This window comes from Anomaloglossus baeobatrachus, chromosome 8 (assembly GCF_048569485.1).
Source record: "Anomaloglossus baeobatrachus isolate aAnoBae1 chromosome 8, aAnoBae1.hap1, whole genome shotgun sequence".
Taxonomy (NCBI): Eukaryota; Metazoa; Chordata; class Amphibia; order Anura; family Aromobatidae; genus Anomaloglossus; species Anomaloglossus baeobatrachus.
In genome coordinates this window covers 127,407,561-127,479,649 of record NC_134360.1, presented here as the reverse complement: position 1 = coordinate 127,479,649, position 72,089 = coordinate 127,407,561, and positions in this window count along the sequence as shown.

The window sequence follows — 72,089 nt, the reverse complement described above, 5'->3', positions numbered from 1 at the left end:
CATCACTACACACTGTCACGCTCCCCGGCTCTCCTGCTAGGCTCCCCGGCTCCCCTGCCATGCTCCCCGGCCCCTCTGCCTTGCTTACCGGCTCCCCTGCCACGCTTCCCCGCTCTCAGCTCGCGCTCCGCCGCTCCCGTGCCAGGCTTCCCGGTCCCCCGCTCCACAGCCTTCCTGCTCCATCGCCTGCGGTCCCCAGGCAGCCCGGTCCCCGCTCCCGGCGCCCGTCGGCAACTCGGCCTCAGCCCGGCTCTCCTGCTTCCTACTCACCGCTCCCTCCTCTGGCTTCTGGCACCCGGGCCTCGCGCATGCGCATTAGGGCGCGCGCGCGGTCATTGACCCTCTCTTAAAGGGCCAGCACCTAGAAACAGGAAATTGCATAGACAGGTACAGGGTATATTAAGGTTCACTTTCCTGGTCGGCGGGGCCTGTTCTACGTGTTTAGCAAGCTAGTGTTCAGGTCCCCTATTGCTTTGCCTTGTGCTTTGCCTGCATTAACCCTGTCCTGTCTCGTAGAGCCTGTCCTGCCACGCCAGACGCTCTGAACCACGCTCATTCCCGTACCCTGACGGTGACTTCGGCGGATGTTCCACCACCTCTGCAGCTCCACCAGTCTCCAGTCCCTGGCTCCGTTTGATGACTCGTCCCATCGCTCAGCAGGTTCCGGATCCCGCCTGACCTTACCACCTGGCCTCGGACTCTGAGCCTCGTCACCCAGACTACCGTCCAGAACTCCATCCACCTTTCCTGCCCCCCTACGGACTGTCTGACTACCACCTGTGCTTCGGCTGCCGTGCACCCAGACCCTCTGGCGGGGTGACCTGCCTGGCTGCCTCCTCAAGGGAAACCAGTGTACGGTCCAGAGGTTCCACCACCCGGACGTAACACACTCCATATACTACACATGTAATATACTACATCACTACACCCCCATATACTACACCTGTAATATACTATACCTCTGTTATACTACACATGTAATATACTACATCACTGCACCCCCATATACTACACCTATAACATAAATCACTACTCCCCCCATATACTACACCAGTAATATACTACATCACTACACCCCCATATACTACACATGTAATATACTATATCACTACACACCCATATTCTACACCTGTAATATACTACATCACTATACCGACCATATACTACACCTGTAATATACTACATCCCTACACCCCCCCATATACTACACATGTAACATACTACATCACTACACCCCCATATACTACACCTGTAATATACTACATCACTACATTCCATATACTACACATGTAATATACTACATCACTACACCCCCATATACTACACCTGTAATATACTACACCTCTTTTTATACTACACATGTAATATACTACATCATTACACCCCCATATACTATACCTGTAATATACTGCACCTCTTTTATACTACACATGTAATATACTACATCACTACACCCTCCATATTCTACAACTATAACATACATCACTACTCCCACCATATACTACACATGTAATATACTACATCACTACACCCCCATATACTACACCTATAACATGCATCAGTACACCCCCCATATACTACACAATATAATATACTACATCACTACACTCCCATATACTACATCTGTAACATACATCACTACACCACCCATATACTACACATGTAATATACTACATCACTACACCCCCCATATACTACACCTATAACATACATCACTACACCCCCCATATACTACACCTGTACCATACATCACTACACCCCCATATACTACACCTATAACATACATCACTACACCCCCCATATACTACACCTGTAACATACAACACTACACCCCCATATACTACACCTTTAACATACATCACTATACCCCCCATATACTACACATGTAATATACTACATCACTACACCCCCATATACTACACCTATAACATGCATCACTACACCCCCATGTACTACACATGTAATATACAACATCACTACACCCCCCATATACTACACCTATAACATATATCACTACACCCCCCATATGCTACAAATATAACATACATCACTACACCCCCATATACTACACCTATAACATACATCGCTATACCCCCATATACTACACCTATAGCATACATTACTACACCCCCCATATAGTACACCTGTAATATTAGTCACCACTCACCTCTCCTTCTTTATTGTCCCCTCCTCAGGCCTCTCCGTACGGGCCCCAGATGCTGTTTTTCTCTCAGCAGGGCTCCCGTCGCTGCTTTTCTCCTCAAGGGGCCCCCATTGCTGCTTCTCTCTGCATGGGGCCCCCGTCGCTGATCGTCTCTGCACGGGACCCCACAGCTGCTTATTTCCACACACTCGCGTGCACCATACAGACGACATCAGGGCACGCGTGTGTCAAAGAGAAAGTGGCGGTAGGGAACAGAGGACGGATTCCTGCGTTCCGCTTCCTACACTGTGCAGAGCTACAGGATCTATACCTGCTGGCACGCTGCGTGTGATGAGGGCGATTTGGCCATGGGCCCCGGAGTCTAGTGCTCCGGACAACAGGTCAGATTGCCCTCATTATTAACCTGCAAACAAGGGCCCCTGAATCTCTGGGCCTCTGTGCGACTGCACCGGCTGCACATGCAATATCTCCGCCAATGGGTTTGAATCTAGAATATACTATAAAAAAAATAAAAAAAATATCAACTGATAGATTGAAGTAAAATGATACCTGTAACCATATAAATACAAAATGTTTGAATTTCTTGTCATAAATGTTTTTTTACAAAAAAGAATATATGTTTCAGTATTGATGTATTTATTGTGAACCGTACCTGATGATAAAATGCATGACCAGCTTCTGTGTGAAGACCAGGCTGGTGAGTGATTACAGCCATACTCACAGTATATTGAGCTGTGACTATATCCGCTCTGTATAACGCTCCTATGTCCAGTAAGCACTCGCTCACACCATCATATAACATGGATGTGTGCTATCCAATGTTTTATTCGATAACACTCACTTAGTGATGAGCGAGCACCAAAAAGCTCGGGTGCTCGAGGCTCGGGCCGAGCATCCCAAGGTACTCGTGTACTCGGCCCGAGCACCGAGCCCAATGTTATCCTATGGGAGACCCGAGTATTTTTATGAAATGACCCCCCGGCAGCATGTAGAAACCCTAAAAATGTCACAAAAGTCTCAGAAGAGTGCGCAAAGGACATGGCAACAGCATGGGAAAGACCCCTTGAAGCATTTATCACTCAAAAGTCACAGCTGTGAACAATTTTGTCCGAGTTTTACGCCATTTTTACGGACTCACCAGAAAACCTTCCAAAATGACACCAAAATGAATTTTCATGGCGGAAATGTTAAGGGCACATACCCAATAGTGAGATAGAGCTAGTGTATAGTGATGAGCGAGCATGCTTGTTACTACTTGGTACTCGCACGAGTATCACTGTACTCGGTCTACTCGGCGGGGACCTAGTAATCTCGCGATACTCGTGCTGTACTCGTGGTCTTCATCCCTGCATGTTGGCGCTCTTTTGAGAGCCAGCCCTCATGCAGGGATTGGTTGGCAGACCACTGCAATGCCACAGCCCTGTTAATTGTGGAATTGCAGTGATTGGCCGGCCTGCACAGCGTGACCGAGCCTTTATACCGGCGGGCGCGCTGTGCTCTGCTCACAGCTATCCAGACAGTCAGTGCAGGGAGAGTGTCGCTGCTTCAGGGAAAGTTTTGCGGCCCTTTATAGCTATTTCCGTATCAGGGCTGCAAACAGTGTGACCAAAAGTCCTTCTCAGGACTATTCTAGTTGTATACAGGCAGGCAGGGTATAGCCAGGTCGGAGTACAGTAGCAGAGTCCTTCTCAGGACTATTGTTGCTGTACACAGGCAGGGTATAGCCAGGTTGGAATACAGGCTAGTGACCAAAAGAGTCCTTGTCAGGACTATTGTAGCAGTATACAGGCAGGCAGGCAGGCAGGGTATATAGCCATTCCTAGTGGTGACCGTATACCAGCCTTCATCATATCTGTGGCTGGTGTACACAGTCTAAAACAGTCCTGATAGTGTCAGACTTCTCAGCAATTGTCGCTCCTAAAACCTGTTAGGTTCTTAGTGCGTCCGTGCTTGCATTTAAAAACCGCACGTGTGTGCCTGTCGGTGGCAGCGTACAGGTGCACTCGTGTGCGTTTTTACAAAAATATTATATAACGCACAAGTGTAGTGTATAATACACGTCAGTCAGCAGTGGCTGATAGTGTCAGAGTTCTTAATTTTTGCTCCTAAAACCTGTGTTAGGTTCTTAGTGCGTCCGTGCTTGCATTTAAAAACCGCACGTGTGTGCCTGTCGGTGGCAGCGTACAGGTGCACGATTTGCACAAACTTTGATATAACGCCCAAGTCTAGTGAATACACGTCAGCACAGCATTGCAAAATGCGCAAGGGCGTTGGCAAGGAACAAGGAAGTGGACGTGATGGTGGTGCAGGCAGAGGCCGAGGTCGTGGGCAAGCTCTAATTTTGCCACAACAAAGGGCCACATCTAGTCGCTCGCACGTCCTGTCCCAAATTCTTGGGGACCGCAGCAGTACACCGCTCTTGAACCAAGACCAGTGTCAACAGGTTGTTAGTTGGATAGCGGATAATGCTTCCAGTCAGATTGGCACCACCACAAACACTCTGTCTTCCACACGGTCAAGTGTCAGTAGCCGTGATACTGCACCGCACATTTCAGAACCTGATCCTCCTTCCTACCACAAGGCTGAGTACACGTCCTCGGACATTAATGATCCCACACTTGGACACTCGGAAAAGCTGTTCACGTTTCCATTCGCACATTCTGGCCTCTCGCCAGCTCATGTTGAAGTGGGTCATGAGGAGATCGTATGTACAGATGGCCAAATATTTGAGCAGCCACGTTCTCACGAAGTTGGCAACGTGTCTCAACAAGTGGTGGACGATGATGAGACACAATTGTCAGGAAGTCAGGAGGAGGAGCAGGGTGCGGAAGAGGAAGACGACGTGGTGGATGATCCAGTAACTGACCCAACCTGGCAGGAGGATATGCAGAGCGAGGACAGCAGTGCACAGGGGGAGGGAGGCGTAGCATCCCAACAGGCAGTAAGAAGCAGGGTGGTGGCTCCAGGCAGAAGTCAGGCAACCGTTCCCCGGAACAAAAACACGACACAAGGTGCCTGTACAAATGTTAGGTCTTCCCGAGTCTGGCAGTTTTTTAAGTTGGATCCAGATGATTCTAAAAAGGCCATTTGCAACACCTGCCGTGCCAGCATCAGCAGGGGTACCAAAACTAGCAGCCTGACCACCACCAGCATGATCAGGCACATGTCAGCCAAGCACCCGACTTTGTGGGAAGTACAACAGAGTCGAGGAGCAGTGCTTGCTAATGTCACTGCTACGTCTTCGCTGGTTGTGCATGCGAGCCAATCCCCTGTCCATGCTGCCTGCGAACAAGCCTCCTCCGGTCCTGCAGTTGCCTACGCAGAAATAACACCATCATCAAGCACGTCCTTGTCCCAGCGCAGCGTTCAGTTATCCATTCAGCAAACCTTTGAACGCAGGCGCAAATACACTGCCAACACCCCACATGCCACAGTTCTAAATGCTAACATTTCGCGACTGCTTGCGCTGGAAATGTTGCCTTTTAGGCTGGTGGAGACAGAAGCATTCCGCGACCTGATGGCGGCAGCTGTCCCACGTTACTCGGTCCCCAGCCGCCACTATTTCTCCCGGTGTGCCGTCCCCGCGTTGCATAACCACGTGTCACAAAACATCACACGTGCCCTGAACAACACTGTTTCACCCAAAGTCCACCTAACCACAGACACGTGGACAAGTGCTTGTGGGCAAGGCCGCTACATCTCGTTGACGGCACACTGGGTTAATATTGTGGAAGCTGGGACCCAGTCTGAGCGAGGGACGGAACACGTCCTTCCCACACCAAGGTTTGCAGGCCCTACCTCAGTCAGTGTTTCACCCACACTCTACAGCTCCGGAATGTCATGCTCTTCAGCCTCCTCCTCCTCCTGCGCATCCTCATCCACTGTACCCGCCACACCAGTCCCAAGCTGGAAGCACTGCAGCACTGCCTCGGCGAAGCGGCAACAGGCTGTGCTGAAGCTAATCTGCATAGGTGACAAACCCCACAATGCAGAAGAGCTGTGGACAGCTCTGAAACAGCAGGCAGATCACTGGCTCACACCTCTGAACCTAAAGCCAGGAAAGGTCGTGTGTGACAATGGCCGGAACCTGGTGGCGGCTTTGAGGCGAGGCCAGCTGACACATGTTCCATGCGTGGCCCATGTGCTCAACCTCGTGGTTCAGCGGTTTCTAAAGTCATACCCAGAGCTGTCTGATCTGCTGGTAAAAGTTTGCCGCCTGTCTGCACATTTTCGAAAGTCACCTACTGCTTCAGCCGGCCTTGCCGGCTTTCAGCGCAGTTTGCATCTTCCGGCTCACAGACTAGTGTGTGATGTCCCCACGCGTTGGAATTCAACTCTGCACATGTTGGTCAGGATATGTGAGCAGAAGAGGGCAGTTGTTGAGTACCTGCATCACCTAAGTCGTCGGGAAATGGGTCAAACTCCACACATAACACCTGAGGAGTGGAGATGGATGTCCGACCTATGTACCATCCTCCAAAACTTTGAGGACTCCACCAAGATGGTGAGTGGTGATGACGCCATTATTAGCGTCACCATACCGCTACTCTGCCTTCTAAAACGGTCTCTGCTCAAAACCAAACATGATGCATTGCAGGCGGAGCGCGATGAGTTTCAGCAAGAAACAGTAGTGGGTGTGGGTGATAACACACAGCCCAGCCTCGTCTCATCACAACGTGCAGTGGAGGACTATGACGAGGAGGAGGATGAAGACATGGAGCAAATCTCCGGCCAAATTGAGGATATGACATGCACACCAGTCATATCCTCGGTTCAGCGTGGCTGGCCAGAGGACAGGGTAGATGAGGAGGAGGAGGAGGAGGACAGCATGTTCAGTCAACGTGTTGGTCAGGCTACTGAAGTCCTGGCTGTTAAGAGTCTGGCGCACATGGCTGACTTTATGGTAAGCTGCCTGTCTCGTGACCCTCGCGTTAAGAACATCTTGGCCGACAATCATTACTGGTTGGTAACACTGTTAGACCCACGCTACAAGGAGAACTTTATGTCTCTTATTCCCGAGGCGGAGAGGTCAACCAAAATGCAGCAGTTCCGGAAGGCCATAGTCACGGAAGTAGGCAAAGCATTCCCCTCACAAAACGCTAGCGGCATAGGTCATGAATCAGTGGACAACCAAGGCGTACAGTCGAGAGAGGCACAAGTCCAATCCGCCAGAGGTAGAGGAACAGTCTTTAAGATGTGGGACAGTTTTCTCAGCCCCTCACGTACCACAGCCCCTGAGGTGCGGGGTAGTGCCACAAGAAATCCTAAGTTTGCCCAGATGCTCAAGGAGTACCTTGCAGATCGAACAACTGTACTCCGACATTCCGCTGTGCCTTACAATTATTGGGTATCCAAGGTGGACACGTGGCATGAATTGGCTCTCTACGCCTTGGAAGTCCTGACCTGCCCTGCCGCTAGCGTTTTGTCAGAGCGTGTTTTTAGTGCCGCAGGTGGAATCATTACAGATAAACGCACCCGCCTGTCAACTGAAAATGCTGACAGGCTGACTCTGATCAAGATGAACAAGGGTTGGATTGGGCCAGACTTCACCACACCACCAGCAAATGAGAGCGGAATTTAAAGTTTGTAACGGGAATTTGCCATGTACCTCCAGTCACCCATGGGTACACACTTCTGGACTTTGGATAATCGCTGGACTGCTCCTCCTTCTCCTCATGCGCCACCATGATGACCGTTACAAGAGTTAGGCCTTTGTTTCAGGTATACCCCCAGTGGTAAATTTTTTCGCCCATTCTTTGCAGAATGGACATTACAACGACAGGAGACCCGCTCCTTTGCAATGGGAACAATGTTTTGAGGCCCTCATGCACGTCTCTATGCAGGGACAACGTGGAGCCTCCCAATTTTTGGCTGCCCTGCCTAAGGGCTATACTACAAAAGACCCACTTCCTTCCAATGGGCACTTCAGGTTTACAGGCCCTCATGCACGTCTCTATCCAGGGACAACGTGGAGCCTCCCAATTTTTGGCTGCCCTGCCAAAGGGCTATACTACAAAAGACCCACTTCCTTCCAATGGGCACTTCAGGTTTACAGGCCCTCATGCACGTCTCTATCCAGGGACAACGTGGAGCCTCCCAATTTTTGGCTGCCCTGCCTAAGGGCTATACTACAATAGACCCACTTCCTTCCAATGGGCACTTCAGGTTTACAGGCCCTCATGCACGTCTCTATCCAGGGACAACGTGGAGCCTCCCAATTTTTGGTTGCCCTGCCTAAGGGCTATACTACAAAAGACCCACTTCCTTCCAATGGGCACTTCAGGTTTACAGGCCCTCATGCACGTCTCTATCCAGTGACAACGTGGAGCCTCCCAATTTTTGGCTGCCCTGCCAAAGGGCTATACTACAATAGACCCACTTCCTTCCAATGGGCACTTCAGGTTTACAGGCCCTCATGCACGTCTCTATCCAGGGACAACGTGGAGCCTCCCAATTTTTGGCTGCCCTGCCTAAGGGCTATACTACAATAGACCCACTTCCTTCCAATGGGCACTTCAGGTTTACAGGCCCTCGTGCACGTCTCTATCCAGGGACAACGTGGAGCCTCCCAATTTTTGGCTGCCCTGCCTAAGGGCTATACTACAAAAGACCCACTTCCTTCCAATGGGCACTTCAGGTTTACAGGCCCTCATGCACGTCTCTATCCAGGGACAACGTGGAGCCTCCCAATTTTTGGCTGCCCTGCCTAAGGGCTATACTACAAAAGACCCACTTCCTTCCAATGGGCACTTCAGGTTTACAGGCCCTCATGCACGTCTCTATCCAGGGACAACGTGGAGCCTCCCAATTTTTGGCTGCCCTGCCAAAGGGCTATACTACAATAGACCCACTTCCTTACAATGGGCACTTCAGGTTTACAGGCCCTCATGCACGTCTCTATCCAGGGACAACGTGGAGCCTCCCAATTTTTGGCTGCCCTGCCTAAGGGCTATACTACAATAGACCCACTTCCTTCCAATGGGCACTTCAGGTTTACAGGCCCTCATGCACGTCTCTATCCAGGGACAACGTGGAGCCTCCCAATTTTTGGCTGCCCTGCCAAAGGGCTATACTACAAAAGACCCACTTCCTTCCAATGGGCACTTCAGGTTTACAGGCCCTCATGCACGTCTCTATCCAGGGACAACGTGGAGCCTCCCAATTTTTGGCTGCCCTGCCAAAGGGCTATACTACAAAAGACCCACTTCCTTCCAATGGGCACTTCAGGTTTACAGGCCCTCATGCACGTCTCTATCCAGGGACAACGTGGAGCTTCCCAATTTTTGGCTGCCCTGCCAAAGGGCTATACTACAAGAGACCCACTTCCTTACAATGGGCACTTCAGGTTTACAGGCCCTCATGCACGTCTCTATCCAGGGACAACGTGGAGCCTCCCAATTTTTGGCTGCCCTGCCAAAGGGCTTTACTACAAAAGACCCACTTCCTTCCAATGGGTACTTCAGGTTTACAGGCCCTCATGCACGTCTCTATCCAGGGACAACGTGGAGCCTCCCAATTTTTGGCTGCCCTGCCAAAGGGCTATACTACAAAAGACCCACTTCCTTCCAATGGGCACTTCAGGTTTACAGGCCCTTATGCACGTCTCTATCCAGGGACAACGTGGAGCCTCCCAATTTTTGGTTGCCCTGCCTAAGGGCTATACTACAATAGACCCACTTCCTTCCAATGGGCACTTCAGGTTTACAGGCCCTCATGCACGTCTCTATCCAGGGACAACGTGGAGCCTCCCAATTTTTGGCTGCCCTGCCTAAGGGCTATACTACAATAGACCCACTTCCTTCCAATGGGCACTTCAGGTTTACAGGCCCTCATGCACGTCTCTATCCAGGGACAACGTGGAGCCTCACAATTTTTGGCTGCCCTGCCTAAGGGCTATACTACAATAGACCCACTTCCTTCCAATGGGCACTTCAGGTTTACAGGCCCTCATGCACGTCTCTATCCAGGGACAACGTGGAGCCTCCCAATTTTTGGCTGCCCTGCCTAAGGGCTATACTACAAAAGACCCACTTCCTTCCAATGGGCACTTCAGGTTTACAGGCCCTCATGCACGTCTGTATGCAGGGTCATTGGTGAACCTCAAAATTTTGGACTGCCCTGGCAAAGGAAAATACTACAAAGACTCAGTTCCTCAAAATGGGCACATTAGACTCAGAGGCCTTTATGTACGTCTCTTCTCAGGGACATCGGAGTGCCACACAATGTTTTACGTAAAATCTTTCATGTATTGATCTCAAAAAGTAACATACATTAGCTCTATCTCACTATTGGGTATGTGCCCTTAACATTTCCGCCATGAAAATTCATTTTGGTGTCATTTTGGAAGGTTTTCTGGTGAGTCCGTAAAAATGGCGTAAAACGCGGACAAAATTGTTCACAGCTGTGACTTTTGAGTGATACAGTAAATGCTTCAAGGGGTCTTCCCCATGCTGTTGCCATGTCATTTGAGCACTCTTCGGAGACTTTTGTGCCATTTTTAGGGTTTCTACATGCTGCCGGTGGTCATTTCACAAAAATACTCGGGTCTCCCATAGGATAACATTGGGCTCGTTGCTCGGGCCGAGTACACGAGTATCTTGGGAGGCTAGGCCCGAGCTTCGAGCACCCGAGCTTTTTAGTACTCGCTCATCACTACTGGTGTATGTTACTTTTTGAGATTATTACATGAAAGATTTTACGTAAAAACATTGTGTGGCACTCCGATGTCCAAAACGCACGTTTTGTGCTTTTTACTAGCAATGTCGGTCATTTTTTTTTTTTCATTCTATCTCCCTCAGTCCGTCGGTCGGTTTCGCTCTGTCTGTCTCTCTCTGTCTGTGTGTCGGTCTCTCTCTGTCTTGTCTGTCCCCCTCTCACAGTCTGTTGGTCAGTCTTCCCCCTCTCTCATACTTACCGTTCCCCGATCACTGCCGCGGCGCTGCACAGCCGTTCACTAAACTCCGGTGGCTTTTCCTCTTTTGAAAAAGCCGGCCGCTCATTAAACAATCTCATATCCTGCTTTTCAGCGCCTATGCTTGGTTGCAGTGAGACACGCCCCCACGCTGAGTGACAGGTGTCTCACTGCAACCAATCACAGCAGCCGGTGGGCGTGTGTATACTGTGCAGTGAAATAACTAATTAAATAATTAAAAAAAACGGTGTGCGGTCCCCCCAATTTTAATACCAGCCAGATAAAGCCAGATGGCTGAAGGCTGGTATTCTCAGGATGGGGAGCCCCCCAGCCTAACAATATCAGTCAGCAGCCACCCAGAATTGCTGTGTGAAGCTGACAGGAGCGGCGATGTCTTCTGCAGCTCCTTTCACCTGCATGCAGCAGAGCTGGAAGCGACGCTGGAGGTCCGTGGATTACGCCGGACATGGAGGGCTTTTGGGGCTTATTAAATTGGTTACGAGGGAATTGGTTTGTGTTTTTTATTTCTAATAAATGATTTTTTCAGGTGTGTGTGTGTTTATTTACTGTAATTTACAGATTAATCATGGAAGGTTTCTCGGGGAGACGCCTGACATGATTAATCTAGGATTTAGTGGCAGCTATGGGCTGCCATTAACTCCTTATTACCCCAATTTGCCAACACACCAGGGCAAATCGGGAAGAGCTGGGTACAGTCCCAGAACTGTCGCATCTAATGTATGCGGCCATTCTGGGCGGCTGCTGACTGATATTGTTAGGCTGGGGGGCTCCCCATAACGTGGAGCTCCCCATCCTGAGAATACCAGCCTTCAGCCGTCTGGCTTTATCTGGCTGGTATTAAAATTGGGGGGACCGCACGCCGGTTTTTTTAATTATTTAGGCTAGTTTCACACTTGCGTTGAACGGTATCCGTTGCATTGTGTTGTTTGACGGATGCAACGGATGTGTTGCATATAGTGGCACAACGGATGCTGCAAAACAACGGAATCGGTTTTGATTTTTTTTTTTTTTTACAGTTTTACCGACGGCAGACTATTGTGAACGATCAGCTGATCGCTCCCAGAAGCCGGCCGCCGGGTGATCAGCTGATCGCTCACTGCAGCAGGCCGCCGGGTGATCAGCTGATTGCTCACAGTAGCTGGCCGCTGGGTGATCAGCTGATCGCTCCCTGCAGCCGGCCGATCAGCTGATCGCTCGCAGCGCCGGGTGATCAGTTGATCGCTCCCAGCACATGGGGTAAACTGATCACTCCCAGCGCCGGGTGATCAGCTGATCGCTCCCAGCGCCAGGTGATAAGCTGATCGCTCGCAGCGCCGGGTGATCAGCTGATCGCTCCCAGCACGGGGGGTAAACTGATCACTTCCAGCGCCGGGTGATCAGCTGATCGCTCCCAGCGCCGGGTGATCAGCTGATCGCTTCCAGCGCCGGGTGATCAGCTGATCGCTCGGCCGCCGAGAATCTGTGCGGGGGGAGGAGTGCGGAGTGGGTGGAGCCGAGTGGGGCCATGGCACTGAGGACAGGTGAGTGTGTGTGTGCGTGTGTGTGCGTGTATATAAATATAGATATACATGCGGAGTGGAGTGCGGGAGGAGGCGGAGCCGAGCGGGGAAGTGTCGGGCTCCCTGCACACGTGGCCAGGGTAAATATCAGGTAAAGCACTTTCCTTGGTTACCCGATATTTATCTTGGTTACGGGTCCAGGGAGCCAGAGAGAGCATGCGCAGTGAAATCCTAAGGATTCCGCTGCTCAAAAAAACGTTACATGCTGCGTTCCTCCCGCTGGGCGGAAGCAATGGAGCGTCGCCCAGCGGAAGCAACGCAGGTCCTTTTGGCAGAATCCGTCATCCATACAAGTCTATGGGAAACAGCGGAATCCGTTAACGGATTCCGCTGTTTTCCAAAAGGGCGGATTGTGACGGAAGGAAAACAACTCAAGTGTGAAAGTACCCGTAATTATTTATTTCACTGCACAGTATACACACGCCCACCGGCTGCCGTGATTGGGTGCAGTGAGACACCTGTCACTCAGCGTGGTGGCGTGTCTCACTGCAACCAATCATAGGCGCCTGTGGGCGGGGAAAGCAGGGAATACGAGATGGCTGTGTGCAGAGCACAGCGCGCCCGCCGGTATAAAGGCTCGGTCACGCTGTGCGGGCCGACAATCACTGCAATTGCACAACTAACGGGGCTGTGGCATTGCAGTGGTCTGCCAGCCAATTCCTGCATGAGGGCTGGCTCTCAAAAGAGCACCAACATGCAGGGATGAAGACCACGAGTACAGCACGAGTATCGCGAAATTACTCGGTACCCGCCGAGTAGCCCGAGTACAGTGATACTCGTGCGAGTACCGAGTAGTGACAAGCGTACTCGCTCATCACTACACTCACTCCATTATTAGTGCTGATTAGCATTTTTTTCTCATGCCAATATGGCATGAGAAAAAAATCACTCCATTCTGCAGTTGGCACTTAGCTCACTTGCTCCCATAAAAGTGTATAGGTGCATGTGAAATATTGGGCTACACTTTTATGTCATCCAAGTGCAGTCCAATATATGCTGAGATAGCCAATGGAGAAGATGAAGAAATTAAGCAGACCTGTCATCTGATTCTCACATGTGAGCGAATCGGATCACAGCAAAATGACACTGTACTCATGTGACGCCCCTGACCTTATCAGGGTGTCACAGGGAACTACACTCCATTCTCTTATGGTGCAGAACTCATCCTCCATGGTTTTGGGATCCTAACTCTGGTATTGTTCCCATCAGCACTCAAATCCTAACCACACCTCACACCACACCCTGTCAGGCCAGTGGGTGGTCTAGCTGCAAAAGGGCCACCCGCCTAGGGGTCAGGCAGATTGGTAGGAGGGACATAGTCAGTCTGAGAATAGCCCTCAGAGAGAGTGAGGAGCTGAGGGAGTTGTAGCTCCCTGGGAGACTTTGGTTAGGTCACAGACGGTGGTCTGGGACCAGAGGAGTCAGAGACCCTGTCGCAGGGTATTGGAGAAGGGTGCCCAGACTTAGTTTTGGAGAACGGTCGGCACCGGAAAGTCCAGTAACTGGACCGGTACCGAGCAACGGCAGGATACAGGACCCTAGATCAGGGAGTAGCTTCACGCAACCTGGTAATTCACCTGTGGAGGATAGTCTCTTTATGAACTTTCCCCAAGAGCTCAGAGATTGAAGGCACCAACACAACAAGGGGGATAGGACTTTCCAGATTATGGGGCCCACAGAAATACTAAGTGTCAGCCATCAAGAGCATAGCTCCACTATTCTAATATAGGGAGTGGGACCCTGACAGCTCCAGGCCGAAGGGTCACTTAGAAACTTCTACAATTGTTCATGGAGGCAGGCTCCAGACCACTAACAATACCAGCGGGGATGGATTCCCGGACGAGCTCCCCAGAGTTGCAGCGGCACCAAGAGACTTGGTTTACTTCTGTGTCAGAGTCTGCTTAATGGTTGCACCAATATCTGCACAGTCTGAGTGAGTACACTTCTCTCCCTGCATCCTGCCTGCCCACACAGTCTACACCACGCTACCATCCATCTATTCTCTACAGTCCCGGGGTCTCCCCTACCCGTGGAGGGAACATCATCTGGCTGCCCCGCCCCATCTCCCCTGGGTACTTCTGTTGCGGGCGGGGGCCGCTGCCGCTTCTGGGGCTGCTTGGATCCGGGTTCGTTGCTGCGGCTCGAGTGGTGACCGGACCCGGGCTCACACAGCCTGGCCATCCTCACAACCGTCGGAAGGGGATATTTACAGGGGATTGATGTCTCAGTGTTGCCACCTGTGGGTTGCGGTGAGGGATGGTGACACCGCCGCTGCCTAATGATGGGGCGCCCGGGGCTGATGGAGCGGGGCAGCAAAATGGGATCCCCTCCACGGGTGGGGGAGGCGTAGTTCCGGGGCCCTTGGTACATGGGAGTAATGGCTGCTGGAGGTGGCGTGCCGGGTGGGACCGGGGATCAATGGTGTACTCACAGTTCAAGAATCACCCACAAGTCCAGTGGTAAACCAAGTTGCCAGTGACCGGTCTTTGGCGGGTGTATTCAGGTCCCACACCCGGGTGTAGCAAATAGGGGTCCCTTCCTACTGCACTCTGTGTTTTTGTCTTCTGTGGGACGACTCCGCATGGAACGGGGAAGTCCACTCCCGGTACTGTGTATGTTTGGGAGCTGTTGCCCGCGAAATCTGACCCTTGGGATTTCTGTGGGTTCTGATGGACACCCTATTCCCCACGTTGGGCTTCCGTTTCGCTCTCTGGGCTTCTGGGGAACAAGGCCTGAAACCTCGTCCTTTGCTGGTTAATTAACAAGGGGCATGCAACCTTCCTCGTCCTAGGATCCCGGCACCCCGTCTGTGCAAGGCCTCCGGACCGGATTCCCACTGTCGGCACCGGCAGGCTACAACCCTGCCCCGGTTGCCTCCTTTACATTTCAAAGTGGCCGCAAGCCCCCGGGTCCGGAGACCCTCGAGCCACAGCAACCCCAGATCCGAGCAGTTCGACTGCTGCAGGGGCGGCACAGCTCATACTCGTAGCAGGGTTTGAGCCAAGTGTAATTAGCATATAGCTTCTGATTCTCTTGTATTAAATTTTATGTTAGGTATGTGCATACGTTTTTATCACGTTTATTCATGCGTTTTTTTCTCCCAGATTTTAATCAGTACTGCAAAGAATCAAAACATCCCAGCAAAGTCTATGAGAATCCTGACTTGCTGTGAACACGTTTAATTTTCCTTGTGTAACACCCCAGGGTCGAGGGGTTTTCGCCCGACACGTCGCCGGGCCTGTGGTGAATATCCTCTGCATCATCTCGGGCTGGCCTGGCCCGGTTTCGTGACCCCGAGACGTACAGAAGGGAGGGAATGCGGTGGACGGGAGGCAGGATGGAGCATGGGGGTGGTAGTGACGGTTAGGAAAGTCTTTTATGTTTGTGACGCCACCTGTGGTACACGGCCATGGATGGGCCGCCGCTATGGGTGCTGCTCTCCAGGGCTGATGGTGAAGGTCGCAGCTGGGATGGTGGTGCTCCCCACAGGCAGAGCGGGATCACCCCGGTGAGGATGACGGAGGACGGACAGGGGTGGTGGTAGTCCCCATTGGCGCCGCAGCGCTGGGCGACACCGCTGGCAAATGAAAGACAAAGGTAGGGGCTGCGGTTCAAGGTATTTTACTAACTGATAGTTCAGGTGCTGCCCCCAGAGTACCGATCATCGCCACGATGGACTCCAGCCAATTCCAGATCCGTGAAAGGTGTAGTCCGGTGTGTGTCAGCCTATGGACCCTTCCTCCTTTGATGAGCTACGTATCGGATCCCCGTGGCGGGAAGCACTTGGGGATCCCAATGTCAGTAAAGTGTCCCATTTTGATGTGGGGCTGGTCCAAGACCTCAGCCCTGGATCCTATATGCTATTTGACTCCAGCCTCGGTGGGACTGGTCCGGTGATTTTTTTAGCCATTCCCGCGGCCCATGCAGAGTTGGTAGACAACGTGAAGTATGCCTGCCCTAGGGTTTTGTACCCCGACAGCACCAGTCCTGTAGAAACAGCCACCTGCTTCTCCCCAGCGACTGTGTTGAACGCCTTGGCCCATAGAGCTGCTTGCGGCACGTCTGCTCTGTTCTGTGTCTGTAGCTGTTCTCTCCTTGTTGTAGTTCTGTTGTGTGTTCCAAGCTGTTGCCCCCAGCCGCTGCCACCTGCTGGTTCACTTCTCTTGCTAGGTCAACCTGGTCTTCCCACTGTGTGCTCCTAACTCCCCCTAGTGGTTGCTTCTCCCGAATCCTGAGTCCCGGTTCCAGTGGATCGGGGAGCCCTTGGTGCGGTGGCGTCCTGTAAACCCAACCGCTGTAGTGACCCCCTACTGTGACCCGACCCTGGCCCGGTTCCCATGTCAATTCTTTCTGTATGTTTTCCTGCTTTTTTCACCAATTTACTTCAATGCAGTCAGTAAAATCTGCAGGAAAAAACACATCACAAAGGTTTCTTTAAAAACAACCAAAACAAGGTATTAGGTCCAAAGTTATTTTATTGTTTATATTCAATTATAAAAACATATATCGAAAACAGAATATTATAAAAAAAAATATATAGCACATGCCAAAGTACAAAAATAGGGGAATAACTGAACGTCCACAGTCAGAGTATCATAAAAAGGTAAAAAAATCCACTTATAACAAATACACAGCATAAATATAAGACCATATGATTAATCTGGGGTGCATAAATAAATAATATACTGGAACAAAATAAATATATTATTTAATAATGTGAAAAAATATATTTATAAAAAATATTAAACAGAAATAGATTTTAGAGTGAAAAAGTACCATATTTATTTAAAGTGTCGCAGTGCCATAGTAACAACTAAAAGATAATAGTATAAATTGTGATAAATATAAAATAGTAAGGGTGTTAAATTATATTATATATATATATATATATATATATATATATATATATATATATATATATATTCTGGTGAAAAAAATATATAAAATATAATTTATCAGGTGCCTCAGTGCTACATATATTAGAAAAAGTCCCTAATTGCAAAAAGTGTCTGAGTAAAAATATTATAAATACAATCTTTTATACCACTATAACAGCGACAACAATTACATAAATATTGCTCCCAATCCGCTAGACAAATAAACATTTAGTCAATAAATTATGCAGGTACAAAAAGGTTTAAATAGATAAAACAATGCTTACTGATCTCAGACTGTGCTTTGTATATCCCCCACGCGCTCCTACGTACGTTTCGCTCTTATCTTCATCAGGGCACATACGTAGGGAGGGGGTGTAAGAGGTTTTTATAGGTCAAGTGCAACTTATTGTGATTATACTTAGAGCGCCGTCCGGCATATACTGCGCATGTGTACCCATCAACATTGAATTTTGAAGAGGCATTCAGGGGGAACAGCGCATGCGTGATCTGCACTCATCTCCAATGCGGTCCGTTGCCTCATGGACGGTGGAACGCAAACACACCGCCGCCATATTATATATATATATATATAAATACATCAATATCCAAATTCCAATATAAACCGTTCAAACATCAAATGCATTATAAATAAATACATATGTTTAATTAAGAAAAATAGCCAATATATATATATATATATATATATATATATATACACACAGTCCATTACATCTTAACTATACATCAGAGATATATAATCCAAAACTACACCTGCATATAAAAAATATAATAAATCATACCATAAATACATATTAAATACATATGTAAAGCATATAAAAAATACCAAAATGATCAAAAAAAGGCATAAGTAGGGATAAAAAAGACATAACATTATAGTATTAGATGATCCTGTTTATTCAATCTTCATTTGCCGATGTCTTTAAATATGCTGACAACGATACTAAAATAAAGAAATCATAAATTAATAATAAAATATCAAAACACAATAAATTTAATGATATACATATATACATATATATATATATATATATATATATATACATACACATACACAGTACAGACCAAAAGTTTGGACACACCTTCTCATTTAAGGAGTTTTCTTTATTTTCATGACTCTGAAAATTGTATATTCACATTGAAGGCATCGAAACTATGAATAAACACGTAGAATGAAATACTTAACAAAAAATTGTGAAACAACTGAAAATATGTCTTATATTGTAGCTTCTTCAAAGTAGCCACATTTTGCTTTGATTACTGCTTCGCACGCTCTTGGCGTTCTCTTGATGAGCTTCAAGAGTGTGTATATAGACACACACGGCACATACTCGTGTATATAGACACACACAGCACATACACGTGTATATAGACACACACTGCACATACACGTGTATATAGACACACACTGCACATACACGTGTATATAGACACACACGGCACATACACGTGTATATAGTTTTCATTTCACAGGTGTGCCCTGTCAGGTTTAATAAGTGGTATTTCTTTCCTTATAAATGGGGTTAGGACCATCAGTTGTGTTGTTCAGAAGTCTGGTGGATACACAGCTGATAGTCCTACTTAATAGACTGTTAAAATTCGTATTATGCCAAGCAAAAAGCAGCTACGTAAAGTAAAATGAGTAGCCATCATTACTTTAAGAAATGAATGTCAGTCAATCCGAAAAATTGGGGAAAGTGTCCCCAAGTGCAGTGGCAAAAAACATCAAATGTTACAAAGAAACTGGCTCACATGAGGACCGCCCCAGGAAAGGAAGACCAAGAGTCACCTCTGCTGCGGAGGATAAGTTTATCCGAGTCACTTGCCTGAGAAATCGCAGGTTAACAGCAGCTCAGATTAGAGACCAGGACAATGCCACACAGAGTTCTAGCAGCAGACATATCTCTAGAACAACTGTTAAGTGGAGACTTTCTGCAGCAGGCCTTCATGGTAAAATAGCTGCTAGGAAACCACTGCTAAGGGCAGGCAACAAGCAGAAGAGACTTGTTTGGGCTAAAGAACACAAGGAATGGACATTAGAGCAGACGAAATCTGTACTTTGGTCTGATGAGTCTACATTTAATATCTTTGGATCCAACCACCGTGTCTTTGTGCGACGCAGAAAAGGTGAACGGATGGACTCTACATGCCTTGTTCCCACCGTGAAGCATGGAGGAGGTGTGATGGTGTGGGGGTGCTTTGCTGGTGACACTGTTGACACTGTTAAGGATTTATTCAAAATTGAAGGCATACAGAACCAGCATGGCTACCACAGCATCTTGCAGCGGCATGCTATTCCATCCGGTTTGCGTTTAGTTGGACCATCATTTATATTTCAACAGAACAATGACCCCAAACACACCTCCAGGCTGTGTAAGGGCTATTTGACTAAGAAGGAGAGTGATGGGGTGCTACACCAGATGACCTGACCTCCACAGTCACCAGACCTGAAACCAATCAAGATGGTTTGGGGTGAGCTGGACCGCAGAGTGAAGGCAAAAGTGCCAACTAGTGCTAAGCATCTCTGGGAACTCCTTCAGGACTGTTGGAAAACCATTTCCAGTGACTACCTCTTGAAGCTCATCAAGAGAATGCCAAGAGAGTGCAAAGCAGTAATCAAAGCAAAAGATGGCTACTTTGAAGAACCTAGAATATAAGACATATTTTCAGTTGTTTCACAATTTTTTGTTAAGTATTTCATTCCACATGTGTTAATTCATAGTTTTGATGCCTTCAATGTGAATCTACAATTTTCAGTCATGAAAATAAAGAAAACTCTTTGAATGAAAAGGTGTGTCCAAACTTTTGGTCTGAACTGTGTATATCCCTTAAAATAGACTAAAAGATGTTCAGAAAAAGGAAACAAAACCAAAATTTTCATTAAGTCCAGCTGGCAAATGCATTTTTGTGCATTTACATGTGCTTTTTTTTTAAAAAAAAAATAAAGGAAGAGTGTGATATCACAGAGGGAGGAAAAGGAAACAGCACCATTTTGGGAAAGATCAGAAGAAGAGAGAATAAGGCTAGGTTCACACTTCCGTTTTTTTGCATCAGTCACAGTCCGTCGCCTTGAGGAATTACGGTATCCTGCAAAATATTTTGCAGGAATCCAGTTTTTCCCCATAGACTTCTATTAGTGACGGATTGCGACTGATGATGCTGCGTTGCATCCGCTGTGTCGCTGTGAGTCGTTTTTTAACTGACCGCCGGGCGGGAGCAACGCAGCCTGTAACGTTTTTTGAGCAGCGCAGGATTTTGCTCTCTCTGGCTCCCTCTACCCGTAACCAGGATACACATCGGGTAACCAAGCAATGCGCTTTGGTTAGTTACCGGATATTTACACTGGTTACGTGTGCAGTGAGCCAGCGCTAAGTGGTGTACGCTGATATTCAAGATAAATATCGGGTAACCAAGCAAACAGTGTTTTGCTTTTAGTTACCCAATATTTACCCTGGATGCGTGTGCAAGGAGGCAAACACTTCCCAACTCGGCTCCGCCCCCTCCCGCACTCCGCATGTGTACACACACACACATACACACACACACACATTCACACACACTCACTTGTCCCCAGCCCTGCAGTCCCCGCGGCACTGACGTGCTCAGCGCCCTGGCCCCGTTCGGCCCGCCCCCTCACGCTCCGTCCCCCTCGCGCTCCGCCCCCCTCACACTCCGACCCCCGCACACAACGGAGTCTGACAATGATTTCTGTTCTTTGTCATCCGTTGTACAACGCATCAGTCACATTCGTCAAGCAACGCATGTGACTGATGCAAAACAACGGAAATGTGAACCTAGCCTAAGAGAGAAGAAGAAGCTGCAGCCATGTCTTGGTACAACCAAATGAATATTAATGTCAAGAAACTAATTCAGCTGGTAAGTACATACATACATAGACCTCTCTCTCTACACCTCAATACATTCTTCTCAGTTGATTTCCACCTTCCTAATCACCTGACATTTTTTACAATACACACACTACTATTTAAATAAACAAAACACTAACTTTATCCCATTTTCTGTCTCCAAAAATGGTAATTTCCGCCGTAGTACAATGTACAGTTGTGTTCAAAATAATAGCAGTGTGTAAAAAACATCATTTAAGTCCAAAATCTTTATAATGGTTTTTATTTCCATGCATTGGGAATGTTGCACACTGTTTTCTAAATCAAAACATGCAGAGAAAATATAAAAAAATAAACATTGGGCTGTTCAAAAAAATATCAGTGTCTGCATTTGTCTTTACACACTCAAACTCTGTCCTGTTTTTATTTAGGATTTAGCAATCCTGTGAATCACTAACCTAATATTTATTTGTATAACCACAGTTTTTAACAACTGCTTCACATCTATGTTGCATAAAGTCACCAACTTCTGGCTCTTGTCACTTGTTATTCCAGCCCACAATGCTTTTGTTGCGGGCGGGGAGGATGCCGCTGCTGCTGCGCGCTCGCTACCGCTCGGGTCCGGCACTGCTGCTGCTGCTCGGTGGCTCGAGCGGTGGGTCGGATCCGGGGACTTGAACGGTGCTCCTTGCCCGTGAGTGAAAAGGGTGGTTGCTTTGGGGGATTTAGTCCGTGACGCCACCCACGGGTTGTAGTGGTTAAGTGGTAAACCAAGTTGCCAGTGACCGGTCTTTGGCGGGTGTATTCGGGTCCCACACCCGGGTGTAGCAAATAGGGGTCCCTTCCTACTGCACTCTGTGTTTTTGTCTTCTGTGGGACGACTCCGCATGGAACGGGGAAGTCCACTCCCGGTACTGTGTATGTTTGGGAGCTGTTGCCCGCGAAATCTGACCCTTGGGATTTCTGTGGGTTCTGATGGACACCCTATTCCCCACGTTGGGCTTCCGTTTCGCTCTCTGGGCTTCTGGGGAACAAGGCCTGAAACCCCGTCCTTTGCTGGTTAATTAACAAGGGGCATGCAACCTTCCTTGTCCTAGGATCCCGGCACCCCGTCTGTGCAAGGCCTCCGGACCGGATTCCCACTGTCGGCACCGGCAGGCTACAACCCTGCCCCGGTTGCCTCCTTTACATTGCCGCAAGCCCCCGGGTCCGGAGACCCTCGAGCCACAGTGACCCCAGATCCAAGCAGTTCGACTGCTGCAGGGGCGGCACAGCTCATACTCGTAGCAGGGTTTGAGCCAAGTGTAATTAGCATATAGCTTCTGATTCTCTTGTATTAAATTTTATGTTAGGTATGTGCATACGTTTTTATCACGTTTATTCCTGCGTTTTTTTCTCCCAGATTTTAATCAGTACTGCAAAGAATCAAAACATCCCAGCAAAGTCTAAGAGAATCCTGACTTGCTGTGAACACGTTTAATTTTCCTTGTGTAACACCCTGGGGTCGAGGGGTTTTCGCCCGACACGTCGCCGGGCCTGTGGTGAATATCCTCTGCATCATCTCGGGCTGGCCTGGCCCGGTTTCGTGACCCCGAGACGTATAGAAGGGAGGGAAGGCGGTGGACAGGAGGCAGGATGGAGCATGGGGGTGGTAGTGACGGTTAGGAAAGTCTTTTATGTTTGTGACGCCACCTGTGGTACACGGCCATGGATGGGCCGCCGCTACGGGTGCTGCTCTCCAGGGCTGATGGTGAAGGTCGCAGCCAGGATGGTGGTGCTCTCCACAGGCAGAGCGGGATCACCCCGGTGAGGATGACGGAGGACGGACGGGGGTGGTGGTAGTCCCCATTGGCTCCGCAGCGCTGGTCGACACCGCTGGCAAATGAAAGACAAAGGTAGGGGCTGCGGTTCAAGGTATTTTACTAACTGATAGTTCAGGTGCTGCCCCCAGAGTACCGATCATCGCCACGATGGACTCCAGCCAATTCCAGATCCGTGAAAGGTGTAGTCCGGTGTGTGTCAGCCTATGGGCCCTTCCTCCTTTGATGAGCTACGTATCGGATCCCCGTGGCGAGAAGCACTTGGGGATCCCAATGTCAGTAAAGTGTCCCGTTTTGATGTGGGGCTGGTCCAAGACCTCAGCCCTGGATCCTATATGCTATTTGACTCCAGCCTCGGTGGGACTGGTCCGGTGACTTTTTTAGCCATTCCCGCGGCCCATGCAGAGTTGGTAGACAACGTGAAGTATGCCTGCCCTAGGGTTTTGTACCCCGACAGCACCAGTCCTGTAGAAACAGCCACCTGCTTCTCCCCAGCGACCGTGTTGAACGCCTTGGCCCATAGAGCTGCTTGCGGCACGTCTGCTCTGTTCTGTGTCTGTAGCTGTTCTCTCCTTGTTGTAGTTCTGTTGTGTGTTCCAAGCTGTTGCCCCCAGCTGCTGCCACCTGCTGGTTCACTTCTCTCGCTAGGTCAACCTGGTCTTCCCACTGTGTGCTCCTAACTCCCCCTAGTGGTTGCTTCTCCCGAACCCTGAGTCCCGGTTCCAGTGGATCGGGGAGCCCTTGGTGCGGTGGCGTCCTGTAAACCCAACCGCTGTAGTGACCCCCTACTGTGACCCGACCCTGGCCCGGTCCCCATGTCAATTCTTTCTGTATGTTTTCCTGCTTTTTTCACCAATTTACTTCAATGCAGTCAGTAAAATCTGCAGGAAAAAACACATCACAAAGGTTTCTTTAAAAACAACCAAAACAAGGTATTAGGTCCAAAGTTATTTTATTGTTTATATTCAATTATAAAAACATATATCGAAAACAGAATATTATAAAAAAAAATATATAGCACGTGCCAAAGTACAAAAATAGGGGAATAACTGAACGTCCACAGTCAGAGTATCATAGAAAGGTAAAAAAATCCACTTATAACAAATACACAGCATAAATATAAGACCATATGATTAATCTGGGGTGCATAAATAAATAATATACTGGAACAAAATAAATATATGATTTAATAATGGGAAAAAATATATTTATAAAAAATATTAAACAGAAATAGATTTTAGAGTGAAAAAGTACCATATTTATTTAAAGTGTCGCAGTGCCATAGTAACAACTAAAAGATAATAGTATAAATTGTGATAAATATAAAATAGTAAGGGTGTTAAATTATATTTTATATATATATATATATATATATATATATATATATATATATATATATATATTCTGGTGAAAAAAATATATAAAATATAATTTATCAGGTGCCTCAGTGCTACATATATTAGAAAAAGTCCCTAATTGCAAAAAGTGTCTGAGTAAAAATATTATAAATACAATATTTTATACCACTATAACAGCGACAACAATTACATAAATATAGAACATTATAAATATTTAATTATAAACCGATATAAACTACAAGTAAAGTGACTAGTATTTCCTCAGAATCTTTTCCCAATCCAATACCCAGATAACCAGTATTGATGTGAACCTGATAAAAAAAAGTGCCTAGTGCTTTTAAATATTGCTCCCAATCCGCTAGACAAATAAACATTTATTTAGTCAATAAATTATGCAGGTACAAAAAGGTTTAAATAGATAAAACAATGCTTACTGATCTCAGACTGTGCTTTGTATATCCCCCACACGCTCCTACGTACGTTTCGCTCTTATCTTCATCAGGGAGCATACATAGGGAGGGGGTGTACGAGGTTTTTATAGGTCAAGTTCAACTGATTGTGATTATACTTAGAGCGCCGTCCGGCATATACTGCGCATGTGTACTCATCAACATTGAATTTTGAAGAGGCATTCAGGGGGAACAGCGCATGCGTGATCTGCACTCATCTCCAATGCGGTCCGTTGCCTCATGGACGGTGGAACGCAAACACACCACCGCCATATTATGCATGCACACACCCGATACCTACATATTATTGATCTTAATGGTATCATATCATGTATACAGGATCCAAACATTATATTTATATATAAATTAAATATTGGAAGTTCCTAGAGTATATACAGAAAATATGAAATATATATATATATGTATATATATAAATACATCAATATCCAAATTCCAATATAAACCGTTCAAACATCAAATGCATTATAAATAAATACATATGTTTAATTAAGAAAAATAGCCAATATATATATATATATATATATATATATATATATATATATATACATACACACAGTGCATTACATCTTAACTATACATCAGAGATATATAATCCAAAACTAAACCTGCATATAAGAAATATAATAAATCATACCATAAATACATATTAAATACATATGTAAAGCATATAAAAAATACCAAAATGATCAAAAAAAGGCATAAGTAGTGATAAAAAAAGACATAACATTATAGTATTTGATGATCCTGTTTATTCAATCTTCATTTGCCGATGTCTTTAAATATGCTGACAACGATACTAAAATAAAGAAATCAAAAATTAATAATAAAATATCAAAACACAATAAATGTAATGATATACATATATATATATATATATATATATATATATATATATATATATACATACACAGTACAGACTAAAAGTTTGGACAAACCTTCCCATTCAAGGAGTTTTCTTTATTTTCATGACTCTGAAAATTGTAGATTCACATTGAAGGCATCGAAACTATGAATAAACACGTAGAATGAAATACTTAACAAAAAATTGTGAAACAACTGAAAATATGTCTTATATTGTAGCTTCCTCAAAGTAGCCACCTTTTGCTTCGATTACCGCATTGCACACTCTTGGCGTTCTCTTGATGAGCTTCAAGAGTGTGTATATAGACACACACGGCACATACACGTATATATAGACACACACAGCACATACACGTGTATATAGACACACACTGCACATACACATGTATACAAACACACACTGCACATACACGTGTATATAGACACACACGGCACATACACGTATATATAGACACACACAGCACATACACGTGTATATAGACACACACTGCACATACACATGTATACAAACACACACTGCACATACACGTGTATATAGACACACACGGCACATACACGTGTATATAGTTTTCACTTCACAGGTGTGCCCTGTCAGGTTTAATAAGTGGTATTTCTTTCCTTATAAATGGGGTTAGGACCATCAGTTGTGTTGTTCAGAAGTCTGGTGGATACACAGCTGATAGTCCTACTTAATAGACTGTTAAAATTCGTATTATGCCAAGCAAAAAGCAGCTACGTAAAGTAAAATGAGTAGCCATCATTACTTTAAGAAATGAATGTCAGTCAATCCGAAAAATTGGGGAAAGTGTCCCCAAGTGCAGTGGCAAAAAACATCAAATGTTACAAAGAAACTGGCTCACATGAGGACCGCCCCAGGAAAAAAAGACCAAGAGTCACCTCTGCTGCGGAGGATAAGTTTATCCGAGTCACTTGCCTGAGAAATCGCAGGTTAACAGCAGCTCAGATTAGAGACCAGGACAATGCCACACAGAGTTCTAGCAGCAGACATATCTATAGAACAACTGTTAAGTGGAGACGTTCTGCAGCAGGCCTTCATGGTAAAATAGCTGCTAGGAAACCACTGCTAAGGGCAGGCAACAAGCAGAAGAGACTTGTTTGGGCTAAAGAACACAAGGAATGGACATTAGAGCAGAGGAAATCTGTGCTTTGGTCTGATGAGTCTACACTTAATATCTTTGGATCCAACCACCGTGTCTTTGTGCGACGCAGAAAAGGTGAAAGGATGGACTCTACATGCCTTGTTCCCACCGTGAAGCATGGAGGAGGTGTGATGGTGTGGGGGTGCTTTGCTGGTGACACTGTTGACACTGTTAAGGATTTATTCAAAATTGAAGGCATACAGAACCAGCATGGCTACCACAGCATCTTGCAGCGGCATGCTATTCCATTCGGTTTGCGTTTAGTTGGACCATCATTTATATTTCAACAGGACAATGACCCCAAACACACCTCCAGGATGTGTAAGGGCTATTTGACTAAGAAGGAGAGTGATGGGGTGCTACACCAGATGACCTGACCTCCACAGTCACCAGACCTGAAACCAATCAAGATGGTTTGGGGTGAGCTGGACCGCAGAGTGAAGGCAAAAGTGCCAACTAGTGCTAAGCATCTCTGGGAACTCCTTCAGGACTGTTGGAAAACCATTTCCAGTGACTACCTCTTGAAGCTCATCAAGAGAATGCCAATAGAGTGCAAAGCAGTAATCAAAGCAAAAGATGGCTACTTTGAAGAACCTAGAATATAAGACATATTTTCAGTTGTTTCACAATTTTTTGTTAAGTATTTCATTCCACATGTGTTAATTCATAGTTTTGATGCCTTCAATGTGAATCTACAATTTTCAGTCATGAAAATAAAGAAAACTCTTTGAATGAAAAGGTGTGTCCAAACTTTTGGTCTGAACTGTGTATAGCCCTTAAAATAGACTAAAAGATGTTCAGAAAAAGGAAACAAAACCAAAATTTTCATTAAGTCAAGCTGGCAAATGCATTTTTGTGCATTTACATGTGCTTTTTTTAAAAAAAAAAAAAAAAAAAAAAGGAAGAGTGTGATATCACAGAGGGAGGAAAAGGAAACAGCACCATTTTCGGAAAGATCAGAAGAAGAGAGAATAAGGCTAAGTTCACACTTCCGTTTTTTTGCATCAGTCACAATCCGTCGCCTTGAGGAATTACGGTATCCTGCAAAATATTTTGCAGGGATCCAGTTTTTCCCCATAGACTTCTATTAGTGACGGACTGCAACTGATGATGCTGCGTTGCATCCGCTGTGTTGCTGTCAGTCGTTTTTTAACTGACCGCCGGGCGGGAGCAACGCAGCCTGTAACGTTTTTTGAGCAGCGCAGGATTTTGCTCTCTCTGGCTCCCTCTACCCGTAACCAGGATACACATCGGGTAACCAAGCAATGCGCTTTGGTTAGTTACCGGATATTTACACTAGTTACGTGTGCAGGGAGCCAGCGCTAAGTGGTGTACGCTGATATTCAAGATAAATATCGGGTGACCAAGCAAACAGTGTTTTGCATTTAGTTACCCAATATTTACCCTGGATACGTGTGCAAGGAGGCAAACACTTCCCAACTCGGCTCCGCCCCCTCCCGCACTCCGCATGTGTACACACACACACATACACACACACACACACTCACACACTCACTTGTCCCCAGCCCTGCAGTCCCCGCGGCACTGACGTCCTCAGCGCCCTGGCCCCGCTCGGCCCGCCCCCTCACGCTCCGTCCCTCGCGCTCCGCCCCCCTCACACTCCGCCCCCCGCACACAACGGAGTCCGACAATGATTTCTGTTCTTTGTCATCCGTTGTACAACGCATCAGTCACATTCGTCAAGCAACGCATGTGACTGATGCAAAACAACGGAAATGTGAACCTAGCCTAAGGGCGGCTTTGCACACTACGACATCGCAGGTGCGATGTCGGTGGGGTCAAATCGAAAGTGACGCACATCCGGCGTCACTTGCGATGTCGTAGTGTGTAAATCCTTGATGATACGATGAACGAGCGCAAAAGCGTCGTTATCGTATCATCGCTGCAGCCTCCGACATTTCCATAATGCCGGTGCAGCGACAGGTGCGATGTTGTTCCTCGCTCCTGCGGCAGCACACATCGCTGTGTGTGAAGCCGCAGGAGCGAGGAACTTCACCTTACCTGCCGCCGGCTGCAATGAGAAGGAGGGAGGTGGGCGGGATGTTTACATCCTGCTCATCTCCGCCCCTCCACTTCAATTGGCCGCCTGCCGTGTGACGTCGCTGTGACGCCGCACGACCCGCCCCCTTAGGAAGGAGGCGGGTCTCCGGCCAGAGGGACGTCGCACGGCAGGTATATGCGTGTGAAACTGCCGTAGCGATAATAATCGCTACGGCAGCTTTCACTAGATATTGCACGTGCGACGGGGGTGGGACTATCGCTGCAGCATCGGTAACACATTATTACCGATGTCACAGCGTGCAAAGCCCGCCTAAGAGAGAAGAAGAAGCTGCAGCCATGTCTTGGTACAACCAAATGAATATTAATGTCAAGAAACTAATTCAGCTGTTAAGTACATACATACATAGACCTCTCTCTCTACACCTCAATACATTCTTCTCAGTTGATTTCCACCTTCCTAATCACCTGACATTTTTTACAATACACACACTACTATTTAAATAAACAAAACACTAACTTTATCCCATTTTCTGTCTCCAAAAATGGTAATTTCCGCCGTAGTACAATGTACAGTTGTGTTCAAAATAATAGCAGTGTGTAAAAAACATCATTTAAGTCCAAAATCTTTATAATGGTTTTTATTTCCATGCATTGGGAATGTTGCACACTGTTTTCTAAATCAAAACATGCAGAGAAAATATCAAAAAATAAACATTGGGCTATTCAAAAAAATATCAGTGTCTGCATTTGTCTTTACACACTCAAACGCTGTCCTGTTTTTATTTAGGATTTAGCAATCCTGTGAATCACTAACCTAATATTTATTTGTATAACCACAGTTTTTAACAACTGCTTCACATCTATGTTGCATAAAGTCACCAACTTCTGGCTCTTGTCACCTGTTATTCCAGCCCACAATGCTTTTGTTGCGGGCGGGGAGGATGCCGCTGCTGCTGCGCGCTCGCTGCCGCTCGGGTCCGGCGCTGCTGCTGCTGCTCGGTGGCTCGAGCGCTGGGCCGGATCCGGGGACTTGAACGGTGCTCCTCGCCCGTGAGTGAAAAGGGTGGTTGGTTTGGGGGATTTAGTCCGTGACGCCACCCACGGGTTGGGGTGAAGATGGACACCACCGCTGCTGGTGACGGGGATCCCGGGAGCAATGGTAGGGAGAAGCTGAGATGTTGTTGTCCCCCTCCGTGGGTAGGGGTCGTTGGTCCCGGGGCCCGGTGGTGTGACGGGGAGGCAGGGCTGGTGAGGTGCAGGGTTGCAGGGACAGCGCGGCGCGATGCCGGATGGCACGGGTGTACTCACTCAGTAAGAGATGCACAAAGTCCTCGGTAAATCAAACGGCTGGATGGACGGGTCCCGCAGCTGGCTGCAGTGTCTCTCCCCGGACAGGTGATGGCAGCTGTCTTTCCCTGCACCTTAGTGTACTGTCTTGACTACGATGGGTCCCCAACGGTAGTCCGCTCCCCGGTGTATGGGTGCCGGAAGAGCCCATTTGCCCGCAGGCGCTGGCCCTTGGGTCTCTAGCCTTAGGCGGTTGCTGTATACCCTCACGTGTAGGCGGTTGCCTTCTATCGGGTCTTTGGCTGTTAGGAAACCCCTGGGGTTCCGGAAACACTCGGATTTAACTATTATCGGCGGCTCCAAGCCTGGTCGGGGTCCGATGGCCCTGCCTTTGTGTGCTGGCTTCACTTTGCTCCCCGGTCGGTACCGGCAGGCCAACGCCCGACCCCGGTCCTACGGTTCTACGTTGCTTCACCACTCCTGCAGACAGCCACCACCGTCTGCCAACCTTGCTGTCAGTGCCTGGGCCACAAACCCAGACACCCAAGTGCTCACTCCTCTCACTTCAACCTCCTGAACTAATCTCTGTCCTTCATTCCTCCACTCCTCAAACTGAACTCTCACTTTTCCCGCCTCCAGGCCTGTGAACTCCTCAGTGGGTGGGGCCAACCGCTAGGCTCCGCCCCACCTGGTGTGGACATCAGGCCCCGGAGGGAGGCAACAAGGATTTTTGTTTGGCTAATGGTACTGTCTAGTGGGGGGTAGGGGTGTGTGTGTGTGTTACCTGTGACGACCTGGCTAGTCCAGGGCGCCACACTTTGATTACAACCCACAATTTATTTCCATTTCTTGGCTTTGCCTCAGAAATGGCATTTTTGATGTCCCCCACAGGTGTTCTATTAGATTTAGGTCCTGGGATTGGGCTGGCCACTCCATAAGCTCAATATTGTTCGACTGGAACCAAGATTTTGCTTGTTTACTGGTGTGTTTAGTGTCATTGTCTTCTTGAAACACCAATTTTAAGGACCTTTCCTATTCGGCATAAGGCATATGAATAAATACAAACTGGTCCATGAACTCTGGTATACGGTAAATAGGTCTAGCATCATAGTATGAGAAACATGTGACACACCCGCACTGGGACCTGGGGGTTACTCGTTACCGGGCCGGCTCTGTTCTGCTTGGAGGATGTCACGGTGACAGGGCCTGATTCCGTGACCCCGGCGGTGTCGTTAAATGATTGATGATGGTGGGAATTATATTTACAAGGGGACATAGTTTGTGACACCACCTGTGGTATGCGGCAAGATAGGTGTCGCCGCTGCTGTACAGTTTCCCCTGGGGTCGGTGGTGACGCAGCAAAGTTGGAGTAGCTCTCCACAGGTAGAGCTGGGCCCCAGGGCTGTTAGGAGTAGTAGTCTGTAATGGCGGGGCACAGGGCCAGAGGCGCAGGGAATAACCGGACGACACAGGGATGCAGTCACAAGGTCTTTACTCACAGTTAAGTGTTCCAGGTTAGTACGCCCAGACAAATGCAGTCACAAGGTCTTTACTCACAGTTAAAAGTTCCAGGTTAGCACGTCCAGACAAATGCTGCCCTCAGGGTGCTGAGTCCTACTGTGATGGGCTCCAGCCGATCCCGGGTAGTTTGGAGGCACAACCCGGTACACCCTTCTGTGTTCCTTTCCTGGTCGTCTTCCTGTGCTGACCTCTCCCGCACCTGCACACACAGTGCCCCGAGCTGGTGTCCACGGGTCATGTCGGGTGGCTTGAAGCTCTATCGTTTTGGCACTATGTGGTCACCTTTTCACTGGTTGTGTGTGGATTTGGCTTCGGCACTTGAAGTAACCTCAGCCTCCAGTTAGCTAGCTGAATCTTGAAGTTCTCTACTAGTTGAGGGGCCGGTCCCCTTCTGCAGCCAAGTCCCTCCACTCCGGAATGTCGTCTGTGGAACAAGGCCACGAGAGTATAGTTGCTTCCGGTGGGCTCTAGAACCCTTTTTGTCTTGTGCCTGGGCCGAGCTGCTGCAGCTCCAGACCACAGGTCTTAACTCCTCCACTGCTCCTACTCAACTGGCCAACATTCTACAGTGTGCTCCCACTAACTAGACTATATCATCCAGCGGCCACTATAACCCTGGTCTGATGGAGTGTTGCTGATGAGAGTGTCTGTGTTTTGTGTATACCGGTTTGTGTTCTCCTCCTTAACCATGTAAAATATATTTTTGTACTGTGTTAGCCAGTAGAGCTAAAAAATTGTTTAACCCCTTCAGCCCCAAGCCTATTTTGACCCTAAAGACCAGGCCATTTTTTGCAATTTTGACCAGTGTCACTTTATGAGGTTATAACTCTGGAACGCTTCAACGGATCCCGGTGATTCTGTGATTGTTTTCTCGTGTCATATTGGGCTTCATGTTAGTGGTAAATTTAGGCCGATATTTTTTGCGGTTCTTTGTGAAAAAACACGGAAATTTCGCGAAAATTTTGAAAATTTTGTAATTTTCAAACTTTTAATTTTTATGCTCTAAAACCAACGAGACATATGACACAAAATAATTAATAAATAACATTTCCCACATCTCTACTTTACATCAGAACAATTTTGGGGAAAAAAAAATAAAATTTAAGGAAGTTAGAGGGATTCAAAGTTTATGAGCAATTTCTCATTTTTACAACAAAATTTACAAAGCCACATTTTTTAGGGACCACATCACATTTGAAGTGATTTTGAGAGATGTACATGACACAGAACACCCAAAAGTGACACCATTCCAAAAACGGCACCCCTCAGGCTACTCAAAACCACATTCAAGAAGGTTATTAACCCTTCAGGTGCTTCACAGTAACTAAAGCAATGTGGAAGGAAAAAATGAACATTTTACTTTTTGCAACAAAAATGTTAATTTGACCTCAAATATTGCATATTCACAAGGGTAGCAGGATTAAATGAACCCCCAAAATTTGTTGGGCAATTTCTTTTGAGCACGCAGATACCTCATATGTGGCGAAAAAATACTGTTTGGGCGCACGGCAGGACTTGGAAGGGAAGGAGCGCCATTTGACTTTTTGAACAGAAAATTAGCTAGAATTGTTAGCCGCACCATGTTGCGTTTGGAGAGCCTCTGAGGTGCCGAAACAGTGGAGCTCCCCCATATGTGACCCCATTTTGGAAACTAGACACCTCATGGCATTTATCTAGATGTTTATTGAGCACTTTGAACCTCTGGGGGCTTCACAAAAGTTAATAGAGTTGAGCCGTGCAAATAAAAAAAAATATTTTTACCACAAAATTGTTACTTCAACCAGGTAGCTTTTTTTTTCACAAGAGTATCAGGAAAAATTGCACCATAAAATGTATCGTACAATTTCTCCTGAGTACACAGACACCTCATATGTGGTGGAAATCAAATGTTTGGGTGAACAGCAGGGCTCAGAATGCAAGGAGAGTCATTTGACTTTTCAAACGCAAAATTGTCTGGGATAATTAGCGTATTCCATGTTGTGTTTGGAGACTCCCTGAGGTGCCAAAACAGTGGAGCTCCCCCACATGTGACCCCATTTTGGAAACTAGACCCCCATGGCATAGAAAAAAAAATAGGACACACGCACAAATGTTCTGCCAAAAAGGTGGGGGGGGGACTAGGTGGGATGGAAAAAAGAAGTCCTGTCCAAAGTCGAGAACGACTGCAGGACGATTGCTGATCAGGTAGCTAATTGTACATGTTTTGTTTTTTCTATTTGGGGTGCACAAAAAAAAGCAAAAACTAGAGCAACAATTACGTACCTGATCAGCCAATCACGTAGCTGATCAGCACCTGGCGGCAAGCAGGTGGGGGAGAGGGAGTGGGAGATGCGATTGGGGATAGTTAGAAAAGAGCCACGAACAATACTTACAGGATGGATCCGAACAGCGGCAGATTGGTGGGCGGCAGATGGGGGGGGCAGCAGCATATAAAGGGAGCATCTGTGAATGTGAGACGGTGGCGGGAGGGATAGGGTGGGGGCAGATGGGAGAGGGCGCAGTGGATGCAGGAGCGGCAGAGGATGGGGGGAAGGGGGGATGAGAGGGAAGGGGAGTGGGAGGTGAGATTGGGGATAGTTACCCTACAGGATGGATCTAGGCAGCAGGATCACAGGAGATGAAGGAGGCAGCAGATCGGGGAGGGTGAGAGGTGGGAGAGGGAGCGCAGCGCAGATCACTGGTGGAGACAGGTGAGGGAGCGCAGATCACGGGGGAGACAGGTGAACAGAGCGCAGATCACGGGGGTGAGAGGTGAGGGAGCGCAGATCACGGGGGTGAGAGGTGAGCAGAGCTCAGATCATGGGGGTGAGAGGTGGAGGGAGAGCGGACAGCAGATCACGGGGGTGACAGGTGAGGGAGCACAGATCACGGGGGTGACAGGTGAGGGAGCACAGATCTTGGGGGTGACAGGTGAGGGAGCACAGATCACGGCAGTGACAGGTGAGGTAGCACACATCATGGGGGTGACAGGTGAGGGAGCACACATCACGGGGGTGACAGGTGAGGGAGCACACATCACGGGGGTGACAGGTGAGGGAGCACACATCACGGGGGTGACAGGTGAGGGAGCACACATCACGGGGGTGACAGGGGAGGGGGCGGGTAGCCGACCACGGGGGTGAGAGGTGGGGGGAGCGTGCAGCACATCACGTAGGGGAGGGGGCGAGCAGCACATCACGGAGGGGAAGGGGCGAGCAGCACATCACGGAGGGGAGGGGGCGAGCAGCACATCACGGAGGGGAGGGGGCGAGCAGCACATCACGGAGGGGACGGGCACCGATCACGAGGGGGAGGGGCCGGGCAGCAGATCGAAGGGAGCGGTGGCACTATGGCAGATGGAGGAGGACAGGGATCACGGAGCACATCACGGAGGTGAGGGGGCGGGCACCGATCACGAGGGGTGAGGGGACAGGCAGCAGATCGGGGGGAGCGGTGGCACTGTGGCAGATGGAGGGTGGCGGTGGCGGATCCGGAGGCTTTTCGCCGGTTTCATACAGTGCAATGGCAGCGCGGCAACTTCCGGGTCCCATGCTCCGGTCTCATAACAGCATGGGACCGAAGATGATCGCCCTGCCATTGCACTGTGTACACTCACTGTGCTGGCATGCTGCAGGGAAGTGAAGCTGATGGGGGCGGTCACCGGCAACAGGTCCACTGTGATTGGAGAGATAGGTCACAAGGCCGATCTCTCCAATCAGAGCTACTGGAGCTGGGGGAGGGTGATCCAATGAGGTCACCCAGCTCCAGCCAATGGCCAGTGCTACAGCTGCACTGGCCAGGGCTGGATTTCAATGTTTCAGTCACTTTAAATGGCTGGAACATTACAGTGGCTGCGATTGGTTGAGCGGCGTTCATCAGCCAATCACAGCCTCCGTAGGTCTGGGGAGGAGGCACCACCCCTCCTGAGGTCAGGAACAGGTCCTTTCCTCCCTGAATCTGCGGTTTGTGTTAACAGATTGCAGTCACCGGAGGCTCCGGTGCCGCGATTCCGCCATGATGGAAAGATCCGTCATTGGTCGTTAAGGCCCAGGGCACCATGACGGATCTTTCCGTCCATGGTCGTGAAGGGGTTAAAAGAACTGAAGTCCTCAGTGGTTGATACCTTTTAATGGCTAACTGAAAAGATGGTAATAATAGCAAGCTTTCGAGACTACTCAGGTCTCTCTCTACCATGCCTGATGAAGAGACCTGAGTAGTCTCGAAAGCTTCCTATTATTACCATCTTTTCAGTTAGCCATTAAAAGGTATCAACCACTGAGGACTTCAGTTCTTTTAAACAATTTTTTACCTCCTTAACCATGGGATACTACACCTCTGGCTGAGGTTCAATACCTCTGTGGTGACTAAAGCCTCAGGGGCACCACACTCCACCACAGCAAATCCCAGCACGTCCTCAGCTGGAACAGAAACAAAAATACAGTGGTGTTATGACATGCAAATTTTGAATGCTGCGCAACAGGTAACAGTAAACATTTTCTTCCCTTTATGGGAGGCATCATTTTTTTTTAACTTTGCACACATGATAAACTTTTACAATACAATATAAAACTCTAATATAAAACATATCAACAGTTTCAAGGAGTCCATGATGCCAAGGTTCCTTGCACCGCTCCAGTTACCAACTATAAGAGCAGCAATTTGACCAATAACATGGGGTCCCCATCTCCAACAAACCCCCCGACGTAGGCTCTGGGCGTGACGGCAGAGCGTTCCTAACCACTCTTCTGTCCTTTGGCCATGCCAGACAGGTTGTAACACAATTCTGCTAGGGAGCACTGAAACCAGTGCCAACTATTTACAAGAGCAGTCCTGACCACACATAGTCCAGTGGTGCAGTTGTCCATTTTTAAGCAAGGAAAAAAAAAACATTAGCTGTAAAGTTATCACTTAAAACTGGTTAACTTTACACTCTGAACAATATTTTACTTTTTACAACAGTTTTGCACCCGGTCTGCAGCTTTCCAGCTGAGGGCACACCAGGTGCTTGGGTAAGCCACTGCTGAGACCCAATGTCTGTGTCCCTTGGTCACAGGATGCAGGCTTTGGGGTGCTGACTGGGACAGGTTCTTGGTCTGGTATGGCTTCAGGATAGCACTCTGGTGCAGTTTCCTCCTCCAGGCAGTTGATTTTAACATCTAGGGCATACCAGCCCATTTCTCCCTTATGCCTGGTGTAGATAATGGAGTCTCCCGGGTTCACCTGTTGCGCAGTTACTTTTTCCTCCTCCACTTCCTGGGGAGGCGGGACTCCTGTGGTATCTTATGAGTTTCGTTTCTCTGCAATTGCTGCAGGGGGCGGGCATGGCTTTTCGTGCCGTACTGCAATCCAGCCCACGAAGGGCGAACGCACCCAGCCATTTTGATTTCACATGGTGCCTGTTCTTTTTTTCAATGGACGCCACTTGCACAGTCTTTAGGCGCACAGTACCCATGGTAATGGCACGAAATCCTATTTGCGACGCAAAAAGTTGACACGCCCGCATCGGGGCCTGGGGGTTACTCGTTACCGGGCCAACTCTGTTTTGACTCGGAGGATGTCACAGCGACAGGGCCTGGTTCCGTGACCCCAGCGGTGTTGCTAAATGGCTCGTGATGGTGGGAATTATATTTGCAAGGGGAGATAGTTTGTGACGCCACCTGTGGTATGCGGCAAGATAGGTGCCCCCGCCGCTGCTGTACAGTTTCCTTTGGGGTCGGTGGTGACGCAGCAAAGTTGGAGTAGCTCTCCACAGGTAGAGCTGGGCTCCAGGGCTGTTGGGAGTAGTATTCTGTAATGGTGGGGCGTAGAGCTAGAGGCGCAGGGAATAACCAGACGACACATGGATGCAGTCACAAGGTCTTTACTCACAGTTAAGTGTTCCAGGTTAGTACGTCCAAACAAATGCTGCCCTCGGGGTGCTGAGTCCTATTGTGATGGGCTCCAGCTGAACCTGGATAGTTCGGAGGCACAACCCGGTACAGCCTTCTGTGTCTGTGTTCCTTTCCTGGTCGTCTTCCTGTGCAGACCTCTCCCGCCTGTCCCATGCCTGCACACAGGGCCCTGAGCCGGTGTCCATGGACCTGAAGCTCTATCCCTTTGGCCCTATGTGGTCACCTTTTCACTGGTTGTGTGTGGATTTGGCTTCGCTACTTGAAGTAACCTCAGCCTCCAGTTAGCTAGCTGAGTCTTGAAGTTCTCCAATAGTTGAGGGGCCGGTCCCCTTCTGTGGCCAAGTCCCTCCACTCTTTCTGTTGTGTGCCTGGGCCGAGCTGCTGCAGCTCCAGACCTCAGGTCTTAACTTATCCACTGCTCCTACTCGACTGGCCAACGTTCTACAGTGTGCTCCCTTTAACTAGACTCCATCCCCCAGCGGCCGCTATAACCCTGGTCTGATGGAGTGTTGCTGATAAGAGTGTCTGTGTTTTGTGTATACTAGTTTATGTTCTCTTCCTTATCCGGGAATGAGATACTACACCTCCGGCTGAGGTGCAATACCTCTGTGGCGACTGAAGCCTCAGGGGCGCCACACATGTCCATATCATGATGCTTGCACCACAATGCTTCATGGTGCAAGGTGAATCGAGTTCATGCCGGCAGATTTGTAGGAAGCCGCGGTGATTTTACCCATGTTAACCTTCTGGCATCACTGTGGTTTCTTAGCTGACGGCATGAACTCGGTAAACTTGATATGACCGGAGTTCCCTACAGCAAGGTACCACCATAAAGAACGTGAGATGAGGAAATGGCGGCTGAGCCTGGCTATGTCACTTTCTTTTATGAAGGAGTCTACATAGACAGGATGACTGACTCGGGGACGTCGTTGGACATACATTGAATTACATCAGACATGGGCTTTTTTGTGACATGTTGGGTTTTTTTTCTTTTTCAAATAAAAAATTTGTCAAATGTGTGCATTTTTATTTGTAAAAATAATAGATTATTAATGTGGGGTATCTGATTGATGCCCTGACATTACTAACCCCTAGGCTTGAGGCCAGCAGACATTACACAGCTGACATCAACCCCATTTATTAACCCATTTGCCACTGCTCAAGGGCAAAGGAATGAGCCAGGGCAAAGTGACAGAATTGCCGCATCTAATAGATGCACTACTTCTGGGGCGGCTGCAGGCTGCTACTTTCAGGCTGGGAAGGCCCCAATATCCATGGGCCTTCCCAGCTTAATAAGTCTTTAGCTCACAAATAGGAGATAATACACACAAAATCCTGTTACAAAAAGAAGCACACTGGATTATTGACCTAAAGGTACTTGGCACTTTAGGTTTGAATGAAAAAAATGAAATGTCAGTTTTTCTTTGAATTGATCATAATTTTCCTAATCTAACTGATATGAATTATTTTGTATGCCCTGTTATTAATCACCTTCTCTGTCATTGTGTCCCTGTACTTATATTTCCGATTTCCAGCGCCAAGGATGATGTATAAAAATTATTTTTTATTAAATAATGAAATTTAAAAATCCAGCAGGTACAACAGGCATGTCGGATAGCTTGCAGAACAACGCGTTTCGACGCCTCAGGTCTTAATCATGTTCATGATCTGAACATGATTAAGACCTGAGGCGTCGAAATGCGTTGTTCTGCAAGCTATCCAACATGCCTGTTGTACCTGCTGGATTTTTATATTTCATTATTTAATAAAAAAGGATTTTTATACATCATCCTTGGCGCTGGAAATTCCCTTTTTTACCCTCATATTGGATGGTTGCCGAGCCATATTCCGTGCGCAGGATTCAGAATACTACCAGCAGGGCAGTCTTTGGTGAGCTGGACTTTCCCCCTTTTTCTTGATATATTTCCGATTGTTATATTGTATTGTTTTTAGTATGGTTTTTTTAACCTTTTTTTCCTCTTTTTTGTATTTTCACTTGATTGTAATTATCGCTGTCACCTGTATTTACCTTTAAGGATGTAGGAGGTGTGTTGTTGACAGGTGGACCTGTCCCAGCTCTCCATTCCAGTTGGTGATTTCATGCTGATTGTATTAGGCCGGCTTCACACTTGCTATTAACTCGCACAAGTGCAATGTGAGAAAATCTCGCATTGCACTCGGACTCATGTTAATCAATGAGGCAGCTCCCATCTGCTATTTTTTTATCCAAATCGGACTGAGTAAAAAATCGCAGCATGCTGCATTTTGGTGAGTTTCTCGCACGAGTCTCTTCAATGCAAGTCTGTGGGTGCGTGAAAAAAAAAGGATGTCACACGGACGGCACACACCATCTTAGTGACATGCGTTTTTCTCAATACATTTCACGCATGTAGCAGAGAACACTGTAAATGCTCCTGTACATAACATTACATGAATAGCAGCTGCTGAGGGTTAAAACTAATTGTACACTGACAGCACACTGACAACACACTGATGAAAAGTGAACAAAATCGTACGACTTTCCAGCATGAGAATCGGACCGATTTTACACTCGCAAGTGTGATTCCAGCCTTAAGCCAGAATCACACTTGCTAGTCCCTCGCGTGTAACTCGCGCGAGTCTCTCATGGTAGAACTCGGCATGGCCGCACACTATGCATACAGGAGCATCTGAGCTGCATAGAGATACATGCAACCGACCCGCTCCTGTCAGGGGAGTGTGCGACCAAGCCGGGTTCTACCATGAGAGACTAGCGCGAGTTACACGCGAGGCACTAGCAAGTGTGATTCTGGCCTTAAGGCCTCTTCTCCACTAGCGTTTTTTAAATCACAGCGATACTCGGCTCAAAATGTGAGTCGAGTATCCTGCGTGTGATATGCATACAGTGTGTGTTTTTTTCCTCACATAGCATCCGTATGTCATGTGAGTGTCATGCGAGTGCTATGTGAGTTTTTAGGTAAGCAGTGTAGGGCTGGCTACGGGAGAAATCTCCAGTAAAACCAGTCCTGGCCGCGGTTACCTGCACTGAGCTCCAGAGCTGTAACCTGAGCTCCAGCATCTGCCTGATCTGTTTGCAGCTGTGCTGACCTGAACAGCAATCGCCGGGGAATCCATCACTCGGTTCTTACTGTTCAGGCTGCAGTCTGGAGCTCAGGGGACAGCTCCGGGGTTCAGTGCATGTAACCGCGGCCAGGACTGGTTTTACAGGAGATTCCTCCGGTAGCCAGTCTGACGCGGTATGCAAGTGTCAGGATCCGTGTGACATGCGTATGCCACCCGGATTCTGACTTGCATGGGGGTGAGAGAGCTGAGAATCGCATCAAATCGCAGCATGCTGCGATTTCAAGGAGAACCCGTGTATCGCCTGAGAAAAACAGGGAAATGGAGACAGCATCATTAGAAACCATTTGCAAGATTGCAATCCGTTTCTCAATGCGATGGAATTTGGAGAAAAAAAACGCTAGTGGAGAAGAGGCCCAAGGCTGCTTTACACCAGAAGATCTATCGTGCGATAGATCGTCGGGCTCACGGTTTTTGTGACGCACATCCAGCATCACTTGCGATGCCGGCCTGTGTGACACCTCCTAGCGACGCAGTATCGCTCACAAATCGTGAGTCGTGTACTGGTCGCTAGGTTTCATAATATCGTTTAATTTAATTGTTCATCGTTCCCGGGGTAGCACACGCCGCTCCGTGTGACACCCCAGGAACGATTAACATCACTTACCTGCGACCCGCGGCTCTCGCCGGCTATGTGGAAGGAAGGAGGTGGGCGGGATGTTTACATCACGCTCATCTTCGCCCCTCTGCTTCTATTGGCCAGCGTCCGTGTGACGTCGCTGTGACGCCGAACGTCCCTCCCACTCCAGGAAGTGGACGTTCGCCGCCCACAGCGAGGTTGGACGGGAGGTAAGTACGTGTGACGGGGGGTTACCGACTTTGTGCGCCACAGGCAGCGATTTGCCCGTGACGCAAAAAGGACGGGGGCGGGTACGATCGATTGTGAAATTGCACAATAGGTTGTAACGTGTAAAGCAGCCTTTACTCTCAGTGTAGTCAGTAGTGCTGAATTCTTTTTTTTTTTGCTGTGCTTTCAAGCCTGATAATACCAGCCTGCAAGTGTCTGCTTTACCTTGGCTGGTTATACGATTAGGGGGGACCCCACGTAGTTTTTTTCCTAATTTTTTTAATTATCATTTTTTTAATTTTCCACAGCATAATTTTTGGTATTATCCACAGATTTGTTTTCCAAAAAAGTGGAGGGAACAGGCTTTTTTTAAATATAGTGATTACAATGTCTTGTGCCTACACTGAGGCCGGGCACTCCCGTATGCTGGCCACATTTTCAAAAATGCTTTCTTAGTAGCATTTTCTGCTTTTGGATACAATTGCGGTGCAGTTTGATGTGGAGATGTGTAAAATCTGTGGAGTAGGCAGGGACTCTGGAGTGAGAGAAGCCAGACGTTTTTTTTTCCTAAATTTATTTGTGTGTGTGTGTGTGTGTGTGTGTGTGTGTGTGTGTGTGTGTGTGTGAAACATATCGTCACATTTCATGATCAAAATAGGGATTGGAACTTGTAGTGCCTGCTAAAGAGTTGCCAGTGAAGTATGTAAATAAGTATTGCTACGCAGGGCCGGCCTTAGGCTAAATAGCGCCCTGTGCCAAATTACCCTTTGGTGCCCCAAACCATGTCACAGGTGACCTGCAGCCAATCAGCAGCTGGTTTACTCTCTCATCCTTTAGATAAAACTAACATGCAGAGGAAGTCATAAAACAGCAGCATCTCTCATTTTTTATGGATTACAGTTTTGAAAGAGGGATAGTGAAGCAGCCGCTGATTCGCTGCAGATCACAAGACCCCGGAGACCAGGGGCAAACATTGCTAGAACGGTGCCCGGCTGTATTGCTTTTCTGCTGCGTTTGGTTTTTTTCATGTACTGTAAAATGACAGAAAAAAGCTTCACCCTAACGATACTGCAATTTAGTTATTTAAAAATATGAAAAATCATTTCCAAAAAACATCCTGAAAGACTATATGTATGAGCCGTTGTTACTGGCTTCATTTCTGGTGTCTATGCAATGACTGTATTCTGTGTCCTTTAAGTATATAGAGCGAGTGGCTTTTTCCAATTTTAGCCGCCCCACCAATGAGAAGGTTACTTCTTTTAGCCGTTTCATGGCTTTTGAAGCTTACAGCAGCTGAAATAATTAACCAAAGACGGAACATGTGCACAGCAAAATCATTTTGAAATTGCTGTGCATCATGTCCCTTTGCTATGGTGTATTTGTCGCAGGCGAAGGGGTGGGAACGCTGCTCGCCTGGAATCGCTGGCGCTTGGGTCCGGTGCTTCTGCTCCTCGGTGGCTCGAGCGCGGGGCCGGACCCGGGGCTCGAGCAGCGCCTCCTCGCCCACGAGTGAAAAGAGGAGGTTTTTGGTGGGTATTTGGGATGTCGGTCGTGACGCCACCCACGGGTTGTGGTGATGGTGGGCACCACCGCTGCTGGTGACGGGGAATCCCGGGAGCGATGGCGGAGAGCAGCTAAGGTGTTGACCCCTCCGTGGGTAGGGGCTGTTGGTCCCGGGACCCCAGTTGGGTAGTAGGGAGGAGGTATAGGGGCAGGTGCAGGTGCCGGATGCAGGGAGGCGGTGTGGGCACGGGTGAAACGTTGCGGTGCAGCGCGGTGCTGTGCCAGATGGCACTGTTGTACTCACTCAGAGTGTTCTCACTCTCCCCGGACGGGTTGATGGTGGCTGTCGTTTTCCTGCACCTGTGTAAGTGTATTTGACTCCTATGGCTTCCCACGGGTAGTCCGCTGCCCGGCGTGTATGTGTCGGGAGAGCCCGTTTGCCCGCAAGCGCTGGCCCTTGGATCTCTGGCCCTTGGCGGTGGCACTTATCCGGACGGGTTGGGCTGTTGCCTTCTGACGGGACTTGGGTGGGAATGAACCCCTGAGGTCCAGACTGCAATCAGATAAATTGACCTTTACGGCGGCTCCTAGCCTAGACAGGGTCTGAGTACCCTGCCTTGGTGCTTGGCTTCAATCTGCTCCCCGGTTCGGTACCGGTGGGCCACCGCCCGACCCCGGTCCTATGGTTCCGCTGATCTACGCCAACTCCTGCAGACGGCCACCACCATCTGCCGACCTTGCTGAACGTGCCTGGGCTCCAACCCAGACACCAACAGTTTTTACTCCTCTCACTTTCACTGTCCACTTTCAACTGCCTACTTTTCCCGCCTCCAGGCCTGTGATCTCCTCGGTGGGTGGGGTCAACCGCCTGGCTCTGCCCCACCTGGTGTGGACATCAAGCCTGGAGGGTGGCAACAAGGATTTGATTGACTGGTGTCACCTACCCAGGGGAGTGTGTGTGTGTGTGATGTTAGTGTACTGTGACCCCTGGGGGTCCAGGGCGTCACATATTTGCAGTGCTTTTTTAGGCAGATACTCCCTGTTGCTCACACGCTTTACCTGTTGCGCACAGAAACATGTCTGTTTTTTTCTGGCATCACTGATGTCCCACAGACCACACTGTGGTGTGATCCGTGAAACACCTACCAGAAAAACACGGACATTGAAAATAAAGTGATTTTTACATTCAACTTCTTGCCCGGCTAATTACTGTCATGCATATTCATTTATGCACGGCACAGCTGACCCAGAAGTAGTTGCAGAGGGGAGACACAGCGGCGGCCAGGTGCAGCAGAGCTGGAGAGTGTAGCACCACGGACAGCAGGAGCGGGGGCAGGCTATCATATATCACAGATCACGGATTACACAATGACAACCCACGTGTGCCGTGAATCTGCAGAAATGTCCAAAGGTGGGCATAAGAAAGCCGGCTCCGATTGCTTTTGGGGCTCGTGCGTCATAATGTCACAGATGCCCCTGGAACACAGTTTTAGACATCGCTGGAACCGAGGCTGCACCGGAGGGGCGTATAGTTTCTTTTTTTTTCTGTGGTAAACAAGGGGAATGAGAAGGGGTTGTCCAAGTAGTGGACTTCCCTTTTATGGACTGGAGTGGGGCATTATTTTATTACAAAGGGTGTATGTGGTTATGCTTCAAGGAGGTGCCATTTTACAATAATGGGTGCATATTAATATACTACTATGTGAGGACACACACACCTTGCATGAAAATGATGCCCATTCCAAGAACACAATCACATATCCTTGATGGTAACAATAGTACATACCATATTTTTTGTTTTATAAGATGTACTGGATTATAAGACGCACCCCAAATTAAGAGATAAAAAAAAGGTAAAAAAATGGGGTCCGTCTTATGCTCCATTGTTGTCTTACTGGAGAGGGAGCAGAGTCACAGGAGGCAGGCACTGCGGTGGGAATGGTGTGGGTTGTGCTGGCAGCGGAAGCTGTGCTGGCTGTGTGGAGCAGGCTGGTGCGCGGGTGTCCCAGATGCTCTGTCAGCGGTGCGAGCTTCAAAGAAATAGCCTCCGGAGCAGATTGAGCTCTCAGTTCAATGACAAGATCTTGAGCTGAGGGCTCCATCTACACAGTCACCGACCCGGATGCCATCATTTGAATCCAAAGCATCTGGGACATCAGCCACACCGCCCGGCTCCACACAGCCACCGCTGGCCACACAGACAGATATCCAGCAGAGGGGCAGGCAGCTGGCTGCCCGCACAGAGAGGCAGCCGCCCGCCCGCACAGAGGCAGGCAGGCAGCCAGCCGCCTGCACAGAGAGACAGGCAGCCGGCTGGCCGCCCGCACAAAGAAACAGGCAGCCAGCTGCCCGCACAGAGAGGCAGGCAGCCAGCCGCCCACACAGAGAGGCAGGCAGCCGGCCACCCACACGGAGAGGCAGGCAGCTGGCCACCCGCCCACACAGAGAGACAGGCAGCTGGCTGCCCACACAGAGAGGCAGGCAGCCGACCGCCCGCACAGAGAGGTAGCCGGCCACCCGCCCGCATGGAGTGACAGGCAGCCGGCCGGCCACCCGCACAGACACAGGCAGCCGGCCGGCCACCCACACAGAGAGACAGGCAGCCGGCCAGCCACCCGCACACAGAAGCAGCCGGCGCCCGCACAGAGAGGCAGCCGGCCCAGCTGCACAGAGAGGCAGGCAGTCTCCTGCCTGCACAGAGAGGCAGCCGCCCACCCGCACAGAGGCAGGCAGGCAGCCAGCCGCCTGCACAGAGAGACAGGCAGCCGGCCGGCCGCCCGCACAGAGAAACAGGCAGCCAGCCACCCGCACAGAGAGGCAGGCAGCCAGCCGCCCACACAGAGAGGCAGGCAGCCGGCCACCCACACAGAGAGGCAGGCAGCCGGCCACCCACACAGAGAGGCAGGCAGCCGGCCACCCACACAGAGAGGCAGGCAGCCGTCCACCCGCCCACACAGAGAGACAGGCAGCTGGCTGCCCACACAGAGAGGCAGGCAGCCGACCGCCCGCACAGAGAGGTAGCCGGCCGCCCGCCCGCACGGAGAGACAGGCAGCTGGCCGGCCACCCGCACACAGAAGCAGCCGGCGCCCGTACAGAGAGGCAGCTGGCCCAGCTGCACAGAGAGGCAGCCGGCCGCCCGCACAGAGGCAGGCAGCCAGCCGCCCGCACAGAGAGGCAGGCACCTGGCCGTCCGCACAGAGAGGCAGGCACCTAGCCGTTCGCCCGCACAGAGAGGCAGGCACCTAGCCGTTCGCCCGCACAGAGACAGGCAGCCGGCCGGCCACCCGCACAGAGACAGGCAGGCAGCCGGCCGCCTGCACAGAGAGGCAGGCAGCCACCCACACGCACAGAGAGGCAGGCAGCTGGCCATCCGCACAAAGAGGCAGGCAGCCGGCCACCCGCACAGACAGCTACCGTGCCAATTCTACACCTGGTAGGACTGCCTTTAATAAACTGCACCTGCGCTGCGGTCACATACAAGGCATGATCTTCTCTCTGGTGTCGAGGTCTGGGGATGTGAGATGAGGTGAGCCCGCAGAGCTAGGCTAGAGCGACTGGATGCGCACGTTCACTGATTGGAGCAGTGGCAGTAGATGAAACTCATCTTTCTGTCTCCGCGTCAATCACACCGCTTGTATGCACGGCACGGGCGCCCGGTTGCCAGGCTTCAAGAAAGGGATGGAGAGGCGCCACTGGAGACAGTACGTTTAGCTTCACACATAGGGTCTCCCTGCGGCTCCTCCCATCAAAGCCTTCTGCCCACTCAGCGGCGGTTATAATAAAAACGCAGTGCTGGGACGAGAGGAGGCAGGAAATTAACTTCTTACCTCTCTGCGGTGTCCCCCCTGAAGCATGGCCACTAATGCTTCACTAATGAAGTCCAACAGCCACTTTTAGGATGCCACTAAGTTTTCTCAGTGTTTGCTATTATAATGGCTTAGTAAAAATGAGCTTGAGGGTGGAATGCAGAGGTGCTGGAAATAGCTTGGCACCAGTGGGACACTAATGATGTCCAACAGCCACTTTTTGGATGCCACTAAGTTTTCTCAGTGTTTGCTATTATAAAGGCTTAGTAAAAATGAGGTTAAGAATACAATACAGAGGTGCTGGAAATAGCTTGGCACCAGTGGGACACTAATGAAGTCCACAGCCACTTTTAGGATGCCACTAAGTTTTCTCAGTGTTTGCTATTATAATGACTTAGTAAAAATGAGCTTGAGGGTGCAATGCAGAGGTGTTGGAAATTGCTTGGCACGAGTGGGACACTAATGAAGTCCAACATTCACTTTTAGGATGCCACTAAGTTTTCTCAGTGTTTGCTATTATAATGGCTTTGAAAAATGAGCTTGAGGGTGTAATGCAGAGGTGCTGGAAATTGCTTGGCACCAGTGGGACACTAATGAAGTCCAACAGCCACTTTCAGGATGCCACTAAGTTTTCTCAGTGTTTGCTATTATAATGGCTTAGTAAAAATGAGCTTGAGGGTGCAATGCAGAGGTGCTGGAAATAGCTTGGCACCAGTGGGACACTAATGAAGTCCAACAGCCACTTTTTGGATTCCACTAAGTTTCCTCAGTGTTTGCTATTATAATGGCTTAGTAAAAAAGAGCTTGAGGGTGCAATGCAGAGGTGCTGGAAATTGCTTGGCACCAGTGGGACACTAATGAAGTCCAGCAGCAACTTTTAGGATGCCACTAAGTTTTCTCAATGTTTGCTATTATAATGGCTTAGTAAAAATGAGCTTGAGGGTGCAATGCAGAGGTGCTGGAAATAGCTTGGCACCAGTGGGACACTAATGAAGTCCAACAGCCACTTTTCGGATGCCACTAAGTTTTCTCAGTGTTTGCTATTATAATGGCTTAGTAAAAATGAGCTTGAGGGTGCAATGCAGAGGTGCTGGAAATTGTTGGCACCAGTGGGACACTAATGAAGTCCAACAGCCACTTTTTGGATGCCACTAAGTTTCCTCAGTGTTTGCTATTATAATGGATTAGTAAAAATGAGCTTGAGGGTGCAATGCAGAGGTGCTGGAAATTGCTTGGCACCAGTGGGACACTAATGAAGTCCAATAGCCACTTTTAGGATGCCACTAAGTTTTGTCAGTGTATGCTATTATAATGACTTAGTAAAAATGAGCTTGAGGGTGCAATGCAGAGGTGCTGGAAATACCTTGGCACCAGTGGGACACTAATGAAGTCCAACAACCACTTTTATGATGCCACTAAGTTTTCTCAGTGTTTGGTATTATAATGACTTAGTAAAAATGAGCTTGAGGGTGCAATGCAGAGGTGCTGGAAATTGCTTGGCACCAGTGGGACACTAATGAAGTCCAACAGCCACTTTTTGGATGCCACTAAGTTTCCTTAGTGTTTGCTATTATAATGGCTTAGTAAAAATGAGCTTGAGGGTGCAATGCAGAGGTGTTGGAAATTGCTTGGCACCAGTGGGACACTAATGAAGTCCAACAGCCACTTTTTGGATGCCAATAAGTTTCCTCAGTGTATGCTATTATAATGGCTTAGTAAAAATTAGCTTGAGGGTGCAATGTAGAGGTGTTGGAAATTGCTTGGCACCAGTGGGACACTAATGAAGTCCAACAGCCACTTATATAATGCAACTAAGTTTTCTCAGTGTTTGCTGTTATACTGGCTTAGTAAAAATGAGCTTGAGAGTGCAATGCAGAGGTGCTGGAAATTGCTTGGCACCAGTGGGACATTAATGAAGTCCACAGCCACTTTTAGGATGCCAATAAGTTTTCTCAGTGTTTGCTATTATAATGGCTTAGTAAAAATGAGCTTGAGGGGGGAATGCAGAGGTGCTGGAAATAGCTTGGCACCAGTGGGACACTAATGATGTCCAACAGCCACTTTTTGGATGCCACTAAGTTTTCTCAGTGTTTGCTATTATAAAGGCTTAGTGAAAATGAGGTTAAGAATACAATACAGAGGTGCTGGAAATAGCTTGGCACCAGTGGGACACTAATGAAGTCCACAGCCACTTTTAGGATGCCACTAAGTTTTCTCAGTGTTTGCTATTATAATGACTTAGTAAAAATGAGCTTGAGGGTGCAATGCAGAGGTGTTGGAAATTGCTTGGCACGAGTGGGACACTAATGAAGTCCAACATTCACTTTTAGGATGCCACTAAGTTTTCTCAGTGTTTGCTATTATAATGGCTTTGAAAAATGAGCTTGAGGGTGTAATGCAGAGGTGCTGGAAATTGCTTGGCACCAGTGGGACACTAATGAAGTCCAACAGCCACTTTCAGGATGCCACTAAGTTTTCTCAGTGTTTGCTATTATAATGGCTTAGTAAAAATGAGCTTGAGGGTGCAATGCAGAGGTGCTGGAAATAGCTTGGCACCAGTGGGACACTAATGAAGTCCAACAGCCACTTTTAGGATGCCACTAAGTTTTCTCAGTGTTTGCTATTATAATGGCTTAGTAAAAATGAGCTTGAGGGTGCAATGCAGAGGTGCTGGAAATTGTTGGCACCAGTGGGACACTAATGAAGTCCAACAGCCACTTTTTGGATGCCACTAAGTTTCCTCAGTGTTTGCTATTATAATGGATTAGTAAAAATGAGCTTGAGGGTGCAATGCAGAGGTGCTGGAAATTGCTTGGCACCAGTGGGACACTAATGAAGTCCAACAGCCACTTTTAGGATGCCACTAAGTTTTGTCAGTGTATGCTATTATAATGACTTAGTAAAAATGAGCTTGAGGGTGCAATGCAGAGGTGCTGGAAATACCTTGGCACCAGTGGGACACTAATGAAGTCCAACAACCACTTTTATGATGCCACTAAGTTTTCTCAGTGTTTGGTATTATAATGACTTAGTAAAAATGAGCTTGAGGGTGCAATGCAGAGGTGCTGGAAATTGCTTGGCACCAGTGGGACACTAATGAAGTCCAACAGCCACTTTTTGGATGCCAATAAGTTTCCTCAGTGTATGCTATTATAATGGCTTAGTAAAAATTAGCTTGAGGGTGCAATGTAGAGGTGTTGGAAATTGCTTGGCACCAGTGGGACACTAATGAAGTCCAACAGCCACTTATATAATGCAACTAAGTTTTCTCAGTGTTTGCTGTTATACTGGCTTAGTAAAAATGAGCTTGAGAGTGCAATGCAGAGGTGCTGGAAATTGCTTGGCACCAGTGGGACATTAATGAAGTCCACAGCCACTTTTAGGATGCCAATAAGTTTTCTCAGTGTTTGCTATTATAATGGCTTAGTAAAAATGAGCTTGAGGGTGGAATGCAGAGGTGCTGGAAATAGCTTGGCACCAGTGGGACACTAATGATGTCCAACAGCCACTTTTTGGATGCCACTAAGTTTTCTCAGTGTTTGCTATTATAAAGGCTTAGTAAAAATGAGGTTAAGAATACAATACAGAGGTGCTGGAAATAGCTTGGCACCAGTGGGACACTAATGAAGTCCACAGCCACTTTTAGGATGCCACTAAGTTTTCTCAGTGTTTGCTATTATAATGACTTAGTAAAAATGAGCTTGAGGGTGCAATGCAGAGGTGTTGGAAATTGCTTGGCACGAGTGGGACACTAATGAAGTCCAACATTCACTTTTAGGATGCCACTAAGTTTTCTCAGTGTTTTCTATTATAATGGCTTTGAAAAATGAGCTTGAGGGTGTAATGCAGAGGTGCTGGAAATTGCTTGGCACCAGTGGGACACTAATGAACACTGTTATAGGTATTGTTACTTGAAAGTGCGTGGCCTAAAACAAATTGTAGGGAATTATCTAAAAAGTGGTTCAGGGCAATTTTAATTGCTTGCTGAAAATTACGCAAACACATTGATAGGTATTGGTAGTTAGCCATGCGTGGTGGAAAGGTTTGCTAGGGAAGTATATAAAAAGTGTTTCTTTGCAACTTAAATTGCCAGCTCTAAATTACACAGTGAAATACATGTATAGGTATAGTTAGTGATGACTCCTGAAAATTTGCTATTTAACAAGCTAAAAAGGTCTTACTGCTAATCGATTTTCAACGCTACAAAAGAGTTTTGGCCTACCAGCTATAAAGGTGGTATGTAATGTGCCGACATGGTGGAATTCCACTCTGCACATGTTGCAGCAACTGTGCTGGCGGTAGCAAGCCCTGATGCACTATGCCATAATGCATAGCCTTGAACAATGCAGTAAGGATGTGGGGCAAATCACGATTGTTTGTAATCAGAATACCCAAATCCTTCTCCTGTTCTGTAGTCCCGAGTTTACTTCCATTTACTGTATATGCAGCTATAGGATTACTCTGTCCTAGGTGCATTACTTTACATTTATCAACAGTGAATCTCATTTGCCAAGTATCTGCCCATTCTGACATCTTATCCACATTGTTTTGTAATATTGTACTATTGAGGTCCTTTTTTAGTATCCTACATAGTCTGGTGTCATCAGCAAAGACTGACACTTTACAATAAATCCCATCCATAAGGCCATTAATAACGAGATTAAAAAGCATTGGTCCTAGTACAGATCCCTGCAGTACCCCACTGCTGACTATAGCACATTTAGAGAATATACCATTTATGACTACTCCTTGTTTCCTATCTTTTAGCCAATTCCTTACCCAGTTGCATATAGTTTCTCCTAGTCCTTGTTCTGGAGCTTTAGTATAATAATAATAATAATCTTTATTTCTATAGCGCCAACATATTCCGCAGCGCTTTACAATTCAGGAGGCTCATATATATACATATCATAAACATAAACATATACAAACAAGTAACAATTATAGCAGATACAATATTTAAAGGGAAAAATGGCAACCCTGCTCGTGAGAGCTTACAATCTACAATGAGATGGGGGGAGAGGAAAGGTACAAGTGCTTATTTACAATGACAATCCAGCCATCTCATGAGGGATAGATAATGGCTTCCTGGACCAGTTGGCCATAGCCTTGAGATGCATTTGGGTGCCATGGAGTTTGACGTGGGGTTATGTTCTGAGAAGTTGTAGAGGGATTAGGTGAAATTAGTTTGGCTAGAAAGTGTGATAGGCCGCGCTAAAAAGATGCGTTTTTAGGGAGCGTCTGAAGCTGAGTAAGTTGTGATTTGTCCTAACTTCTTGGGGTAGAGCGTTCCAGAGGTTTGGTGCAGCTCGGAAGAAGTCTTGGATTCGGGAGTGGGAGGTTCGAATTAGTGTGGATGCTAGTCGAAAGTCATTTGCAGAGCGTAGAGAACGAGTGGGATGATAGACAGAGAGGAGGGTGGAGATGTAGGGGGGTGCTGCACTGTGGAGAGCTTTGTGGGTGAGAACAAGCAGTTTGAATTGGATCCTGTGATATATGGGCAGCCAGTGCAAGGACTGGCAAAGAGCAGAGGCATCCGAGTAGCGGTTAGCCAGCTAGGTGACCCTGGCTGCTGCATTAAGGATGGACTGTAGAGGGGAGAGTCTAGTTAGGGGGAGACCAATTAATAGAGAGTTACAGTAGTCAAGGCGAGAGTGGATCGGGGCCACGGTGAGGGTTTTTGTCGTTTCCATTGTGAGAAAGGGGCGGATTGTAGAGATGTTCTTGAGGTGCAAGCGGCAGGTGCGGGCAAGAGATTGTATGTGGGAGGGGAAGGAGAGATCAGTGTCAAGTATAACACCCAGGCAGCGGGCCTGCTGCCTAGGACTTATCGTTGTGCCACACACAGAGAGGGAGATATCAGGTTGAGGAAGGTTGGGAGATGGAGGGAAAAGAAGAAGTTCAGTTTTGGAAAGGTTAAGTTTCAGATAGAGAGCAGACATGACATTGCAAACTGCAGTCAGGCAGTCACTTGTGTTCTGTAGTACAGCGGGGGTGAGCTCAGGGGATGAGGTGTATAGCTGTGTGTCATCAGCATAAAGAAGGTACTGAAAGCCAAATCTGCTGATGGTCGTTCCAATTGGGACAGTGTACAGGGAGAAAAGAAGAGGGCCAAGGACTGAACCTTGAGGGACCTCAACAGTTAGAGGAAGAGGAGAAGATGTGGAGCCAGCAAATGATACGCTGAATGAGCGGCCAGAAAGATAGGAAGAGAACCAGGAAAGAACAGTGTCCTTTAGGCCGATAGAATGGAGCATAGAGAGAAGGAGACTGTGGTCAACAGTGTCGAAGGCGGCAGAAAGGTCAAGAAGAATAAGCAGAGAGTGGTCACCGTTACATTTTGCTGTCAATAGGTCATTGGTCACTTTGACAAGAGCAGTTTCTGTTGAGTGTAAAGGGCAGAAGCCAGACTGTAAAGGATCTAGAAGAGAGTGAGTGGAAAGATAGTGGGTGAGACGAGAGTAGACCAGGCGCTCCAAGAGTTTGGAGATGAAGGGGAGATTGGAGACTGGTCTGTAGTTGCTTGTGCAGGACGGATCAAGGGAAGGTTTTTTTAATAATGGAGTAATGATAGAGTGTTTAAGGGAACAGGGGAAGATACCAGAAGAGAGAGAGAGATTGAAGATTTTAGTTAGGTGAGTGGTGACAACCGGAGAGAGTGTCTGGAGTAGGTGTGAGGGAAAGGGATCAGTAGAGCAAGTGGTAGGACGAGAAGAAGAGAGGAGCCTGGAGACTTCCACCTCTGTGACTGGGTCAAATGTGGAAAGTGAGCTGGATGGGATATGGGGAGGGATGGGATTCACAAAGCTTGGTGGCTGGGAGCTGATCTCTCGGCGGATGTTTTCTATTTTCTCTGTGAAATACGAGGCCAGGTCGTCAGCAGTCTGTGATAGGAATCTGTGCTTTGGGACTGAGGAGGTAGTGAAAGGTGTCAGAGCTTTTTTGGATTGTTGGATAGTGAGGAGCTAAGGGTGGTGCCGAGGTCTGTTTGGCGAGGTGAAGGGAAGAGTTGTAGGTCCTTAACATATAGTATAAGGCTATTATGTGGTACAGTATCAAATGCCTTTGCAAAGTCCAAATAAATCACATCAGCTGCATTACCAAAATCCAGATTTGCACTTACCTCGTCATAGAATCCCAACATGTTGATTATACAGGACTGTCAGTTATTATATTATTTTCAGCAATATATTTTTGCATGTCATCCCTTAAAATTCCCTCAAAAACTTTGCACACTACTGATGTCAAACTTGCTGGATGGTAGTTGCCTTGATCCACCCTCTTACATTTCTTAAATATCGGAACCATGTCAGCCATTCTCCAATCCTAAGGCACCAACCCTGTTACAAGAGAGTCTAAGAAGATGAGATACAGTGGTCTGTCAACTACTGAGCTTAATTCCTTTAATATTTGTGGATCAATGTCATCAAGCCGGGGGGATTTCAATGTTATTTTATATATCGAGTGGTGAACTTTGATTTTTTACTTGTTGAATGATCCCTGGAACTGTCAGTTCCTTGCTTAACACGGATGAGAAGTGCCTGTTTAATATTTCATTCTTTTTTTTGTCCTCTATAATTAACTTGCTATTAATTAAGGGGCCAATACTATCCTTTGTTTTCCTTTTGGCATTAATGTATTTATAAAAGATTTTGGGATTTATATTAATGTCCTTGACGATTTTTGGTTCAGTAGCTAATTTTGTTTGCTTGATTTCTTTTTTACATTTCCTATTGAGATCTTTGTACTCCTGGAATGTTATTTCTGTATTCTCAGCGTTCAAGATTTTAAACACCCTTTGTTTTTCTTTTATTATACTTTGTGCTGTCTTATTTATCCATAGTGGTTTCTTTTTATTCCTGGACATTTTATTACCACAGGGTATAAGTTTTTTACAGGACTCTAGCAGTATATCCTTAAACTTACCCCATTTATGTTCAGTATCCCCAGTTACCATGACATTGTCCCAATCTACACAATTAAGCTTTACCCTTAATTTGTTGAAATTAGCTTTCCTAAATTTCCAGGTTTTAGTATTTCTCTTTGTAAATGTTCCATTGAATATTACTTTGAAGCTTACCATATTGTGATCGCTGGTGCCCAAGTGCACCCGGACCTGTACATCTGAAATTGTATCTGGTCTATTTAATAGGACCAGTTCTAGCAATATGTCTCCCATTGTTGATTCATCTGCCATCCGAGAGAGGTAACTGTCTTGAATTGTAAATAAGGACTTACAGCTTTTAGCAAAACCAGAAGATTCTATGTCCCACTGAATGTCTGAATAGTTGAAATCCCCCATAATAAGGACCCGATTATTATGATTAGCTGCCTTTTCAATTTGTTACAGCATTTCACCCTGTGCCAGTTCAGGCTTATAGCAAACTCCAATTTGCAGCTCTCCGTTATTCCCCTCCCCATGTATATTTACCCATACTGACTCTACATTGTTGCAGCTCTGCCCAATGTTGTCATTGAGCATAGGTCTTAGGTTAGATTTGATAAATATACACACCCCTCCACCTTTTTTGTCTTTTTTTGTCTTTTCTATCCTTCTTGAATGTAGTATAACCCTCTATGTTTGCCACCCAGTCATGGCTCTCATCCAGCCAGGTTTCCGTAATTACTACCAAAAACCAACCTCTTATTCTTGGCGTGATACGAAGTGAAAGCGCACTCAATTGTTTAGAAAAGTAGAAAAACTTTATTTAATTAATTAATTTCTAGTAAACAATTAAAACAGGAAACCACCAAGCGGGACACATGATCCCAGAACACGACTAGTCATAAGTTGATTTACAGTCAGGATTTTCACAGAAAAATTGATACAAATTCATAAACCATCCATAGAATAAATAGCCAAATCTCCAGATTTTCTATCATATATGAGCAATTTTTAAGTATCACCTGTTATAGCTAACGAGCATTAGCACATATAGCTTATTGATCTCACATTAATGTCTACAAAAAATGTGAACCTATACAGTAGATCATTACATAGTGAATAGGATTAATCCCCATATAAACAAATTTTGACTGTAATTTATCAAAGTGAATTTACCTAATGAACAAAATACCAGGAAATCCCCACATGAAAATCAATAATCATAAATTGGCCCACATCCTATATCAGACATCACCCAGGCAAAAGCTGTTTAATTTATAATGCACAAATGTAGCATAATAGTATTACCTAAGGGCTCATGCGCACGTAACTGCAGAATATTCTGCAGCGATTTGACAGCACATGTGCACGTCAAATTGCTGCAGAAACACTGCATAATGAATGCAATTATTTTGTTAAAAAATTAAAGATTGTACGTCTGGAACACCATGGTGTGAACAAGGTGCAAGACTCAAAAATATACAACTAAACAATAGGATAAAGAGTTGCACACCAGTCGCAATGTATAGGGGAATAATGAAAAGCAGAATTGCTATTGGAATACTAGACTGAAAAATACAATGGACTATCTGAAAAAAGTGAAAAACATGAAAATGGTATGTGCATAATTGCTATGAATAATAGGAATGAGAGATGTTTAGCCATTGTATTGATCAATGCAAAGGAGCCCCAAAACCAACCGCCAAGGTGATCTCTATTTTTGGGGTCCCTAACTTATGTGTAACCTCACCTGCAGTTAAAAAACTTGCTCTGTATGGGAAGCAAAGGACCAAGCTATATACCGTATTTTTCGGACCGTAAGACGCACTTTTTTCCCCCAAATGTTGGGGGAAAGTTGGGGGTGCGTCTTATGGTCTGACTATAGGGCTGTGGCCGGGAATGAGGGTGCTGCGGTGGAGCGGGTCATCGGGGGCACGAGCAGGCTGTAGCAGCCTGCTGTGACCACGTGGGCCCGCTCATTACATATGCACACCCATCCTCCCGTCCATTTCTCAGCGCAGAAGCCGACACTGACAGGTGGGTGGGGTGATGGGCGGGGGGTGCGCGCATAGTAAAGAGGCTGTCCGCATGATCACCCCTGGCAATTACTGCCTGGAGTGATCATGTGCGGCTGTATTCACTGCTCCCCGCGCATCATCATCAGCGCGGGGTGCAGTGAATCAGTGTACTCACCCGTCCCCGTGTGTGGAGCCGTCCCCCTTCAGCACGCGATGTCTTCCTGTCTGTGCTGATCAGCTGATCAACACAGACAGGAAGACATCGCGATGCTGCAGGGGAATGGCTCCACACACACAGGTCAGCGGTGCAGAGAGGAAGATGATCGGTGCTGCAGGGAGTGAGGAACAGGTGAGTATAAACGTTTATTTTTTTTCTCTGTGCTATAGGATACAGGCCATATACCAGGATGGTATATGAGCACTATGGGGCATATAGCAGGATGGGAGTATATGAGCAGGATGGATGGGGGGTATATGACCAGGATGGGGGTATATGAACAGGATGGGGGTATAGGAACAGGATGGGGGTATAGGAACAGGATGGGGTATATAAACAGGATGGGTTATATGAACAGGATGCGGGAATATGAGCAGGATGCTGGTATATGAGCAGGATAGGGGTATATGAGCAGGATGGAGGTTTATAGCAGGATCATATACAAGGCAGGAGGATCATTACCAGGATGGGGTACCTTAGTAGACAATTTGGGGATATTACCCCCATAACAGTGTAAGCAGCAGATCGTCGCCCCATAACAGTGTGTCATGACCACATTTTTTTCCTTAAAGTTTTATTTTCCTCCTCTAAAACCAGGCTGCGTCTTATAGTCCGGTGCGTCTTATAGTCCGAAAAATACGGTATGTGAAATAAGACACATGGCTATGGGTGGGGCAGGGTTATCAGACAGAGAACAATCAATACAATGGCTAAACATCTCTCATTCCTATTATTCAGAGCAGTTATGCACATACCATTTTCATGTTTTTCACTTTTTTCAGATAGTCCATTGTATTTTTCAGTCTAGTATTCCCATAGTAGTTCTGCTTTTCATTATTCCCCTATACATTGTGACTGGTGTGCAACTCTTTATCCTTTTATTTAGTTGTATATTTTTGAGTCTTGCACCTTGTTCATACGATGGTGTTCCAGACGTACATTCTTTAATTAGTATGCATTTTCTTTCTGAAACCCTGCCCCACCCATAGTCATGTGTCTTATTTCACATATATAGCTTGGTCCTTTGCTTCCCATACAGAGCAAGTTTTTTTAACTGCAGGTGAGGTAACACATAAGTTAGGGACCCCAAAAATAAAAATCACCTTGGCGTTTGGTTTTGGGGCTCCTTTGCATTGATCAATACAATGGCTAAACATCTCTCATTGCTATTATTCAGAACAATTATGCACATACCATTTTCATGTTTTTCACTTTTTTTCAGATAGTCCATTGCATTTTCCAGTCTAGTATTCCCATAGCAGTTCTGCTTTTCATTATTCCCCTATACATTGTGACTGGTGTGCATTGCAACTCTTTATCCTATTGTTTATTTTGTTAAAAAAAAGTCAATTTCATGCGCTCTGGCTGCTGCCCCCACCATAGACAGAGTGGGAGCTGCATCCAGAATGTATAAATAATTGACATGCTGCTTTTATGAATGCACGGATTTGGGTCAAAATTTTAGCACCCAAATCGCTGCGTTCATAAAAGTATTGTGCGCACGTCTCATGCACAATCTTCATAGATTGTGCAGTGGACGCAGGACGCATGCATTTACGCTGCAGTGCTATACGCAGCGTAAATGCATGCAAATACGCAAAGTGCGCATGAGCCCATAAAGTGAATTATTCCAGAGTGAATCAGCAGGTCATCTGGATTGATGAAATCGGAGCACCTGGCTATATGTCCCGCTATGTGACACAAGGCTAGGTGCTCCGATTTCATCAATGCAGAGGTAAATATGGGAATAATCTTTGATTAAGGTTGCCATCCATGCAGTCCTAAATGAGCGCTAGTTTAGTGAATAGTTGATATATGACCTGCTGATTCCCTCTGGAATAATGCACTCTGAGGCAATATTATTATGCTACATTTGTGCATTATAAATTAAACAGCTTTTGCCTGGGTGATGTCTGATATAGGATGTAGGCCAATTTATGATTATTGATTTTCATGTGGGGATTTCCTGACATTTTGTTCACTAGGTAAATTCACTTTGATACATTATAGTCAAAATTTGTTTATATGGGGATTAATCCTATTCACTATTTAATGATCTACTGTATAGGTTCACATTTTTTGTAGACATTAATGTGAGATCAATAAGCTATATGGGCTAATGCTCGTTAACTATAACAGGTGATACTTAAAAATTGCTCATATATGATAGAAAATCTGGAGATATGGCTATTTATCCTATGGATGGTTTATGAATTTGTATCAATTTTTCTGGGAAAATCCTGACTGTAAATCAACTTATGACTAGTCGTGTTCTGGGATCATGTGTCCCGCTTGGTGGTTTCCAGTTTTAATTGTTTACTAGAAAGTAATGAAATAAATAAAGTTTTTCTACTTTTCTAAACAATTGAGTGCGCTTTCACTTCGTATCCAGCCAAGTATAAGAGGTTGGTTTTTGGTAGTTATATGTTTTGAAGTGTGTGCTATATAATAGGAATATTGGTAAATAATAGGTTTCCGTAATGCCCACCACATCATAATCCATGGTTGACGTAAGAGTCTCCAATTCATTATTAATAATAATAATAATAATAATCTTTATTTCTATAGCGCCAACATATTCCGCAGCGCTTTACAATTCAGAAGGATCATATACAAACAAGTAACAGTTATCGAAAATACAATATTTAAAGGGAAAAAAGACACCCCTGCTCGTGAGAGCTTACAATCTACAGTGAGATGGGGGGGACAAGGTACAAGTGCTTATTTACAATGACAATCCAGCCATCTCAAGAAAATGGGGGATAGATAATGGCTTCCTGGACCAGTTGGCCAGGACCTTGAGATGCATTTGGGTGTCATGGAGTTTGACGTGGGGTACTTATCTGAGAAGTTGTGGAGGGATTAGGTGAAATTAGTTTGGCTAGGGATTGTGATAGGCCGTCCTAAAAAGATGCGTTTTTAGGGTGTGTCTGAAGCTGAGTAAGTTGTGATTCGTCCTAACTTCTTGGGGTAGAGCGTTTCAGAGGCTTGGTGCAGCTCGGAAGAAGTCTTGGATTCGGGAGTGGGAGTTGAATTGGATCCTGTGATATATGGGCAGCCAGTGCAATGAGAGGCATCCGAGTAGCAGTTAGCCAGATAGGTGACCCTGACTGCTGCATTAAGGATGGACTGTAGAGGGGAGAGTCTACTTAGGGGGAGACCAATTAATAGAGAGTTACAGTAGTCAAGGCGAGAGTGGATCAGGGCCACGGTGAGGGTTTTTGTCATTTCCATTGTGAGAAAGGGGCAGATTATAGAGATGTTCTTGAGGTGCAAGCGGCAGGTGCGGGCAAGAGATTGTATGTGGGAGATGAAGGAGAGATCAGTGTCAAGTATAACACCCAGGCAGCGGGCCTGCTGCCTAGGACTTATTGTTGTGCCAGACACAGAGAGGGAGATGTCAGGTTGAGAAAGGTTCAGACAAGAAAGCTGTGGAAAAAAAGCGCATATAGGGTCTTACCCCAGTATATAAGGGGTGGGAGGAGGGTGAAACTACTCACCAGATTCCGTTGTGAAAGTCACAACAACTGTAGTCGCATGTAGAATCTGATCAAAGGCTGCAGCCACCCAAATAGGCAGATAACAGAGAGCATGAGAGAGGGGTGTTAAATACTGCGCCAAAAGATCACTGGAACAGATGTTTGGATTAATGTATCTTTATTTCATCCAGGTCAGACCTGGATGAAATAAAGATACATTAATGCAAACATCTGTTCCAGTGATCTTTTGGCGCAGTATTTAACACCCCTCTCTCATGCTCTCTGTTAGGTTGAGAAAGGTGGGAAGATGAAGGGAAAAGAAGAAGTTCAGTTTTGGAAAGGTTAAGTTTCAAATAGAGAGCAGACGAAGGGGAGATTGGAGACTGGTTTGTAGTTGCTTGTGGAGGACGGATCAAGAGAAGGTTTTTTTAATAATGGAGTAATGATAGAGTGTTTGAGGGAACAGGGGAAGATACCAGAAGAGAGAGAGAGATTGATGATTTTAGTTAGGTGAGTGGTGACAACCGGAGAGAGAGACTGGAGTAGGTGTGAGGGAAAGGGATCAGTAGGGCAAGTGGTAGGACGAGAAGAAGAGAGGAGCCTGGAGACTTCCTCCTCTGTGACTGGGTCAAATGTGGAAAGTGAGCTGGATGGGATGTGGAGAGGGATGGGATTCACAAGGCTTGGTGGCTGGGAGCTGATCTCTCGGCGGATGTTTTTTATTTTCTTTGTGAAATACGAGGCCAGGTCGTCAGCATGAAGGTCTGTGATAGGAATCTGTGCTTTGGGACTGAGGAGGGAGTGAAAGGTGTCAAGAGCTTTTTTGGATTGTTGGATAGTGAAGAGATAAGGGTAGTGAAGTAGGTCTGTTTAGCGAGGTGAAGGGAAGAGTTGTAGGTCCTTAGCATTTACTTGTAGTGGATGAAGTTTTCTGGTGTGCGGGTTTTCCTCCATAGGTGTTCGGCACTCCTGGAGCATCGCTGAAGAAATCGAGTTTGGGATGTGAGCCAAGGCTGTTTTAGTCTGTGTTTGGAGGTTTTGAGAGTGAGGGGTGCTACTTGGTCTAGGGTGCTACTGAGTGTTTCATTGTAGTGGTTTAAAGCCAGATCAGGACAGGAAAGTGAGGAGATAGGGGACAGTGATGAGTGTAGAGAGTAGAGATGAGCGAACCGGTCCCGGTTTGGCTCGAGGCCGGTTCGCCGAACGGAGGTCCCGTTCGAGTTCGGCTCGTCGAACGTTCGACGAACCGAACTCGAACTGCATAGGAAACAATGGCAGGCAATCACAAACACAGAAAAACACCTAGAAAACACCCTCAAAGGTGTCCAAAAGGTGACAAACAACTCAAACACATGGGAAAGTGACAAGGACATATACTCATGCGAAAACAAATCAGCTGGACAAGGAAAAAGAGGAGGACACACAGATATAGGCATGGCACGCCCTTCTAAAGTCATGTAAAACACCGCAAGGTGACTCCAAGCGGAGTCTCCCTTTTTTCCAAAAATTGGGCTACACTGACACCCACCCCTTCAGTGGCAGCAGTTGTGCCCCAGTTGTACACTTCACAGCTAGATTTGCATCAAGCACATTCAAAAATAAGCCATTCTTATCCGTCCCCAGGATGACACCGGGGTAGGTAGCAAAGTCTTTCCTGATCCCAGCTCTGTTCATTTTGGCTTCTTTTAAAAACACAGCAAGCAAGGGTTACTCCAAGCGGAGTCTCCCTTTTTTCCAAAAATTGGGCCACACAGACACCCACCCCATCAGTGGCAGCACTTGGGCCCTAGTTGCAAACAGGATGTTTTGATTTGCATCAAGCACATTCAAAAATACGCCATAATTAACCGTCCCCAGCATGACACCGGGGTAGGTAGATAAAGTCTTTGCTGACCCATGACTTGTTCATCTTGGCTTCTTTTAAAAACAATGTAAGCAAGGGTTACTCCAAGCGGAGTCTCCCTTTTTTCCAAAAATTGGGCCCCACACACACCCACCCCTTCAGTGGCAGCAGTTGTGCCCCAGTTGTACACTTCACAACTACATTTGCATCAAGCACATTCAAAAATACGCCATTCTTATCCGTCCCCAGGATGACACCGGGGTAGGTAGCAAAGTCTTTCCTGATCCCAGCTCTGTTCATCTTGGCTTCTTTTAAAAACACAGCAAGCAAGGGTTACTCCAAGCGGAGTCTCCCTTTTTTCCAAAAATTGGGCCACACAGACACCCACCCCTTCAGTGGCAGCAGTTGTGCCGCAGTTGTACACTTCACAGCTACATTTGCATCAAGCACATTCAAAAATACGCCATTCTTATCCGTCCCCAGGATGACACCGGGGTAGGTAGCAAAGTCTTTCCTGATCCCAGCTCTGTTCATCTTGGATCATTTTTAAAAAACACAGCAAGTAAGGGTTACTCCAAGCGTAGTCTCCCTTTTTTCCAAAAATTGTGCCCCACACACACCCACCCCTTCAGTGGCAGCAGTTGTGCCCTAGTTGTACACTTCACAGCTAGATTTGCATCAAGCACATTCAAAAATACGCTATTCTTAACCGTACCCAGGATGACACCGGGGTAGGTAGCAAAGTCTTTCCTGATCCCAGCTCTGTTCATCTTGGCTTCTTTTAAAAACACAGCAAGCAAGGGTTACTCCAAGCGGAGTCTCCCTTTTTTCCAAAAATTGGGCCACACAGACACCCACCCCATCAGTGGCAGCACTTGGGCCCTAGTTGCAAACAGGATGTTTTGATTTGCATCAAGCACATTCAAAAATACGCCATAATTAACCGTCCCCAGCATGACACCGGGGTAGGTAGATAAAGTCTTTGCTGACCCATGACTTGTTCATCTTGGCTTCTTTTAAAAACAATGTAAGCAAGGGTTACTCCAAGCGGAGTCTCCCTTTTTTCCAAAAATTGTTCCCCACACACACCCACCCCTTCAGTGGCAGCAGTTGTGCCCCAGTTGTACACTTCACAGCTACATTTGCATCAAGCACATTCAAAAATACGCCATTCTTATCCGTCCCCAGGATGACACCGGGGTAGGTAGCAAAGTCTTTCCTGATCCCAGCTCTGTTCATCTTGGCTTCTTTTAAAAACACAGCAAGCAAGGGTTACTCCAAGCGGAGTCTCCCTTTTTTCCAAAAATTGGGCCACACAGATACCCACCCCATCAGTGGCAGCACTTGGGCCCTAGTTGCAAACAGGATGTTTTGATTTGCATCAAGCACATTCAAAAATACGCCATAATTAACCGTCCCCAGCATGACACCGGGGTAGGTAGATAAAGTCTTTGCTGACCCATGACTTGTTCATCTTGGCTTCTTTTAAAAACAATGTAAGCAAGGGTTACTCCAAGCGGAGTCTCCCTTTTTTCCAAAAATTGGGCCCCACACACACCCACCCCTTCAGTGGCAGCAGTTGTGCCCCTGTTGTACACTTCACAGCTACATTTGCATCAACCACATTCAAAAATGCGCCATTCTTATCCGTCCCCAGGATGACACCGGGGTAGGTAGCAAAGTCTTTCCTGATCCCAGCTCTGTTCATCTTGGCTTCTTTTAAAAACACAGCAAGCAAGGGTTACTCCAAGCGGAGTCTCCCTTTTTTCCAAAAATTGGGCCACACAGACACCCACCCCTTCAGTGGCAGCAGTTGTGCCCCAGTTGTACACTTCACAGCTACATTTGCATCAAGCACATTCAAAAATACGCCATTCTTATCCGTCCCCAGGATGACACCGGGGTAGGTAGCAAAGTCTTTCCTGATCCCAGCTCTGTTCATCTTGGATCATTTTTAAAAAACACAGCAAGCAAGGGTTACTCCAAGTGGAGTCTCCCTTTTTTCCAAAAATTGGGCCACACAGACACCCCATCAGTGGCAGCACTTGTGCCCTAGTTGCAAACAGGATGTTTTGATTTGCATCAAGCACATTCCAAATCCACAAGCATTTACTCTCCCCAGGATGACACAGGGGTAGTAAATTCCTTGTGGATCCATGACTTGTTCATTTTGATGAACGTCAGTCTGTCCACATTGTCACTGGACAGACGGGTGCGCTTATCTGTCAGCACACACCCAGCAGCACTGAAGACACGTTCAGAGACAACGCTGGCAGCTGGACACGACAAAATCTCCAAGGCGTAACTGGAGAGCTCTGGCCATTTTTCTAGATTTGAAGCCCAAAAGGAGCAAGGCTCCATTTGCAAAGTCATGGCATCGATGTTCATTTGGAGATACTCCTGTATCATCCTCTCCAGCCGTTGACTATGTGTCAGACTTGTTGTCTCTGGTGGCCTTGCAAAAGAGGGTCTAAAAAAATTATGAAAAGATTCCATAAAATTGCTGTTACCAGCACCAGATACGGTCCTACTGGTACGGGTAGACTGTTGAAGATGACGAGACCGTCCCATGTTTGTCAAGTTACAACTGGGAGATTCCCTCCCTGCACCTGCACGGTTGTTTGGTGGAAAAGCCGAGCTAAGATCGAGTAACAGCTTCTGCTGATACTCCTGCATACGTGCGTCCCTTTCTATGGCTGGAATTATGTCACAAAATTTGGACTTGTACCGCGGATCTAATAGTGTGGCAATCCAGTAGTCATCATCACTTCTAATTTTGACAATACGACTGTCATGTTGGAGGTAGTGCAACAAAAAGGCACTCATGTGTCTTGCGCAGCCATGCGGACCAAGTCCACGCTGTGTTTGTGGCATAGAGGTGCTACCCGTTCTTTCTTCCTCTGACATCTCCCCCCAACCTCTTTCAACTGAAATTTGACCAAGGTCTCCCTCATCCGCTGAGTCTTCCATGTCCATGTACAGTTCGTCCTCCATTTCTTCATGTTCTCCTGCACCTTGCTCAACATTTCGCCTGCTACTATGCGCCCTTGTCGATCCCTGTCCCCCATGGTCCCATGCCTGCTGCGTTGGTGATGATGAACGTCTGGACCTTGGTGATGTTGTTGTCCCTTGCGCATATGAATCCTCCTGTAGTTCCTCCCCTTCATGTTGTCCCACCCCCTGACTCCGAATAGTGTTTAGCGTGTGCTCCAGCATGTAAATGACTGGAATCGTCATGCTGATAATGGCATTGTCAGAGCTAAACATATTCGTCGCCATGTCGAAACTGTGCAGAAGGGTGCATAGGTCCTTGATCTGAGACCACTCCATCAGGGTGATCTGCCCAACCTCTGCATCTCGTTGGCCCAGGCTATACGTCATGACGTATTGCACCAGGGCTCTGCGGTGCTGCCACAGTCGCTGTAACATGTGGAGAGTTGAATTCCAGCGTGTCGCCACATCGCATTTCAGGCGATGAACCGGCAGGCCGAAAGACTTCTGGAGCGATGCAAGTCGCTCTGCTGCGGCGCTTGAACGGCGGAAGTGAGCAGACAGTTTTCGTGCCCTGTTCAGAAGGCCATCTAGGCCGGGATAGTGTGTTAAAAATTGCTGGACGACAAGGTTCAACACGTGAGCCATACAAGTTACGTGTGTCACCTTGCCCAGGCGAAGGGCCGCACCCAGGTTTGCAGCATTGTCGCACACGGCCTTACCAGGCTGCAGGTTGAGTGGAGACAACCATTTATTAAACTCGGACCGCAGAGCTGACCACAACTCCTCAGCTGTGTGACTCTTATTCCCAAGACATGTCAAGCTAAAGACCGCCTGATGCCGTTGCGCTCTGCTGCCAGCATAGTAATGAGGGGTGCGTGATTCCTTCTGCACAGTGAGAACGCTGGTGGCCTGACCAGGCAGGCTTGGGGCGGAGGTGGAGGACCCAGATGAGGTGGAGGATGCAGAAGCAGTGGCGGAACTTGGACAGACAGAGGATTGACACACAAGTCGTGGGGATGGCAAGACTTGTGCAGCAGACCCTTCACCATCTATCACCATAGTTACCCAGTGCCCAGTCAGCGACATGTAACGTCCCTGTCCATGCTTACTGGTCCAAGTATCGGTGGTGAAATGCACCCGTTCACACACAGAGTTTCTCAAGGAAGCGGTGATGTTGTGTGCGACATGCTGGTATAGCGCGGGCACACCTTTCTTAGAGAAGTAGTGGCGACTAGGCATCTGGTACTGGGGCACAGCGACAGACATAAGGTCTCTAAAATCCTGTGTGTCCACTAGGCGGAAAGGCAGCATTTCGGTAGCCAACAGCTTACAGAGGGATAGAGTCAACCTCTTAGCTTTGTCATGGGTCGCAGGAAGTGGCCTTTTATTTGACCACATCTGAGGGACAGAGATCTGGCTGCTGTGTGTAGACGGTGTTGAGTAGGGTGTCCCTGGAAAAATGCAGGTTTGTGAGGAAAGTGCAGGCGGAGACATGATGTTGCCTTCATCCAACGTTGGTGCTATCGATGTCTGAAAGAGCTGTACACACTCACTTGTTTCCCCTTCCAAACCAACTGACGAGCTACCAAGCAAACTGCCTGTTGCGGTTACAGTGGTGGAAGTTTTGCGTGGAAAAACAGGTGTGACAGCTGTCCCCACAGTCCTAGAAGATGAAGAGCGCGCGGATGCACTGGAAGGGGCAGGCGGTGGATGGTTCGCTCTGCTAGGCCGCATTGCAGCACAGTGAGCTTCCCACGGGGACCTATGATATTTATTCATGTGACGATTCATGGAAGAAGTTGTCAAACTGCTGAGGTTTTGACCTCTACTAAGAGAACCATGACAAAGTTTACAGATCACATAATTTGGGCAATCTTTTTCTATGTCAAAAAAGGACCAGGCTAGGCAAGGCTTAGAGGCCATGCGACCTGTTGATCCACCCCGAATAATGCTCATAGGCAGAGTGGTGGCTGGGGATGCAGTTGTAGACGTGCTACCAGTGCTCCGACTCTGTCCAGGAAGGCGCAAGGTAACTTCGTCGTCGGTTGCATCCTCCTCCACCGCCTCTGTTGACCTCCTCGAGTGCCTGACTGGGGGTTGACAGTAGGTGGGATCTAGAACTTCATCATCAATTGTTGTGTTTGCACTCCCCTCCCCCTCAGACCGAGCCTCTTCTTGCCCTGACCGAATATTTAAGTTGTCATCCCAATCGGGTATCTGCGTCTCATCTTCATCAGTATGTTCCTCATTGTCTATAACCACAGGTGTTACAGTTTGTGACAAAGGGTCAACATTATGCTCAGAAACTTGGTCCTCACGGCCTGAATCAGACTCACAAAGGTTCTGGGCATCACTGCAGACCATTTCCTGTTCTGTACTCACTGTAGCTTGGGAGCAGACCTCTGATTCCCAAGCTATAGTGTGACTGAACAGCTCTGCAGACTCAGCCATCTCAGTTCCACCATACTGTGCAGGGCTGATGGAGACTTCAGAGCTGGGAGAAATCAAGTGTGATTGGGATGACAACTCAGAGGACTGGTGTTTTTTGGATGCGGTACTTGAAGTGGCTGAGAGGGCACTTGTTGGACCACTTGAGATCCATTCAAGCATTTTCCTTTTTTGCCCATCATCTACCTTTCTTCCTGTTGTTCGTGTCCGTAAAAAAGGGAGCACATCGGATTGTCCACGGTAAGTAGTAGACATCTTACTTTTGCTGCTAGATGGTCTATCTTCAGCAGATGATAATGGAGCTTTGCCACCTTCCCCACAGACAAAACCTTTTTTGCCTTTTCCACCACGCCTCTTCCCCTTTCCACCAGCATCTGTCATTTTGCCACTCATGTTGATTGCGACAAGATTGTGGACTGAAAATGTGGTAGTAAAAATTGAGAGGTGGTGAAGATTGCAGTGGTGGTCTAGCTTTATTAACAGCAGAATAATAAAGAATAAATATCCCTGACAATGCAACTACGGCCCTTAAACTGGCAGCAAAAATTGCTAGTATAATGGCTTAGTTATAATGAGTTGGAGTGTGCAATGCAGGCAGACGCGCTCTGCAAATGTCTTTGCACTAGTGGGACTATAGCAAAGTCCAATAGCCACGTATAGGATGCCACTAGGTACACTGAGTGTTTACTAGTATAATGGCTTAGTTATCATGAGTTGGAGTGTGCAATGCAGGCAGACGCGCTCTGCAAATGTCTTTGCACTAGTGGGACTATAGCAAAGTCCAATAGCCACGTATAGGATGCCACTAGGTACACTGAGTGTTTGCTAGTATAATGGCTTAGTTATCATGAGTTGGAGTGTGCAATGCAGGCAGACGCGCTCTGCAAATGTCTTTGCACTAGTGGGACTATAGCAAAGTCCAATAGCCACGTATAGGATGCCACTAGGTACACTGAGTGTTTGCTAGTATAATGGCTTAGTTATCATGAGTTGGAGTGTGCAATGCAGGCAGACGCGCTCTGCAAATGTCTTTGCACTAGTGGGACTATAGCAAAGTCCAATAGCCACGTATAGGATGCCACTAGGTACACTGAGTGTTTGCTAGTATAATGGCTTAGTTATAATGAGTTGGAGTGTGCAATGCAGGCAGACGCGCTCTGCAAATGTCTTTGCACTAGTGTGACTATAGCAAAGTCCAATAGCCACGTATAGGATGCCACTAGGTACACTGAGTGTTTGCTAGTATAATGGCTTAGTTATAATGAGTTGGAGTGTGCAATGCAGGCAGACGCGCTCTGCAAATGTCTTTGCACTAGTGGGACTATAGCAAAGTCCAATAGCCACAGATAGGATGCCACTAGGTACACTGAGTGTTTGCTAGTATAATGGCTTAGTTATAATGAGTTGGAGTGTGCAATGCAGGCAGACGCGCTCTGCAAATGTCTTTGCACTAGTGGGACTATAGCAAAGTCCAATAGCCACAGATAGGATGCCACTAGGTACACTGAGTGTTTGCTAGTATAATGGCTTAGTTATAATGAGTTGGAGTGTGCAATGCAGGCAGACGCGCTCTGCAAATGTCTTTGCACTAGTGGGACTATAGCAAAGTCCAATAGCCACATATAGGATGCCACTAGGTACACTGAGTGTTTGCTAGTATAATGGCTTAGTTATAATGAGTTGGAGTGTGCAATGCAGGCAGACGCGCTCTGCAAATGTCTTTGCACTAGTGGGACTATAGCAAAGTCCAATAGCCACGTATAGGATGCCACTAGGTACACTGAGTGTTTGCTAGTATAATGGCTTAGTTATAATGAGTTGGAGTGTGCAATGCAGGCAGACGCGCTCTGCAAATGTCTTTGCACTAGTGGGACTATAGCAAAGTCCAATAGCCACGTATAGGATGCCACTAGGTACACTGAGTGTTTGCTAGTATAATGGCTTAGTTATAATGAGTTGGAGTATGCAGAGGACACGAGGGTACAGTGCCAGGATTTTGGGGCTCTGGGTAGAGGAATGGAAGCCTGCCTTTCTATCCCTCCTAATAGGGAAATGCAGGGAGGAAATCCCTGACCTTGGCTACACAGACGCTGGCGCTGTTTTCAGGACCTGTCACCTTAACTCTGACCCTGCCGGTTTGAGCCCTTAAAAGGACTGCTAGAAAGTGCTATCCCTATGCTGTCCAGCGCTGTGTATGGAGCGCATACAGCTGTATCGGCGATAGGACTCAGGAGGACGGAGCTGCGACAGTGATGTCTGACACCAAAGACGCAGAAGAGATAATGGCGTCCTGGAGGAAAATGTCCGTTTTTATAATGCAGGGACATGTGACATGGACATCCTATCACACATGCCGTTGCTTCTCTGGCTAAAAGTCCACTTAGCTGTGTGTGTGTCTGGGATTGGCTGACATGCTGGCCCGCCCCACAAGACGTGCGCGCTTAGGGAAGGAAGACAAGAAAAAAAAAAAAAAAATGGGGATCGCCATTATACAAACAGCAGTGATCTGAAGGCGCTGTTCCCGCACACTATACACTGAAATGTCATAATAGTGTGATTCACAGAGTGACTTACACTATTACAGCAGAAACCAAGCTAGGATTTAGCTGTTTTTTTGCTGCTAGAACCGTTCTCGAACGTTTCTAGAACTATCGAGCTTTTGCAAAAAAGCTCGAGTTCTAGTTCGATCTAGAACATGCCCCAAAATCACTCGAGCCTAGAACTGGAGAACCACGAACCACGAACCGCGCTCAACTCTAGTAGAGAGTCTGTAAGTGTCTGAGAGTCAATGACCTGTCAGTTTCTGAATGTGTGATAGGTGGGAGTGTGCTGGGGCGGACGAGGGTTTGTGAGCTTGAAGGAGAGGATGTTGTGGTCAGAGAGGGGAAGAGGTGAGTTGTCAAAGTGAGAGATTGAGCAGAAGCGGATAAAGACCAGGTCAAGGGTGTTACCATCTTCATGTGTCTCAGAGGATGAGAGCTGTGAGAGGCCAAGGGAGGTGGTTAGAGATAGAAGCTGGGATGCAGATGGGGAAGAGGGGCTGTTCATGGGGATGTTGAAGTCTCCTAGGATGAGGGTTGGTAATTCAGAGGACATGAAGTGTGGCAGCCAGGCTGAAAAGTGGTCAAGGAACTGGGTGGGTGAGCCTGGTGGACGGTATATGACAGCAACTCTGAGGGAAAGGGGATGGAAGAGTCTGATGGTGTGTACCTCAAGGGATGGGAATGAGAGTGATGGAGCTGGGGGGATGACCTGGAAAGTGCATTGATAGGACAGGAGTAAACCGACTCCACCACTATGTCTGTTTTCAGGTCTTGGTGAATGTGAAAAGTGTAAACCACCATGAGAAATGGCAGCAGGGGAAGCAGTGTCCGACTCCTGAATCCAGGTTTCAGTGAGGGCTAGTAGATTAAGAGAGTTATTGAGAAAGAGGTTGTGGATGTAAGAAAGCTTGTTACATACAGACCGTGGATTCCAAAGAGCACAATTAAAAGAGGGAAGTGAGGGTGTACAACTAATGTCAATGAGGTTAGCAGGGTTTCCATGGGAGGTGGGGGAGGGGGTAAAATTAGCATGGGTGGACCGGTATTGGGAGAGATATCGCCTGAAAGAAGTAAAAGTAACAGGAGAAAGGTCAGATGGTTTTTGGAGTTGTGGCATGTTTTTTTCTGCAAGACCCTGGAGTATGATGGATTGAGATTATTCAGATAGATGAAAAGAGCCTGGGAGCTGTACATAGGAGAGGGGAGGAGAGAGGGACTGATGTGGATGAGTGGTGATGGAGGGGGGACAGGGTGGTGAAAGTGGATGGTAAAAGCAAATAGGATGGTAAGGATAGAAAAAATGGTCATGGTTGACACACAAGGTGGCAAAGAGTAGTTTACCTGCTGACTCCTGCCGTGACTAACTGCCATTGAAATAACTGCCAGGCACTTAGCAACGGTGGCACTTTGCAATAGATGGCACGCATGCAACACCCCGCATGCATGTACCCCTTAAGACACCCCCAGATATATAGGGCAGATCAGCTTTTAAGGGGAAATTAACAAATGCTGATCACACCAGGGAATGTTGAAGGAATCAAAGGAAACAGGACACTTGACCCCCGCCCGGACTCTAGTCTATAGAGTATCACACCTTCCACCATCAGATAAGATTTACAAAGAGGAAGATACAGTCATTCATCAGTGAGTATTAAACATAATGTAAAGATGACATAGCATA